This window comes from Pongo abelii, chromosome 4 (assembly GCF_028885655.2).
Source record: "Pongo abelii isolate AG06213 chromosome 4, NHGRI_mPonAbe1-v2.0_pri, whole genome shotgun sequence".
In the NCBI taxonomy this organism is placed as follows: domain Eukaryota; kingdom Metazoa; phylum Chordata; class Mammalia; order Primates; family Hominidae; genus Pongo; species Pongo abelii.
The window spans coordinates 72,631,053-72,703,141 of NC_071989.2; positions in this window are offsets into that span (position 1 = coordinate 72,631,053).

Here is a 72,089-nt window from a genome sequence, read left to right on the forward strand (position 1 = left end):
TCTTCCACCCCGCTTCTTGTATTACTGGAAGGTCATCAGGGAAAATAACACTCACGGGGCTGTCATCATCTTTGATAACAATGCCTTCTTCTGGAATACCTCCTATAGGGCCTGCCTGAAGCTATTTTATAGTTAACATTTTTTTAATAAGTAGAAGGAGTACACTTTAAAATAATGATAGAATGTACAGTAAATACATAAACCAGTAACATAGTCATATGTTATCATTATCAAGTATTATGCATTATATTAAGTATTATGTATAATACTATGTGTTATACTTTCATACAATTGGCAGCACAGCAGGTTTGTTTATACTAGCATGACCACAAAGGTGTGAGTAATGAGTTGTGCTAAGCCATTGCAATGATTACGGCTAAAACATCACTAGGTGATAGGAAATTTTCAGCTACATTGTAATCTTATGGGACCACCATCATAAATGCAGTCTCTCATTGACCTAAACATTGCTATGAATTCCATGATGTGGTATGAATTTAAATTGTGTATCAGCTTTTGGATAGTGATCCCATTAGGATTAGGAAAGAAAGTTAAAGGGTTAAGGTGTGGTTTTAATTCTATAACAGTTTACTCAGTTTTACCAGAAAGTATCAACACAGATATGTTAGTATTTATTTATTCTCTGTGGTAAGTACACAGAAATTGCTTATAATTTTTCTATAACTTTCTGTATATTTGCTATATTTCATAGATAAAATTGCAAATTCAAGCAAAAGAAAAATGTAGTCCTGTTTAAGATAAAATCCTTTAAATCATCAGAAGCCAATTTATGTATAATAACAATTACTGAACATGCAAATAGAGGGTATTTCAATATGAATACCCAAAGTGACAAAAATTAATTTTATTCATATGAGGATAATTTTTAAATATTCTATTTCCAAATTATCTAGCATCTAGGAAAAATATTGGACTTGGAGCCAGAAGACTGGGCAAAAACATTAGCTCTATCATTTATTAAGCACGGGAATTTTAATTCACTTCTATAAGACTACCTTGGTTTTCTCACCAGTCAAATGAGGAAATGAATTATAATTTTGAAGATCCTTTTAGGCCTACTGAATAGATCAAGTAATTAATTAACTATCTAGCCTGTGTTGTTATTGTCTGTTTTCCATAGAAATAAAATATACAGCTGAAGGCCAATAACGAACATATCCAATATATATTAGTTTTAAGTCTCCAGATTTACTTAGGCTCCCAATTAATAAGACTATAAAAACACAGAGTAAAAGAAAACAGAATCTGGAGACAGGTAAGTTTGGGATAAAACCCCACTTCCCAATTTGCCCACTTCCTACTTTTTTTTTATGACTAAGCATTTTTTCTTTACTCTTGTATGTGGTAGCGATACCAGACTTGTTAGGATTGTGGTAAGAATTTAAAATACTACATGTAACATACCTGTCATCATTAGCCTTGTTTTGTTGTAAATTATCATCTTCAAATAGGGTGATGCTTTAGAGAAATCCATTTATCATTAACTGTATTTTCACCAAGTTACTTAATTTTGCTAGACAGTTCCTCTAAATGTCCAGTTTAGGCTCCTGTAGTGATTGAACTTAACAAAGCTTTTTCAGACACCTAGAATATATCTAATGCTATGTGCTAAGCAAAGATACAAAAGTAAGCCCTATACAATACCATAAAATTATGCTCCAGTCTTGAACCTTTTAAAAATTAATCAGGACTAGAAGCAGCTAGTGTGCATGGCTCTCTTGAGGAGGAATGGAAGGGGTGAGTAAATATAGCACCTTCAACGGAAACATCCAGCTACTCACATTGAGCCTAATAAAGGAAACAACCCATGGAGAATGGAGAAAAGCAAGGTAGGACGATGACCCACCTGGGAATGACATGTCGCCAAGGGAACTTCCCCCACCCAGGGAAGTGGTGAGTGAATGTTTGACCCCAGGAACCCATGCCTCTCCCACGGATCTTTGCAACCCTCAGGTCAGGAGGCCTCCTCATGAACCCACTCCACCAGTCTGACAAACAAAATTACTTAGAGTCTCGTCAGAGCAGCTGGTCAGGTGTGCACAGAAACCCAGGAGCCTTAGATACTCAAGCTCCCTGGGTTTCTCAGCAAAAGTAGCTGCAACTCTGGCAAAGTGGGAGGTTAGACCATTGTACATACCCCTAGGAAAGAGGCTGAATCTAGGGGGCTGAGCAGTGATAATCTGTAGACCTGACTTCCACAACACCTCACAGAATAAGACCCACTAGCTTGGAATTTCAGCCAGCCACTGGTAGGAATGTTGCACCTCCCTGGATGGAGCTCCTAGAGTGAGGGGCAGGCCACCATCTTTGCTGTTTGGGCAACTTATTCTTTCCAGTCTTTGGGTTTGGAGAATCTGAGCTGACTTGGGTGGAGGCAGTCCCTGAGCACAGCACAGCTGCTCTGGGAAGATGTAGCCAGACGGCTTTGTAAAGTGAGTCACCAATCCCATTCCACCTCACTGGGCAGGACCTCCCAAATGGGGTCTTCAGCCATCCACGCCAGTGCACTCCAACCATAGAGATTGAAAACTTCCCTGGTACAGAGCTCCCAGGGGAGGGGCTGGCTGCCATCTTTGCTGTTTGAGTGATTTAACTATCCTGGCCATTGGGGTTTGGAGTCTCTGAGGTAACCAGGTGCTGAAGCAGACCCCCAGCACAGCACAGGTGCTCTACAAAAATGTGGCCGGACTGCTTTTTAAATTGGGTCCCTAATCCCATTCCTCCTCATTGGGCAAGACCTCCAAACTGTGATTTCCAGCCATGTCTTACAGTTGCATTAGGGCTGGCAGTAGGTCCATACCTCCCTGGGGTGGAGCTCCCAGAGAGAGGGCCAGGCTGCTGTCTTTGCTTTTTTGCCGCCTTCACTGGTTGATACCTCCAGGTACCAGAAAATTTGAGGTGACTAGGGACTGGAGCAAGCCCCCAGCATACTGCAGCAGCCCTTTGGAAAAGTGGCCAGACTGTTATATGGGTGCCTGTTCCCATAACTCCTCACTGGACAGGTCCTTCAGGCCTGGGCCTGCAGCCACTTGCCGCTGGAGCTATCAAGTCAGTAGCAACTTGACAACTGCCTGGGTGGAGTCTCCGGGGGAAATTGAAAGCTTCTTTGCCACTGCTTCTTCAATGGAACTCGTCTTGCTACCCTCAGAATAATGAAGGAACAAAGACTCTAAGTGCTTTATCCACACCTCCAACAAGCTGCAATCAACCAAAGGAGAGGAGGCCAGTCCATCTCCCATGGGTCCCACCCCCTCACCCTCACTGTTTGTCACCAGACAAGAAATCCCTGGCTTGGGCCCACAGCACAGAGCCTTCATTCTGGGCTAATTGTGCTGAGGGATTGCTGACCTGAATCTCTCTTGGGTGGAGCACTGAGGAGATAAGCAAAAGACCCTTGGCCACAGTGACTACTAAGGTCCCTCCCTTTGCTGCCTCCAAGTTGGGGAAGGAGCATAAATACGGAGATTGCTACAGAGCTACAGTGGGCAGCCCAGGAGTGCCAAGCTGTGATCTACAGCCAGCACTCAACAGGGAGAGGAACCCACACTTTCAGGGCATTGAGAGGGAACACAGCTGCAAGCATAAGGAAACACAGGGGAGCCACACAACTGAGCAAGTTTACCCACTGCCCAGTAAGCCTAAGTGCCACCTACTGGATCACAGCCCAAAGCTTCAACACCAAAAATACCTCTCTAACATACCCCTCTCCGAAACCAGAGACAATAAGTCAGCTTCAAATAAAGATCCTGCACAAAGCCTCAGCCTAGTGAAAACATCCAGAAAATAAGTTTATTGACTGTACTCAATCTACACTGCAGCTAAAGGAATACCCACATACAGAGATGAGAAGGAAGCAATGAAAGAACTCCAGTAACCCAAATGGCCAGTGTCATATGTCCTCCAAATGACTGCACCAATTCTCCAACAAGAGTTCTTAACTCTCGCTAGGCTGAACTGGCTAGAATGACAGAAATACAGTTTAGAATATGGATGAGAATGAAGATCATCAAGATTCAGGAGGATAGCAAAACCCAAGCCAAGTGAAAAGAATCGCAACAGAGTGATACACTAACTGAAGTATGAAATCGCTGGCATAAAAAAGAACCTAATGGGTCTGATAGAGCTAAATAACAAAATACAAGAATTTCACAATGCAATCACAAGTATTAATACCAAAATGAATCAAGCTAAGGAAATAATCTTAGAACTTGAACTTGAAGACTGGTTCTATGAAATAAGACAGACAAAAATAAAGAAAAATAATTTTAAAAAGGAATGAATGAAACCTCTGAGAATTATGGGATTATATAAGGAAGCCAATCATTGGCATCCCTGAAAGGGAGGAAGAGAAAGCAAACAACTTGGAAAATGTATTTCAGGATATCATCCACAAATATCTCCCCTAATCTTGCTAGAGAGGCCAACAGCCAAATTCAGAAAATACAGAGAATGCCTGCAAGATTCCACAGAAGAAGAGCATCACCAAGATACATAATCATCAGATTTTCCAAGGTCAAAATGAAAGAAAGAATGTTAGAGGCAGCTGGAGAGAAAGGGCACATCACCTAGAAAGGGAACAACATCAGGTTAACAGCTGAGCTCTCAGCTGAAACCATACAAGCCAGTAGAGATTGGGGGCCTACGTTCAACATTGTTAAAGAAAAAAATCTTCAACAAAGTATTTCATATCCAGCCAAACTAAGCTTCCTAAGCAAAGGGGAAATAAGATCCTTTTCATATAAGCAAATGTTGAGGTAGTTTGTTACCACCAGACCTGCCTTACAAGAGATCTAGAAAAGAGCACTAGGCTGGGTGCCATGGCTCATGCCTGTAATACTCTCAGGACTTTGGGAAGCTGAGGTGGCTGGATCACTTGAGGTCAGGAGTTTGAGACCAGCCTGGCCAACATGGCAAAACCCTGTCTCTATTAAAAATACAAAAAAATAGCTGAGCGTAGTGGTGTGTGCCTGTTGTCCCAGCTACTCGGGAGGCTGAAGCATGAGAATCACATGAACCTGGGAGGCAGAGGTTGCAGTGAGCTGAGATCACACTACTGCACTCCAGCTTGGGCAACAGAATGAGACAGGAGAGACTGCTACCAGCCAATACAAAAGCACACTTAAACACATATACCAGTGTTACTGTAATATAAAGCAACCATACAAGCCAACATAGTAACAGCTAACAACACAATGACAGGATCAAATCCACACATATCAATATTAACCTTTAATGTAAATGGGCTAAATGTCCCACTAAAAATGAAGAGTGGCAAACTGGATAAAAAAGAAAGATCCGATGGTATGCTGTCTTCAACAGACTCATCTTACATGTAATGACATCAATAGGATCAAAATAAAGGGATGGAGGAAAGTCTACAAAGCAAATGGAAAGCAGAAACAAGTAGGGGTTGAAATCCTAATTTCAGACAAAACAGACCTCAAACCAACAAAGATGAAAAAAAAGAAGGGCATTACATAATGATAAAGGGTTCAATTCAACAAGAAGACCTAACTTCTAAATATATATGTACCCAACATAGGAGTAGCCAGATTTATAAAGCAAGTTCTTAGGGTCCTATGAAGAGAACTCCATACAATAATACAAGGAGACTTTAACACTCCACTGACAGTTAAGACAGATCATCGAGGCAGAAAATTAACAAAGATATTCAGGACTTAAACTCAGCATTGGATCAAATGGATCTAATAGACCTCTACAGAACTCCTCACCCCCAAACAGTAGAGTATACATTATTCTCATCACCACATGACACATACTATGAAACTGACCACATAATTGGACATAAAACAAACCTCAGCAAATGCAAAAGAACCAAAATCACACTAAACACACTCTTGGACCAAAATGCAATAAAAATAGAAGTCAAGACTAAGAAAATCACTCAAAACCATGCAATCACATGGACATTAAACAACATGCTCCTGAATAACTTTTGGGTAAATAATTAAGTTAAGGCAGAAATCAAGAAGTTATTTGAAACTAGTGAGAACAAACATAGTTGTTAAAAGTTAAGGCAGTGTTAATAAGTGAATTCATAGCACTAAATGTTCACATCAACAAGTTAGAAAGATGTCATCTAACAACTTAACATGACAATGGAAAAAATTAGAGAAGCAAAAGCAAATCAACCCCGAAGCTAGCAGAAGACAAGAAATAACCAAAATCATACATGAAGAGAAGGAAATCAAGACATGAGAAACCATTCAAAAGACCAACAAATCTGAGTTGTTGTTGTTGTTTTGAAAAAAAACTAATAAGATAGATAGGCCATAGCTAGACTAATAAAGAAGACATGATCCAAATAAACAAAATTAGAAATGACAATGCAAATGTAACTACCAACCCCACAGAAATAAAAATAATCATCAGAAACAACTACAAACACCTCTATGCACACAAAGTAGAAATCCTAAAAGAGATGGATACATTCCTGGACACATACACACTCCCAAGACTGAGCAAGGAAGAAATTGATACCCCAAACAGACTAATAATGAACTCCAAAATTAAATCAGTAATACATAGCTTACCAACCAAAAAAGCCCAGGGCCTGATGGATTCACAGCCAAATTCTACCAGATATACAAAGAAGAGCTGGTACCATTCCTACAGAAACAATTCCAAAACACTGAGGAAGAGGGACTCCTCTCCAATTCATTGTATGAGACCAGCATCATCCTGATACCATAACCTATGAGACAAAACAAAAAAAGGAAACTTCATGCCAATATCCTTGATAAACATCAATGCAAAAATCCTCAACAAAATACTGGCAAACTGAATCCAGCAGCACATGAAAAAGCTAATCCACCACAATCAAGTAGGCTTCATCCCTGGGATGCAAGGTTGGTTCAACATAACCAAATCAATAAATTCAATTCCTCACATAAACAGAACTGAAGATAAAATCCACACGATTATCTCAATAGATGCAGAAAAGGCTTTTGATAAAATTTTACACCACTTCACGTTAAAATCTCACAATAAACAAGGTATTGAAGTAACATACTGTGAAATAATGAGTCATCTATGACAAACCTGTAGCCAACATTATATAAAATGGGCAAAAGCTGGAAGCGTTCCCCTGTAAACTGGCACAAGACAAGGATGTGGTCTCTCACCATTCCTATTCAACGTAGCATTGGAAGTCCTAACCAGAGCAATCAGGCAAGAGAGAGAAATACAGGCATCCAAATAGGAAGAGAGGGAGTCAAGCCATCTCTGTTTGCAGATGATATGATTCTATATATAGAAAACCCTATAGCTGCAGCCCAAAATGTCCTTTAGCTGATAAACAACTTCAGCAAAGTTTCAGAATACAAAATCAATGTACAAAAATAACTAGAATTCCTATACACCAACAACGCCCAAACTGAGATCCAAATCAGAAAGGCAATTTCATTTCCAATTGCCATAAAAAGAACAAAATACCTAGGAATACAGCTAACCAGGGAGGTGGAAGAACTCTACAGTGAGAATTACAAAACACTGCTCAAATAAATCAGAGAAGACACAAACACATTGAAAAACATTCCATGCTCATGGATAGGAAGAATCAATATCATTAAAATCACCATACTGCCAAGAGCAATTTACAGATTAAATGCTATTCCTATCAAACTACCAATGACTTTCTTCACAGAACTAGAAAAAACTATTTACAAACTAATATGGAACCCAAAAAGAGACTGAATAGCAGAGGCAAGACCAAGCAAAAATAACGAAGTTGGAGGTATCACATTACCTGACTTCAAACTATACCACAGGGCTACAGTAACCAAAAAATATGGTACTGGTACAAAAACAGACACATAGACCAATGTAACAGAACAGAGAGCCCAGAAATAAGGCCACATACATACACCCACTTGATCGTCAAAAAAGCTGACAAAAACAAGCAATGGAAAAAAGACTCCAGATTCAATAAACAGTGATAGGATAACTGGCTAACCATATCAGAAGAATAAAGCTGGACCCCTTCCTTACACCATACATAAAAATCAACTCAAGATGGATTAAAGGATTAAATGTAAAACCCAAAACTATAAAAACCCCGGAAGACAATCTAATCAACCATCCTGGACATAGGAACAGGCAAAAATTTTATGACAAACACATGAAAAGCAATAGCAACAAAAGCAAAAATTGACAGTTGGGATCCAATTAAACTTAAGAGTTTCTGCGCTGCCAAAGAAACTACCAACAGAGTAAACAGATAACCCATGGAATGAGAGAAAATACTTGCAAACTATACATTAGATAAAGGTCTAATATCCAACATCTATAAGGAACTTAAACACATTTACAAGAAGAAAACAAATAACCTCATTAAAAAGTGGCCAACAGACATGAACAGACACTTTTCAAAAGAAGACATATATGGAGCCAAAAAGCATATGAAAAAAAGGTCATTATCACTGATCATTAGAAAAATGCAAATCAAAAACACAAGTGTGTTTGAGTCCCTGCTCTCAGTTCTTTTGGGTATGTACACTTAAAGGGTATTGTTGGGTCATATAATTCTATCCTTAATATTTTAAGCAACTGCCAATACATCTCACACCAGTGAGAATTGTTATTAGTAAAAAGTCAAAAAATAACAGATGCTGGTGAGGTTGTGGAGTAAGGGGAAAACTTATACACTGTTGGTGGTAGTGTAAATTAGTTCAACCATTGTGGAAAGCAGTATGGCTATTCCTCAAACAGCTAAAAGCAGAACTACCATTCGATCCAGAAATACCATTACTTGGTATATATCCAGAGGAATTGAAATAATTCTGCCATAAAGATATATGCACGTGAATGTTCGTTGCAACACTATTTACAATAACAAAGACATGAAATCAACCTAAATACCCATCAATGACAGACTGGATAAAGAAAATGTGGTACAGATATACCATGGTATACTATGCAGCCATAAAAAGTAACACTATCACGTATTTTGCCAGTATATGGATGGAGCTGAAGGTTATTATCCTTAGCAAAATAACACAAGAACAGAAAACCAAATACCTCATGTTCTCACTTATAAGTCAGAGCTAAATGATAAGAACTTAGTAACACAAAGAAGGAAACAACAGATCATTTAGGCTACTTTAGGGTGTAGGCTGGGAGAAGAGAAAGGAGCAGAAAAGGTAATGGGGTACTGGGCTTAAATCCTAGGACATGAAATAATCTGTACAACAACCCCCCTGACATGAGTTTACCTATGTAGCAAACCTTCACAGGTATCCCGAACCTAAATTAAAAGTTAAAAAATGAATCATCTTTTAGTAACCCAAATATCAGCAGTAATAAAATCAGTATCATACTGAAGAATATCTGCCATTAAAATATTATTACACTAAAAGTCAAGGTCTTTTCCATTCCTTTGAATATTACTGTTACTACATAACTTGGTTCTAAGTGATGTGGCTTAACTTAGTGCAGGGAAAAGCCCTCAACTATTTTAATCCTCTAGGGTAGCAATTAATTCACAGTAAGAAGTCTTAATATAAAGGAATTAGTAAGACATTGTGTCAACTTTTTTGTTATAAAATACTGCTCTTAAAATCCAACTTCTTGTGTGAGACCCAGTTCAGTTTAATTATTGTAACTTAATGACATATTGTTAATGAGAGTGTTATTAAATATGTTAGCTATTAGAATAAGTGGGCTATAAGTGTTTTTTTCTGTGATTTTAATAAAATCATGGCATAAAGTATTTATGCTTCCTAACTATTGAATTTCTAAAATTCTACTGATAACTTCCTTTTCCCAGTCTGTGGATGTAAATGAAATGAAATGACTATAAGTTAAGGCTGCTAACATAATATTAAGGCTGCTGCAAATGTAAAATAATTTTTCTATTTATTGAATGATGACCATGTTCAAGTTCTTTGCATGTATTACCTTTAATCTTATTAATCATGCAAAGTTAATAATATCCTCTTACTACTGTAGAAGAAATGGAGATTTAGGTGTTACTTATTCTTTCTAAACATTTAGTAAGAAGCTGAGGCACAATAGGAACCTAGTTCTGTTTAACAGGTTTTATTTAAATTTCATAATGTTTCCACAATCCCATGAAACTTCAATAATGATGTGGCACTTTAGGAACAGATGCTAGAATTTTCCACAGGTTCTATGGCATCATAAAAGTGAGATGAGCAATTGAGTTATAAAATATTGCCTGTAACTTGCTGATCAGTTACTGGCTTGTTCAGACCTTAATTCAATTCCTTGATTGGCACCTAAATATAAATAAGATATGCTAAATAGTAGTGTGTATTTAGAAGAAATCAGATGGAAGGAGGTATTGAGGCAAAAGCATATAAGAATTCAAAATATAAGACATTGAATTAGAGCCCTCAGTAGCAAGCAGAGGTCAGTTTTCCAGGAAAGAAAAACTTCCTCTATCCTTGGGATCTCTGTCCACTTATTCCTCAGAACAGTGCACATAAGGTGATATGGTTTGGCTCTTTGTCCCCACCCAAATCTCATCTCAAATTGTAATTCCCATGAGTCCAGAGAGGGACCTGTAATCCTGACATGTCAAGGGAGGAAAGTGATTGGATTATGGAGGCAGTTTCCCCTATGCTGGTCTTGTGACAGTGAGTGGGTTCTCACGAGATCTGATGGTTTCATAAGTGGTGGTTTCCTCACTCTCTTCTCTCACCTGCCACCATGTAAGACATGCTGGGTTCCCCTTACAACATGATTGTAAGTTTCCTGAGACCTCACCAGCCATGCGGAACTGTGAGTCAATTAAATCTCTTTTCTTTGTAAATTACCCAGTATTGGGCTGTTCTTTATAGTGGAATGAAAACGGACTAATACATCAGGGCACATGGTTGACAGTCTATCACTTTTTATCTAATGCTTAACTTCTGTCAGCCTTCTTTCTCCACAAGCTTCCAGATCCCAAAGAGGTAGGCTTTCCTTTTACTTACCGTCTCTGTCCACCCAGGATTTCCCTGACTCAAAACCCTGTTTATTCTGGTTTTAATGTATTAAATGAGGGAGAGGAAATAGAAAATATCTTCTCTTTAAAAGTTGCCTCATTTTCAAGCCAGACGGTCTTCAACAAAGTGCTCCATTTAACATTGAAAATCTTTATTTCTCTTTGTATTTCTTCTGTAATGTTCCAAACCCACTTCCATTCCCCAAGTCCCCACAAAGCCATATAGATGTGTATCTAATAGGACAGTTGTATGTATGGATGTGCAAAATAGTAAATTATATAAATGTTATTTTTGAAAATATTATCTTAGTACAATTAAGATAGCCATCTACGATTTTATTTTCTATAAAAAGATTCTTACTACATGATCTCATTCTGGTGGCACCATGTTGCCTGCCTTTTTTCTTTCCTCCACACATATAATCCTCCCTATTCTTCAAGTCTTATATGTACCACGGGGATCACCATGAGCGATCCAGCCAGCAGTGTCATGGCTTCATGGGCTCTATCTATGCCCCATAACTCTTCTGTTTCATTGTTGCATATGCGGGTGGTAATGCTTTTTTCTTATTTATTTATTTCTCAGAAATTATAGAAGCTTTAAAGATGCAGATCTTTGAGAAATGGGAAAAGCAAATCAAATATTGCGACTGGCTTAAAGAGGAAGTAGTTTATTAAAGATGGCTGAGTTGAAAAATCTTTTATTTTTGAGTTTGGATCCTTTTAAATGCCTCCCTTGTTTGCCATTTGCCAATCTTAAGGCAAAGGATGAAGGCATCTTTTACCAAATTTTTCTTAAAACTCCTTAATGCTTTTGCATTTGCATTGGATTCAACACAATTTTAGGCCTTGAAACTCTGACATCAACGTATTGAGGACAGGTGTTCATGGCTCCTTATAATTATTTTGCAGTTTCTGTTGAAGAACATTTGGTTTGCTTGATAGATATTTTATACATGTGTATTTGTTAGATGAGAGAATATGACAGGTGTGGGCCTGAAGCTCTGAACACATTAATGGTTAATGGGTTTAATTTCCCATTATCAATCATACTACTTCTTTATGAAAACTGATGAATAAATAACCTACTTCCCTAGAGGATTCAGTTTGAAGGAGAAAATGATGTTTGTTCCTAGGATGGATTAATTGAGCTACTAAAATGCTACAAGCTTTATGGAAAATGCTAACTCTCCTTTAGCATGCAAGTTGCCTTCCTATTTTGATTAAGCAGGCACACAAATGATGTCATGTGAGCACCCAGTGAGCTGGCAGCTGCCTACAAGCTAGAGAGAGGGGCCTCAACAAAATTGACCATGCTGACACTCAGATCTCAAACTTCAAGCCTCCAGAACTGTGAGAAAATAAAAGTCTGTTGTTTCAACCACCCAGTTTTAATATCAGTCTTGACATTTTATTATGGCAACCTGAACAGGCTAACACAGTGAGCAATATAGTTTTTGTTTTTATTCTATCTTAAGAAAAATATAATGGAATATGGTTAAGTCAATACAAAATACATATATTCTTAATATATAGTCACTAGATATGTGTTGAATAAATGAAAAATATTGTGAGGTCATCTGGGCAAAGTCCAAACATTTCAATATTAGTGGACATTTTATTTCTATGACATATTATTACTTACAATTTATTCAGCTTAAAAAATGTTCACCGTGTATAAACCTGTAACGAGAGCTTTCAAAATATTTCTATAGGCTTCTCCTCCAGAATGTAGAAATAAAATCTTTTTAAATATGATTTTTGTTATAAAATCTTTGAGGTCATTAAACCCAAGCAGGCTTTGAAAACCTCTTTTGCCTAGGGTCTTCTCTGTTCTGTAACAAAGCTTTCTGTACATAGGGCAGATGTTCCAAACTCTTTCCCTACCTGTCTTTAAGCAGTTTATTTTTGCTTTTATCCCCTTGTATTTATTACAAAAGTAAACATAGGTCATCAGCGTTAACTTCTAGGCAAAATAAAAATATATTACATTCAATATATTATAGTTCAGTTACAGTTCATCATATTATAGAATGTATCATTCTTATGGGGATGGGGAATTGGTTTCAGAAAAGATTTTTACAGGTCATATGTGGGAAACATAAGAACAGATTTAGAGGCTCAGTTATTAAGTTTAAGTGGCATTATGAAATCTCAAACAACAACTGACTGCCTACATGTGCCATAATTTCAAATTTTAGCATTTGGCAGGGTTTGAAAAATAGAGAAATCTATTTAATTTCCATCAAGGAAGGATAAGAAAATAAAAATAGGAGTGGTAATACCAGGGTGAGGAACTAAGGTCAAGACATTCTTAGTCAAGACATTCTCTGGGGAGAATGAGGCAGTGATGTCCTCTAGATGTCCAGCCATAAGGAGGAGACAGAAGTGGGGTGTACAAGAACATCTTACAACTAGATTGACCTTCGCACCTCTCCAAGGGGTCAAATTGGTAAGCCACCATTCAGTCATTCTTCCCTGTTCCAGAAAGACTATTTGTCCATCAAATGGTTCATTTTGCAGCATCTGTCTGTTCATTAATTCATTCATTTATTCAAAGACATTTATGGACTGCCTACTATATGCCTAGTACTGGTCTAGGCAATCAATGGAGATACAACAATGACCGAAACAGAAGGCCTCTGTTTTCATCAAGCTTACTTTCTTGTGGTAAGCTACAGTGCATAAACACATAAATGTATGTACAACACCGAAGGAAAACAAATCAGGGTAAGGGAATAGAGAGAGATTTAAAAAAGGAATTCTTAAGCTGGCTGGGGATGAGAGATGTCAGATATGGTTTTTCTAAGCAGCGCAGAACAGAGTAAAATGAGGGGTCAGACAGAGGTCTAGGGAAAGAACTTTCCAGAAAGAGAACAGTAAATGCAAAAGCCCTGGATGGGAATTGTCTGCAGGAGTGACAAAGGGCAAGGAAACCAGCATGGCTGGAATGACACAGGCACAGGATAAAGTGTTAGGAATTAAGATCTGAAAGGAGTGAAGGGGCAGTTTATACAAATATTTATTCTGTAAGCTTGGAAAGCCACTGAAGGTTATGAGCGGAAAAGTTATATGGTTTTTTCCTTGTTGTTGTTGTTGTTGTTAACATGTTGCCCTAAATATAAAGTAATCTGGGAGACTAGGCATGATGGCCCACGCCACTAATCCCAGCAGGTTGGGAGGCCAAGGCAGGAGGATTGCTTAAGGCCAGGAGGTGGAGACCAGCCTGGGCAATATAGGGAGACCCTGTCTTTACAAACAAACAAACAAAACTTAGCCGGGCATGGTGGTGCATGCTTGTAGTTCCCACCTACTTGGGAGGATCATGTGGGAGAATTAATTGAGCCCAGGAGTTTGAGGGTGTAGTGAGCTGTGATTGCTCCACAGCACTCTAGCCTGGGTGACAGAGTGAGACGCTGTCTCATATAAATAAATACATAAATACAGAAATAATTATGATAATCTGGAATTATTTTTTAAATTCTCTGTATTGATTAACTCATGTCATTCATGTTCTTTTCTTGAGAGCCACACAATCATGTTCTTGTCTTGAGAGCCACACACATCTTTATCTTCATCTTTGTGGCATGTGCTCTTGTTTTTTTCAAGTCCAAAGGAATAAATGTTAAGGTGAACTTTCTTCAACTATTCTACCTTATATGTTTGTAAGGACTTTGGGCAACTACTTACATTCTCTTTACACTAGTTTGCTTACTTGTAATTTGGAATTAATTTTAGTGTCTTGCTCACAGAGTCGTTCTAAGGATTGATTGAGATACTATATATAAAATATTTAGTGTATCATCAGGCATAGAATAATTGTTTTATCAACATTTTCATGATAATGTTTATTATCTCACACTTACCTAATGGTGCTACAATTCATCCACCATTATGACAAAAAGTACTGTAACACCATCTAAATGTAACGCCGAATTCTTCCTCTATTTCTTAACAGTCCAATTTCTACACATTAGACACAGTAAGCTTTTCAAAATGAAAAAGTGCTTATATTATTTCCCTTATTGTAATGCTTCGATAGCTTCCCAATGAATAAAAGTAAAATCCAAACTCACTACAATACCCTGACTGATTGATCTGGAGCCTGATGTTCTCATCTTTTATCACTCTCCTCTTCACACAACTGACTCTGAGTAACTTGCCCTTCATCTTGGAACCTGCCCAATTCATTCCCCTTCAGGGCTCTTACACTTGCTTGACCTGCCCCAGATCTTTGAAATAGTGGTCCTTAATTATTCAGAACTCAAGTCAATTTTGTGTCCACAAAGATCTCATTCTTAACAGACGTATCTAAAATAGTTACTATCCCACTTCCCAGGAACTCTCTATTGCAATATTCTTTTAAATTTCTTCCTAAAACTTATTTCTTTAAGCATATTATCTGTTTGTATTTGTCCATTGCAAAATAAGTTCTATAAAGATCAGAACTTCCTTTGTCTTGCTCAATATGCCATCTCCTGAACCAAGGATAGCACTGACACATGATAGGAACAAAATTAATGTTTGTTGAATGCATGAATGTACTCATATGACACATCAAGGTTGATAGAGACCTACAAAAGCTGTAGTAAAATTCATCACCTTCACAAGCATCTCAGAGGTATCTCAATCCATCCCAAACTTTCCCACCCACTCAATAATTCTTCAGTGGGTTTCTTCAAAGAAGATTCTCAATATGGACAATTCAGAGTACCAAACTGTATTTCTTAAAATAGTTTCCAACTAAATGAATAGATAAATTGGCACCACCTGTATATTTCAGTCTGTCTAACAGCCCGTGCATTAATTTGGCAAACATCTACTAAGACCTGAATCCCTTTATTACTATTTATTCAGTGTCTTGAAAAGATTCACATGCACGTTGTTCATGTCTTTCAATAGCAAAATGCATCTGGAAAGAAAGTGAAAAATCCAATTAGTCATCTTGAATACTTTAGTGTTTTTCATTTTTTTTTTTGTTATCCACATAAAGAAATTTGTTTTATATTTTTAGCACACACATAAACATATTTCTTTATGCATATAATTGAAACGAAACTTTTGCATATCCTTATTTTATGTGATACACTGATATATTTTATCCTATCCTATTCTTCATTTCATTTTTTATAAATGGTGGAGGTCCACTTCATAGCTTTTGATTGATTTTGTGACCCACTAATGGGTCATAATCCACAGTTTAAAAACAACAACAATTCGAATCCAAACACATGAAAATGTCTATTTGGAAGTATATATATATATACATATACATATATGAAGTGGGGACATTCTTGGTTTTTATGATGTTAATTTAATTATTGCCTAAGTTGGGTTGCTCAGAAATAAAACTTAAGGTAAAGATTATTTTGTTCAATGTTTATTTGACTTTAGTAATGTGGACCTTAGTTTTTTTTTTCCAGAAGCTTAAGTACCTATATACTGTGTAATTGTAAAGTACATCTGATAAAAGGGTAACTACAAAGTTTGTCAGATTATACAATACACACACACACACACACACACACACACACACTTCTTGCATAAGAAGGAAGAGAAAGAAAAGGAACAGGAATGGGAGATAGCAGGGAAGAAAATGAGAAGGAATTTCTGGATAAAAATAACCCTCCTTGAACTCTTTTTTCCAGAGATGTTTAGTTAAAAAACTGATAAGCCAAATTATTAAATGTCTACAATGGCAATAAATTATAATTTATACTTATAACAATTTGAGAGTACATTTTTGATGTTAGTATATTAAATGCTCATGTGTAGAAAACCTCCTGAAGTTTAGCAAGACAAAATATACTTTACTCACGAACACTTATAAAAATGCCTTTTGCATACATTGACCCCATATTCATTATATATATATATATAGAGAGAGAGAGAGAGCACATATATATTATATACAGAGGGAGCATATATATATGCTGCTTCTCTCAACAAAGCACTATTTCTCTATTATCAAGGAATCTGAGTAGCTGATTCCCTGGGGGGAATCAGCTTTGATATTGCTTCCTTCCTAAGTCCTTTGATATTGCTTCCTTTGATATCAGGACTTACGGAAGGAAGGACTTAGGACTTCCTTCCTAAGTCCTTTGTAAACCCTAATTCTGGCGGAATCTGTGCTATTTCCTCTATAAGACTGCAATCACCTCTTCTCCAGCATGTGGTAATAGTAAGTATTGTGATGATATGTGATTATATGCTCAGGGCAGTCTCTATTTATGCTTATTTTTTACTGTAATTATTCATTACACTCCCATTCACAGCCAAAAATGACACAGGCTTGACAATAAATTTTATGACATCTACGCTATTGAACTCCCTAAGCCCTCCCATCTCTTTGTAATAATTAAAGAATCTATCATATAATGAGCAGTTGTCTCATGCTTTAAACAGCCTAACTCCTCTTTCCAACAATACCATAAATTAGATATTATTTCCACTTCACAAACTAGGAAAGGTTTGGAAAGATAAAGAAATACAGCCAAAGTAATATAATTAGCAAATAGAAGAGTCAGCATGAAACTGGAATGTATTAGCCTATGAAATACATCTACTTAGAGAGTGTGTTATTCTGCCTCCCTCTGAAGAGGAGCAGGTCCTGCTGTTGCTACAGGGAGGTGATGGGACTTTGACTACTCTTCATCGTATGTGGCTGAGACTGTGCTTTTAGGCACATGACTTCACATAATGCATAATTGAAAACTGGAGCACATTTTCCCCCCAGTGATTTTACTAAATCATTCCTTTGGTAGAACTTCTTAAAGGGAAATATATGGCATAGAGTGGTTAGTTTTTATTTTACTATTATGCTATGAGTAAGCAATGTTATGATTAAACAATTAACTTCTGGATTATCCTTGTACATTTATATTGTAATGTATCATAACACTTTTCTATGGGAATAGACATTACAAATCATAAACTTATAAATAAATATTAAAAAACAAATTATCATAAGTTTGAAACTGCCTTCATTATCTGCGATGTATTTGATAAAGTTCCCAGTGATATGCAAAAATCTCAGGAGTTTTCTTGGACTTGAATACAGAGGAAATCTAAATTTACACATCATTATTCCAAACAAGCTACTAAAACTTCACTGCAAGAGGGATGAGTCATTTTTGATCAATATCCATTTATAGACAAACCACAGAGTGAGTGTATTAATTTAGAATTTTAAAAGTGATTTACACACTTTCATCAAACCAACAAAAGTGTACATTAAATGAGGCTGTGGTAACACAGAGCTCAGAGACCAAGTATTTATTAATAAAATTTAGGCTTTCTCTTCTTAAATATGTTAAACACATTTCCTTAATGTTCATAAAGAGAGCTGAGAACTTCAATTCATACTCTATGGGAATCACTGGAACTTTTTCTTAAGAAGAAAGATAATACTGTACTTGTTCTTAGCCTAAAAGCTAAGAATTGATTAAAAAAAATAAAAAATATATAATATACTTGCTTTTAAATTAAGAGTCAATAACTAAGTACTCCGCAGAGGTGGAAATGAAAGGCTTTGTTATCAGCCCGCTGCTAAGTATGTAGAAAAATTTTAGTTGAGAAAAACAGTAATTAAACTGAGCTTATTTGCGTCTTATAAATTATACCAACTTCAGCAACAAATAGATGAAAAATAATATTTTCAACCTTCAATTTGAAGTCAAGTCATTGGAGAATTTGAATAGAAATTACCAACCAAACTTAATATGCTGTTAATCTATTTCGTATGGCCTTAATGAATGACTAACAACAATTTCTGCAAAAACAAACAAACAAACAAACAAACAAAAAACCTAAATTACTCTTCCAGAGTTAGGATATTAGAAAAGTTTCCTAGTGTAGCATTTCCAGAGACATGAGTATTTTAAGTGCCTTATGTTTTGGTTACATTTTATTATATTAATCTATTTAAACTACCTATCTATATAGCCTTTGGTAAATGCCTGATTCAAGTAATTTCAGTTTCCATTTCTATATTTACTATTAATATGTGATGACATGATTGTCAGCAAACTTAGAATGAATAACATATATAAGAATATGATATATATGTAAGTGTGTGTATAAAAAGTATGATATGAATAATAACAATATGCAAGCCAAAAATCTACCCCCTCTCACCCACCTCTCACAAAAAAAAAAAGAGAGAAAAAGAAAGGAAAACAAAAAAGAATAGTGATTACTCCTTTGGTAAAACTTCTTAAACTTAAGAAATCCTAGGAGATGTTTTCTGGTGTAGCGTATTATAAAATAAAATGCTTTTTTTTTTTTGAGAATATGAGGCCATTTCTGCCACTAACCATTTGTTTCACTTAAAAGGTAACACATCTTCTTTGATCCTCCATTCCTTCATTTATAACAGGGAGCAGAAAACTAAAGAACAAAATTTAGCCTGAATTTTGGAATAAAATACCAAAAATAAAGTTTTATTGGAATAAAAATGACACCCATTTACAAATTGTTCATGGCTGCTTTCTCACGTCAATGTAGAGTAGACTAGTTGCCACAAAGATTGTAGAGTTTGTGAAATCTAAAATATTTACTATCTGGACCTTTTTATAAGAAAGTTTGTCAAACCCCTGATTTATATAAAATAAAATATTATTTAAGCTTTTCCCTAATTCCAGTACTCTAATATTCAGTATTAATTTTTAAAGTAGATTTGAATTTTAAAAAGTATACTCAGTTTTACTTACATATAGTTTAAAATAAAGAGTCATAATAGTTGATGATAGAAACAGTAATTGTATACAATGCTGAATATGACAATGGGTAGCATAGATATTTCAGAGGCACAAAAATAATTATACTGAATTTAAGACATATTATTATAGAAAAACCTTTCAAGTGGTCATGGGAAAATAGGACTCATTTCTAGATATTTTATTTTTAAATAGTCATTATGTAAAAAATTCAAATATCTTTCAAGTAGCCAACATGGGGAAACATATTTAGGCTTCATGTTTTTAATAAGTAAATCTTATTTTATTATAAATTATGTTTTTGGATACAACATATCAGTGCTTAATGCTTACAAATCCTCTATCTGACTTTATGTGCACCAACCATTGCATGCATCCCAAACTAAGACACACTTTAGTCAATGATTTCTAATGTCCTTCTCCAAATCTAAAAATCCCTGTGTCAAATCCTCTGGCTGTAGTATTCTTTCCTGACTTGTCAAATTAACTATATCAGTTTCCAATCTGTGTGAAAAAAAAACTTGGAATAAAGCAGATTTACAGTAATTTTTTTATCAAACCATATGCCCACCACGTTTATATTTCACAAGCAGGATAAATAATATCTCATGCATAAGTGGACATCTGTATTTCAAATGTGTATTACAACCATAGTCATTAGTAGAGTAATATTTATTTCAAATATTTCTGGATTTTTATTGATATGAAAATCAGATTCTTCTACGAAAAAGGATTGGAAACCACTAGAAATGACGTTTAAAAACTCTGTGTCTTCTAGAATTGTTATTGCCTCAGTTAAATGTGGAGTTTCATTTCCATGCCATTTTAAGTTTGAATTGGTCTCACTATAGCAATAAAATACTTATGATAATGTAGGAGGTGGTCTGGAATGACAAAAGTATGTATGTGCACATATAAACAATAATCCAACTGATAGAGGGTAGAGTTTCATAACGTGTTATAATTTAATCTCATCAACGACCGGCTGTTACAAAGACTTCATCATCCAGTGTATCACCAGGAAAAAAATGGCCCTGCATTCAACTTAGTTAAGAAGTGCACATCTCAGTAATAAATATATTTGGATAGTTGAAAAACATAAATGCAATCATGGACAATTCTATTTTACTTTAAAAATGTAGAACTCCTCCATGCCCTTATGCAAGAAAGAAGAGGGTTATGAAGGAGAAGCACTTGAAGAAGATCAAGGAAGAGGATCAGGGAAGAAGATTGAGCAAAGAATAAGCCTTTTTTTTTTTTTTTTTTGACGGAGTCTTGCTCTGTCACCAGGCTGGAGTGCAGTGGCACGATCTTGGCTCACTGCAACCTCTGAATCCCTCGTTCAAGCGATTCTCTTGCCTCAGCCTCTTGAGTAGCTGGGATTACAGGCACTCGAGACCATGCCCAGCTAATTTTTGTATTTTTAATAAAGGCCATGTTGGCCAGTTTGGTCTTGATCTCCTAACCTCATGTTTTGCCCACCTTGGCCTCCCAAAATGCTAGGATTACAGGAGTGAGCCACCGCACCCAGCCAGAATAAGCTTTTTAAAGAAAAGCTCATGTACATCTTAAAAACAAATGCCATAGGAAGTATTTCCAGAGTGATGGGGTATTGGCCTTTAAAAATGTACTCCTTCATAAAAGCAATAAGAATGCTGGCAAAATTGTTAAAATCAACTTTTTCAGAACTTTAGAAATTACCAAAAGCTTTCTAAGAAGCATTTATTTAAGGGAAAAAAAAGTCTGGCTTTTGGTAAAACACTGAGTTTTATGGCATGTTAAAATGCCCTGTTCCTGTTCCTTCTCTCTAGCTCCATTGTAGCTTTGCAAATGAACACTGTTAAGAACTGTTAAGATCAGCAACCTAGTAATGACTGGAGGGGCAGAATGAATTTGGAGTGCCCCAAAATGTCACATTTCTGAGAACTGTCATTCTTGTTTGAAAACTCCATTGAAAATCCCATCAGAAAACTTGTCTTTATTTGGCTTGACTTACAGTTCATAATATGAAGAAGGCTATGTTCAGTGCATTTGTCAAAAAGAATTAGAAGCAACTGTTTAACATCATACTTGCCTGAGGTGGTGATGCCAGTTGGCCCAAACAAGAGGATGACCAAAATATATTTAAAAGGAAAATAGGCTGGGTGCAGTGGCTTACGCCTCTAATCCCAGCACTTTGGGAGGCCAAGGTGGGTGGATCACCTGAGCTCGGGAGTTTGAGACCAGCCTGACCAACATGGAGAAACCCCATCTCCACTAAAAATACAAACTTAGCCAGGTGTGGTGGAGGGCACCCGTAATCCCAGCTACTCAGGAGGCTGAGGCAGGAGAATCACTTGAACCCGGGAGATGGAGGTTGCGGTGAGCTGAGATCATGTCATTGCACTCCAGCCTGGGCAACAAGAGTGAAACTCCGTCTCAAAAAAAAAAAAAAAAAAAAAAAAAGAAGAAAGAAAGAAGGAAAGGAAAATATAAGAATTAAGATGTCCATGGGAGACTTTACAAACTTGGATGTATTCTTGAAACTTTAAAATCAGACACATACACACCCACAGCTGTGTACATCCTAGAAAAGATCAAAGAAGATCTTCATTTATCAATACTGGCTGACCTTGAGGCTTTGTGTGAATAGAAAGTAAAAATTAAGTAATAGTTTTAAACCCACAGAACACTGAAGGAATGATCCCAAAACACATAGAGTAAAAACTGAAACAATTACTAGTTTAAGGTGTTTAAGGAAATCTCTTCCCAAATATTAGCTGTTCACTAAGCTATGGAGCTGAGACTTTAGCATCAGCCATACACCATGAAGAATACAAACTTTTATGGAATTTTTCCGTGAAAGTCACTAAGCAAACAAATAGAAATGAAACAAATGCCGGGAGGTGGGGTGGTGGGGAGTAATCTGATCCCTAGAGTTGCTATTCCACATTTTAAAAACATGGATAGTATTCAATTAAAATTTACAAGACAGGCCAAAAAAAAGGGAAATTATAAGTCTAATACAGGAATAAAATGAGTCAATACTAACTGTTCCTTACAAGCCCAGATGATGGACTTACTAGACAAAGACTTTAAATCAGCAATTATAAATACATTTCTTAAACTAAAGGAAACCATGTCTAAAGAATTAAAATAATATTTGAGAATAATGAATCACCAATATAAAATACGAGTAAATACATAAAAATTATTGCAGCCTGGGCAACATAGTGAGATTCAGTCTTTTTTTTCTTTTTTTTTTTTTTTTTTTCCTGAAATGGAGTCTCACTCTGTGGCCCAGGCTGGAGTGCAGTGGCATAATCTTGCCTCACTGCAACCTCCACCTCCTGGGTTCCAGGGATTCTCCTGCCTCATCCTCCCGAGTAACTGGGATTACAAGCATGCGCCACCACACTCAGCTGATTTTGTATTTTTAGTAGAGATGGGGTTTCACCATGTTGGCCAGGCTGGTCTCGAACTCCTGACCTCAAGTGATCCACCCACCTTGGCCTCCCAAAGTGCCGGGATTACAGGCATGAGCCACCATGCCCAGCCAAGACCCAGTCTTTAAAATAATGACATAAAATAAACACATAAACCTCAAACAAACAAAAAACAAACTATGATTTCAATCATTCTGAAGCTCTTGATCTAGTAGATGAGTTTTATATATATATATATATATATATATATATATATATACCAAAAATATTACAATTTCAGAGAAGTGCTATAGGGTCTAATGTTTAATAACTTCTGGCATTTGACTGATGGTTTTCAAAGCTCTTTTCCCATTTTCCAGGGGGCATAAATTAAGACAAGTTGTTTAGTATTTACTAAATTTGGGCTTCTTCATATGCAAGGGGATTGTGATAATAATACCTACCTTGTGAGGACAGTATGAGGACTAAACAAAATTGTGTATTTATAGCTTTGGCCAATCCCCATACACATTGAGCGCTCAACTAGGTGTTAGTTACTAGATTTTAAATTTTTAATTATGTTTATAGTTTTTAAGGTAACATTTACATTCATTGAAATGTTAACTGAATGTTTTTGATGAATGAATACACTTATGTAATTCATACCCCTATCAAGACAGACCATTTTTAGCACCCAGAAATTTCTCTTGAGTACCTTCCCAGTGAATCCCCTGCTAGAAGGAACTGCTGTTATGATTTTTTCGCCACAGATTAATTTTGCCTTTTCTGGAATTTCAAATAAATGGGATGGTATGCAAAAAAAAAAAAGAAAATAGAAATTTTGAAATAGAAAAGTACAGTAAATAAAATGGAACAACTTTAATAATTTTTTTCTTTTGCTTGTCCCTAGGGAGACTCAACAGCATATTTGAACTGGAAAAGAAAAACATCAGTAAACTTGAAAATAGGTCAAGTGAGAGTATGTACTCTAAGTAATACAATGAAAAATGAACAGAACATCAGAATCCATAGAACAATATCAAATGTGTCATATCATAAATAATGTGAGTCCAAGAAGAAGGGAAAGGGGGACAGAAAGAATGAAGAATTAATGGCCATAAACTTCCTAAAATGGATAAAAACATTAATCTACGCATCTTATTTGCTCAAGGAACTCTAAATAGTACAAATTTAAAGATATCTAAACCTATACATACAGTAGTGAAAGATCAAATCCAAAGGGAAAAAATAATAATCTTGAAAGCAATAAGAGAAAAATAATTTCTTCATACAAAAGATTCTCAGTGTAATTAACAGCTGACTCCTTATCAGAAACCATGGAGGCTAAAAGAGATTGAAACAACATAATAAACCTTGAAACAAAAAGACAATCAAAAAGAATTTTAAATCCAGCAAAACTGTTTTTAAAAATGAAAAAGAAATTAGGACATACATAGATAAAAAACAAAAAACAATGCTAAAATTATTTAATGTTTATAGACCTGCCTTACAGTAAATAATAAAGTGAATCCTTCAGGCTGCAATGAAAGAACCCTAGACAGTAACTCAAATTCACACAAAGAAGTGAAGAGCACCAGTAAAGGTAGCTACATGAATATACATCAAAGACAGGATAATAGATTTTTTAATTGCAAAAATTTTTGATGCAAAGACAATTGAATAAAGCAATCATTATAAAAATTTGTGAATGGGCTTATGACATATAAAGATCCCATTTGTATGACAAATGGTAGGACAAAGGAGGGTAAAGGGAATGGAATCGTATTAGAGCAAAATTTATGTATACTAATGAAATTAAATTGGTAGAAATCCAAACCAGATTTTTTGAAAAATAAGATAGACGATTCAGATTACAAAATTGGGAATGAAAGTGGTGGCATTACCACAAAATTTTGGTAACTTAGATAGAATGAACAATTTTTTATAAAGACATATATTGCAAAATTGATTCAAGAAAGATTAGAAAAACTGAACAGTCCTATAACATTTGAAGAGATTGAATAAGTAACAACAAAAACCTCACAAAGAACAGTTCAGGCCCAGATGATTTCACTGTTAATTTCTACCAAGTATAAAGAATGAACCTTAATTCTTCATAACATCTTCCAAAAATAAAAGAGGAGGGAACACTTCCCAACTTACGCAATGGGGCCATTATGACCATGACACCCAAATCAGATAAAGACATGGAAAAAAATAATGCTGGAAACCAATATATCTTATAAATACATACATGATAATTTAAAAAATACTATAGGGAGGCCAAGGCGGGCAGATCATAAGGTCAAGAGATTGAGACCATCCTGGCCAACATGGTGAAACACTGTCTCTACTAAAAATACAAAAATTACCTGGGTGTGGTTGGTACACATCTGGAGTTCCAGCTACTTGGGAGGCTGAGGCAGGAGAATCGCTCAAACCCGGGACACAGAGCTTGCAGTGAGCTGAGATCACGCCACTGCACTCCAGCCTGGTGACAGAGTGAGACTCCATCTCAAAAAAAAAAAGAAATACTAGCACACTGAATCAAATTTCCTATAGAAAGTATTATTTACCATCACCAAGCAGGAAATATCCCAGATGGTAAGGTTGGTTTAACTTACACAATTCAGTCAATGTGATATATCACATTAAGAGAAAAACAGGGAAAAATAAACTCAATCCGCTATACAGATTCAACTCACTAGGTACATTAAAAAGCACATAAGAAAATTTAACACTAATTTATGATTAAAACACACAACAAACTAAGAAAATGAAGAAACTTTCTCAACCTGATTAAAAATATCTATAAAATCTCACAGATAACCGTGACTGAATGTTTTTTTCTCTAAATTCAGGAACTGAAAAGGATATCTTCTCTCACTACTTATATTCAGCATTATATTGTAGATTCTAGCCAGGCCAATTAAGCAAAGAAATAAAATAAATAAATAAATAAATGGTGCCCAGTTTGGAAAAGAAGGAAAGATACCTCTATTAGCAGATGACATAATCTTGTATACAGACAATTCTAAGAAATAGACAAAAGAACTTTAGAATTAATAAACTAATTAAACAAGGTAATAGGATACAACATCAATATATAAATAACAACTGTATTTCTATACATTAGCAATGAAAAATCCAAAAACGAAATTTATAAAACAATTCTACATCATGTGGTATACATTTAACCAAAAGAGTGCAAGACAAACACATTGATGACTACAAAATATTGAAAGAATTTAATGAAGACTTAAATAAATGGCAACACATCTCACATCAGTGTGTCAGAAGACTAAATATTGTAAAGATGATTTCTTCCCAAATTAATCTACAGATTCTTTGGTCTTCCTATCAAAATCCCAGGGGTTTGTTGTTGTTGTTGTTGTTGTTGTTGTTGTGTTGTTGTTGCAGAAGTTGGCAAGCTAATTAGTATGAAAAACAAGGCACCCAAAATATGCCAATCTTGAAAAAGAACAAAGTTGGAGGACTCTTCCCTATTCCAAAGCTTGTAATGAAGCTGCAGTAACGAAGAGAGTGTGGTACTGGCATAAGACTAGACATATATCAATAAAATAGAATTGAGGAAACGAAAATAAACCCTTATATTTATGGTCAGCTGCTTTTCAACAAGGGTGTCAAGACAATTCAATGGAGGAAAAAAGAGTCTTTTTAACAAATGATGCTGGGCAACTGGTTAGACACATGCAAAAGAAATGAAGTTGGACTTTTACCCCACACTATTATAAAAACGACAACAATAAAACCCTCAAAGTGTTCCACAGACTTATATGCAATAGCAAAAATAGAAAACTCACATAGAAAATGTAGGATTAAGTCTTTGTGATTAAGATTAGGCCATATTTTCAATGTATGGCACCAAAAGCAAGAGAGACACAGGAGAAAAATAGATACATTGGAATTTATCAAAAAAACAAACAAACAAAAAAGTTTCTTCTACAGAGGATGCCATCAAGAAAGTGAAGTCAAGCCACAGAATAGGAGGAAACGCTGACAATTCATCTATCTGATAATTCCTGTACTCAAAATATAAACTCTTAGAACTCCACAATAAAAATATAAATAACACAATTAAAATGTATTTCTCCAAAGAAGATATACAAAAGGTAAACATACACAGGAAAAGATGCTCATCATCATTAGCATGTAAATGCAATTCAAAACCACAATATGATACTATTTTATACCCATTAGGCTTGCTAAAATAAAAGACAGACAATAACAAGTATTGACAGAAATGTGGATAATTAGGAGCCCTTATGCATAGCTGGTGGGATAATGAAGAAGGGAAACAACCCTGGAAAACATTTTGGCAATTTCTGAAATGCTAACATAGAGTTAGCACATGACCTAGCAATTTTACTTCTAGGTATATACCCAGAATAATTAAAATTACATTTCCACATAAAAACTTACAGATGAATGTTTACAGAAGCATTATGCATAATAGCTGAAAGCATAAACTCTAATGTATATAAACTGAAATAAAAATTTTATTTATTTTTATTTTATTTTAATTTTATTTATAAATAAATATATTTATTTATAAAAAATAAAGATTTTATTGCTGCTGCAACAAATTGCCACAAACTTCATGGCTTAAAATAACACAAATTTATTTTATTACATTTCTGGAGGTCAGAACTCTAAAATCATTGTGTTAGAAGGCCTGCATCCCTGCTGGGAGATCTGAGAAATAATCTGTCTCTTTGCCTTTTTCCAGGTTCCTGAGGCTGCCTGTATTAATTGGCTTTATTTCCTACCTCCATATTCAAAGCCAGTAGCATAGCTTCTCTTTCTTCTGAACTTCTATCTTTCTCTACAGATCTTTGTAATCCAAACTGGATTTTTGGCTGTAGACACCTTTCTAGTTCCTGAAACCAAGACATTTGTGAAATAACCTATGTTTCCTAATCTGGGGTTTCTGAATATCTTTGCACCATTCCTGTAAATTCTCTCATTTGTGCTTAAGGTATTTTGATTAAGATTCTTTCACTTTCAATCAAAACACACTTGACTAGGATGAGTTTTATCCTAAAGGCTTTAATTGAAGCCAGCCCAATTGTCCCATAGAACTGACGTTTATGGTTTCTCTTGAACAAACATAGAAATTGACCCTCCCAGTCTTAAAACTTAAGAAAGATGCATTTGTCTTATCTGAGCTCCTTTCTCAAGAACCAACCATCAGGTCTCCCTGATAGTATGAGGAACTGAAAACTACTGGATCACTGCATCTGGACAATGAAATGCCAGATCCCTCATCCATCATAGTCGCCTAACCGATGGCCTGCTTCCTGTTGAAACGTGACTCTTCCTCACACCTCCCTAATTTATGTTTTTCCACACACCGTTACATTTTTTTGCTGCTATATAACCCCCTCATTTCAGTTGGTCAGGCAGATAAATTTGAGACTAATTTCTCTTCTCCTTGGCTGGAGAACCTGATTGAAGTCTTCTTCCCTGGCAGTGCTCATAGTTTCGGTGATTTTCTTTCTGTGCAGTAAGCAGCAGGACCTAGATGGAAACCCTGGTGTTTCATTGACATAATCTTTCTACTGGCCGGGTATGGTGGCTCACACCTGTGATCCCAGCATTTTGGGAGGCCAAGGCAGGCGGGTAATTTGAGGTCAGGAGTTCAAGACCAGCCTGGCCAACATGGTGAAACCCCATATCTACTGAAAATACAAAAATTAGCTGGGCATGGTGGTGCACACTTGTAATCCCAGCTACTCTGGAGGCTGAGGCAGGAGAATTGCTTGAACCCAGGAAACAGAGGTTGCAGTGAGCCAAGATTGCACCACTGCACTCCAGCCTGGGTGACAGAGTGAGATTCCATCTCCCCACCGCCAAAAAAAAAATATTTCTACCATGCCTCTCTGACTAAACCTCTACTTTACCTCCCTTTTCTTCTTTTCCAATCACCACATACTTTTTCTTCCCTATTTTATACTATGCTCTGGTTTCTCTCTAGATCATATAAATCTTTTGCCTGTTACTACAAACATACTGTAAATTTGATACAATTCACAAGACTAAATATTTAAAATTGAGTGGAATCAATAAGATATTTTTATTTCAATGTTACAAATTCTAGTTTTATTATTTACTAAAGCTCTCACTTTGGGAAAGTTCTATATTTGCTGTTTCTGCAGTTTTAATTTTTATAAAGTGAGATGACTTACATTTATGCCTTCTAAGGTCTATTCCAACTAGTTGAATCTATGACACCTACATTTATTAATGATAATGCAGCGAGAGAGACATTTAATTAGCTCCTGCAAAAAATCTAGCTAAAATCTAATGAGGGCTTGAGCTATGTGTCATGGTATTAGGGATAGAGCTGTAGGGCAGAATCCAAAATAAAAGATAAATATCCATGTACTTTAATTATTTTATTATAATAAAAATTTAGAAAAATGAATTGGATATTTACTTTCATCTTAACTAGAAGAGGCAATTGCCTTACAAATAATTAATTTTTAATCAGTAAATATTTCCAGTAAGGGCATATTCTTGACACCCTTATGGGAGGAGGTGATAATACATAGTTTTAAGCACTTTAACTTTATGGTCAAATTGCCTGATGTAATGTTTCACAGAACAAAATGTGTGGGCTTTCAGTATCAGAATTCACCTGTAGCACTTATAAAACTTATTTAAATTATTTCAGAGCCCTGTTTTACAGCCACTGAATCTATATTTCTGAAAGTGAATGTTTGGACTCACCATTTTTACCAAAATCCCCAGGTAATTCTCATACACATTAAGTTTGAGAATAACCAATCCGAGTTCAAACAATAAGTAGGTTCTCATTTTGTTTGGAAATATTGTACAATTACATGTGTCTTTAGCAGCAAAAAGGTAAGATCATTTAATTAAATTACTTAGGCTGATTTGATGACTTACATAATGCAGTAAACAGTAGCTATAATAGCATTTTTATAGACTGTTATTGTAGTGAGATATTGACAGTGGTAGTTTGTAGACAAGATCAGTTAGTAGACTAATAGAACAGCTGGTAGAGCAGTAGATCAGTAGAAAGGCAGTGATTCATACATTGGTCAAAATATTCTCATAACTCTAAGATGAAAGTAATACTTAAATATTTTCAAGGCCAGATGGCCTTTAGTGAATTAATAGGGTCTCTCTGAGAACTTCACCAAGTATTATATACACTACTGGAGCAGCCAGCCCATAGTGGTGGAAATAACCAAGTCTGAATTTCCTGATATAGCAGACACTGCTAGTTGTTAGCTCAAAATCCATTCCCTTAAAAGAGTCCCAGTTTTATTTGATAGAAAAAAATTACCCAGCTGAAAATTTCCCAGCCTACCCTATGGATAGGGTAGATAGTGAGAGTCAATGAGACATTATGGAAGTTTTACTTGTGTCACATTTTCCTCTTTGTCACTCCATTTGTTCTCCTGCCTAGAACATAGGCTGGAGGCCGGAAGGTAGTATATATCTTGTGACTAACAACAAAGATGAAATCAGCCACATCTAAGAGTGGCAGAATGGAAAAATAGTATGAGTTTCATGACATCTGCTGCACTAGTCCTGACAGCCTTCTAGATTTCCTAATGAGAAAAATAACTTCATGTTTGATTAAATTACTATATTTACATTACTATTGCTTGTTCTTCAATATAATCTGTAACTGATATGATTGGAGAATTTTTAACAAATTGACTTTATGGTGATGGCAAGGGTTTCTTTACTTGGTTCCTAGTAATACATTTGAAACAAATACCTTCACCAGACGTTGCCCAAGAGAGCATACTCAGTTTTGTTAATAATACGGTGAGCTCCTTTTGTCTGAATCCTATATGATGAAATAAAAAATAAAATTATAATATAGAAATACTCAAAACAGCCACTTATCAAATTGGTACCCTCTTAAATACATTATCTTTGCATAAGATCAATCCCATATCACAGCGTTAAAAATTTTCTGTCTGTTACTCAGAAAATACAAGGAAAATCTCTTTAAAAAATGAAAATAAGTTTTATAGAAAAATTTTATAGAAAAAGATTTCATTAAGTTTATAAAAATGATGTTAGGAAACTAATAAAGAAGCCCTTGACAAATAGAAAAAGTAAATTGAATAATTTCTTATAATGTGACCATTTTTGTCTTTTACAAAATTACACAAAAATGTTAACATTTCATTAATCATTTTTTTCTAAAAATCACAAAAGTGGTAAATTCTAAATATTGTTATATATGACAAAATAAAATGTTAATAATATTTCTGTTCAAGCTGTGATCTGAACTTGTTTTATTCACAATTTATTAATTACTCAACCAAGTGTAGTAACTACTTACAATACTTACAATACATGTCAGACATTGGACTAAATATTTCATATATTATCTCTAGTTTTCACTATTATGCCATATAAGCATTCATATTTTTACTTATCTAGGAGAGTTTGAAAGAGATTTAGTAACTTTACAAAGTCACAAATATGATTGGCCTATATTCAAATACAAAATTTCATTTTAGTCCAGTTTTGAATTATTTCCATTTTGACAGTTCACATTAAAACTTTTCAAACTTTTACCAGTTTTGGGTGAACTCTCTTTTCTAAGTTCCTAAACTTTATCTGTAAACTCCAAACAGTAAAAAACACACAGAAGATATTTAAAACTCTGTTGATCATGTGGCATCACATTCAAGAAATTAAAGAACAATGATTTGTTATAACTTATATTTGAATAAAAACAGCTTTTTTTGAGAAGGTCTATAATATTTCTGCTTCTATTTTCTGGAAGAGTCATATAGTTTGGATTTTCATCCCCTCCAAATCTCATGTTGAAATTTGATCCCCAAAGTTGGAGGTGGGGCCTGGTGAGAGGTGCTTGGGTCATCCGGGTGGACCCCTCATGAATAGTCTGTAGAACTATGAGCCAAATAAATATCTTTTCTTTATAAATTACCCAACCTCAGGCATTTCTTATAATTAGGTATAGTTCTTTTAGTTATAATGTATAGTTATAGTCTTATTCAAATTATTTATTTATTCTTGTGTGACTTTTAGTAACTTCTGGTTTTCAAGGAATTTTTCCAATTAAGTTATCAAATTCATAAACAGTTGTTCATAATGTTTCTTTATTATCTTTTTAATGTTTATAGGATCATTAGACATGGTTTCACTTTCATTTATGATTTTTATAATGGGTGCCTTCTCCCTTTTTTCCTGGTTAGCCTGCTAGAGTTTTATCAATTATACTGATCTTTTGGTTTTATTAGTTTTCTCTATTGTTTCCTTGTACTAAATTATGTACATTTCTATTTTATTTTTTATTATTTCTTTTCTTTAGATTTAAGTTTTTATTGCTCTTCTTTCTCTAGATTCTTAATGTGGAAGGTTAGATTATTTATCTTACATCTTTCTTCTTTTCCAATATGTGCTTTCAATGCTATAAATTTCCATCTAAGCATTGCTTTCTCTGTATCTGATATATTTTGATAAGTGTGATTTTCATTTAGTCCAAAATGACTTTGCTTTGTATTGAGATGTCTCTAACACTTGTGTTATTTAGAAGTGTGCTGCTTACATATTTTGGATAGTTAGTTCTTCTTGTTGAATTGATCCCTTTACCATTACGTAATGGCCTTCTTTGTCTCTTTTGATCTTTGTTGGTTTAAAGTCTGTTTTATCCAACATTAGGATTGCAACCCCTGCCTTTTTTTGTTTTCCATTTGCTTGGTAGATCTTCCTCCATCCCTTTATTTTGAGCCTATGTGTGTCTCTGCACATGAGATGGGTTTCCTGAATACAGCACACTGATGGGTCTTGACTCTTTATCCAATTAGCCAGTCTGTGCCTTTTAATTGGAGCATTTAGCCCATTTACATTTAAGGTTAGTATTGTTATGTGTAAATTTGATCCTGTCATTATGATGTTAGCTGGTTATTTTGCTAGTTAGTTGATGCAGTTATTTCCTAGCCTTGATGGTCTTTACAATTTGGCATGTTTTTGCAGTGGCTGGTACTGGTTGTTCCTTTCCATGTTTAGTGCTTCCTTCAGGGGCTCTTTTAGGACAGGCCTGGTGGTGACAAAGTCTCTCAGCATTTGCTTGTCTGTAAAGTATTTTATTTCTCCTTCATTTATGAAGCTTAGTTTGGCTGGATATGAAAATCTGGGTTGAAAATTCTTTTCTTTAAGAATGTTGAATATTGGCCCCCACTCTCTTCTGGCTTGTAGAGTTTCTGCCGAGAGATAAATATATATGCACCCAATACAGGGGCACCCAGATTCATAAAGCAAGTTCTTAGTGACCTACAAAGAGATAAATATATATGCACCCAATAGAGGAGAACCCGGATTCATAAAGCAAGTCCTTAGTGACCTACAGAGACTTAGACTCCCACACAATAATAATGGGAGACTTTAACACCCCACTGTCAACATTAGACAGATCAACGAGACAGAAAGTTAACAAGGATATCCAGGAATTGAACTCAGCTCTGCACCAAGTGGACCTAATAGACATCTACAGAACTCTCCACCACAAATCAACAGAATATACATTCTTTTCAGCACCACACCACACCTATTCCAAAATTGACCACATAGTTGGAAGTAAAGCACTCCTCAGCAAATGTAAAAGAACAGAAACTATAACAAACTGTCTCTCAGATCACAGTGCAATCAAACTAGAACTCAGGATTAAGAAACTCACTCAAAACTGCTCAACTACATGGAAACTGAACAACCTGCTCCTGAATGAATACTGGGTACGTAACGAAATGAAGGCAGAGATAAAGATGTTCTTTGAAACCAACGAGAACAAAGACACAACATACCAGAATCTCTGGGATGCATTCAAAGCAGTGTGTAGAGGGAAATTTATAGCACTAAATGCCCACAAGAGAAAGCAGGAAAGATCTAAAATTGACACCCTAACATCACAATTAAAAGAACTAGAAAAGCAAGAGCAAACACATTCAAAAGCTAGCAGAAGGCAAGAAATAACTAAGATCAGAGCAGAACTGAAGGAAATAGAGACACAAAAAACCCTTCAAAAAATCAATGAATCCAGGAGCTGGTTTTTTGAAAACATCAACAAAATTGATAGACAGCTAGCAAGACTAATAAAGAAGAAAAGAGAGAAGGATCAAATAGATGCAATAAAAAATGATAAAGGGGATATCACCACTGATCCCACAGAAATACAAACTACCGTCAGAGAATAGTATAAACACCTCTACGCAAATAAACTAGAAAATCTAGAAGAAATGGATAAATTCCTCAACACATACACTCTCCCAAGACTAAACCAGGAAGAAGTTGAATCTCTGAATAGACCAATAACAGACTCTGAAATTGAGGCAATAATTAATAGCTTACCAACCAAAAAAAGTCAAGGACCAGATGAATTCACAGCTGAATTCTACCAGAGGTACAAGGAGGAGCTGGTACCATTCCTTTTGAAACCACTCCAATCAATAGAAAAAGAGGGAATCCTTCTTAACTCATTTAATGAGGCCAGCATCATCCTGATACCAAAGCCAGGCAGAGACACAACCAAAAAAGAGAATTTTAGACCAATATCCTTGATGAACATTGATGCAAAAATCCTCAATAAAATACTGGCAAACCGAATATAGCAACACATCAAAAAGCTTATCCACCATGATCAAGTGGGCTTCATCCCTGGGATGCAAGGCTGGTTCAACATATGAAAATCAATAAATGTAATCCAGCATATAAACAGAACCAAAGACAAAAACCACGTGATTGTCTCAATAGATGCAGAAAACACCTTTGACAAAATTCAACAACCTTCATGCTAAAAACTCTCAATAAATTAGGTATTGATGGGATGTATCTCAAAATAATAAGAGCTATCTATGACAAACCCACAGCCAATATCATACTGAATGGACAAAAACTGGAAGCATTCTCTTCGAAAACTGGCACAAGACAGGGGTGCCCTCTCTCACCACTCCTATTCAACATAGTGCTGGAAGTTCTGGCCAGGGCAATCAGGCAGGATAAGGAAATAAAGGGCATTCGATTAGGAAAAGAGGAAGTCAAATTGTCCCTGTTTGCAGATGACATGATTTTATATCTAGAAAACCCTATCGTCTCAGCCCAAAATCTCCTTAAGCTGATAGGCAACTTCAGCAAAGTCTCAGGATACAAAATCAATGTACAAAAATCACAAGCATTCTTATATACCAATAACAGACAAAGACCTAAATCATGAGTGAATTCCCATTCACAATTGCTTCAAAGAGAATAAAATACCTAGGAATCCAACTTACAAGGGATGTGAAGGACCTCTTCAAGGAGAACTACAAACCACTGCTCAATGAAATAAAAGAGAATACAAACAAATGGAAAAACATTCCATGCTCATGGATAGGAAGAATCAATATCGTGAAAACGGCCATACTGCCCAAGGTAATTTATAGATTCAATGCCATCCCCATCAAGCTACCAATGACTTTCTTCACAGAATTGGAAAAAACTACTTTAAAGTTCATATGGAACAAAAATAGAGCCCACATTGCCAAGTCAATCCTAAACCAAAAGAACAAAGCTGGAGGCATCATGCTACCTGACTTCAAGGTATACTACAAGGCTACAGTAACCAAAACAGCATGGTACTGGTACCAAAACAGCATGGTACTGGTACCAAAATAGAGATATAAACCAATGGAACAGAACAGACCCCTCAGAAATAATGCCACATATCTACAACTATCTGATCTTTGACAAACCTGAAAAAAACCAAGCAATGGGGAAAGGATTCCCTATTTAATAAATGGTGCTGGGAAAACTGGCTAGCCATATGTAGAAAGCTGAAACTGGATCCCTTCCTTACACCTTACACAAAAATTAATTCAAGATGGATTAAAGACTTAAATGTTAGACCTAAAACCATAAAAATCCTAGAAGAAAACCTAGGCATTACCATTCAGGACATAGGCATGGGCAAGGATTTCATGTCTAAAACACCAAAAGCAATGGCAACAAAAGCCAAAATTGACAAATGGGATCTAATTAAATTAAAGAGCTTCTGCAAAGCAAAAGAAACCACCATCAGAGTGAACAGGCAACCTACAGAATGGGAGAAAATTTTTGCAACCTACTCATCTGACAAAGGGCTAATATCCAGAATCTACAATGAACTCAAATTTACAAGAAAAAAACAAACAACCCCATCAACAAGTGGGCAAAGGATATGAACAGACACTTCTCAAAAGAAGACATTCATGCAGCCAAAAAACACATGAAAAAATGGTCATCATCACTGGCCATCAGAGAAATGCAAATCAAAACCACCATGAGATACCATCTCGCACCAATTAGAATGGCGATCATTAAAAAGTCAGGAAACAACAGGTGCTGGAGAGGATGTGGAGAAATAGGAACACTTTTACGCTGTTGGTGGGACTGTAAACTAGTTCAACCATTGTGGAAGTCGGTGTGGCGATTCCTCAGGGATCTAGAACTAGAAATAACATTTGACCCAGCCATCCCATTACTGGGTATATACCCAAAGGATTATAAATCATGCTGCTATAAAGACACATGCACACGTATGTTTACTGCGGCACTATTCACAATAGCAAAGACTTGGAACCAACCCAAATGTCCAACAATGATATACTGGATGAAGAAAATGTGGCACATATACACCACGGAATACTATGCAGCCATAAAAAATGATGAGTTTATGTCCTTTGTAGGAACATGGATGAAGCTGGAAACCATCATTCTCAGCAAACTATCACAAGGACAAAAAACCAAACACTGCATGTTGTCACTCATAGGTGGGAATTGAACAATGAGAACACACGGACACAGGAAGGGGAACATCACACACAGGGACTGTTGTGGGGTGGGGGTAGGGGGGAGGGATAGCATTAGGAGATATACCTAATGCTAAAGGACAAGTTAATGGGTGCAGCACACCAACATGGCACATGTATACATATGTAACAAACCTGCACATTGTGGCACATGTACCCTATAACTTAAAGTATAATAATAATAAAAAAAAAGAAGTGTGCTGCTTAATCTCCATGTATCTTAGAGGTCTCCACCTGGCTTTTTCTTATTGATTTCTAGTTTTATGACATTGTGGTCTTAAAATATACATTCTCTACAAGTATAATTTCTATTCTTTTACATTTTTTGAGGTGTGTTTTGCGGCCCAGTATATGGTCTACCTTGTCGAATGATTCATGCAACTTTGGGAAGAATATTGAGTCTACAGTTGTTGAATGAAATATTTGATAAAAGTCAATTAAATCCAGTTAATTTATTCTGTTCAGTTATACCTGATTTATATATTGCCTGCTGGATCTGCCTATTACTGAGAGAATTATGTTGAGATCTCCAGCTACAACAGTGAATTATCTGTTTCTCCTTGGAATTTTATCAGTATTTTCCTAATTTTTTTTGGTGCCGTGTTGTTGGACACAGGCAGATTAAGGATTCTTACAACTTCTTGGAAAATTACCTCTTTATCATCATGTAATGCAGGGGTCCCCAACCCCAGGCCATTAACCAGTCTGTGGCCTGTTAGGAACTGGGCTGCACAGCAGGAGGTGAGCAGCCCAAGGGCGAGCATTACTGCCTGAGCTCTGCCTCCTGTCAGATCAGCAGTGGCATTAGATTTTCAAAGTAGTGTGAACCCTATTGCAAACTGTGCATGTGAGGGATCTAGGTTGTGAGCTCCTTATGAGAATCTAATACCTGATCATATGAGGTGGAACAGTTTCATCCCGAAACCATAACCATGCCCCTTTCCTCACTGTCCATGGAAAAATTGTTTTCCATGGAAAATTGTTTTCCATGGAAAACAAACAGTGTTTCCCATCACTGGTGCCAAAAAGATTGAAGACCACTGAGGTAATGCATTATACTACCTTAAATTAACTCTTTATCCCTGATAATTTTCTTTTTTTTGAATTCTGCTTCTACCAAAATTAAAATTGCTCCAGCTTTCTTTTGATTAGTGTTAGTATAGTCTATGGTTTTTATTCCATTAATTTTGAAATATCTGTGTTTTTATATTTAAAGTGGGTTTCTTGCAGACAACATATAATTGTCTTTTTTTTTTTTAAGTCTGCTCTGTCAGTCTCTGTTTTAATTGATGTCTTTAGACTACTGGTGTTTAAAGTAAATTGGATTAATACCTACCATGTTTGTAAGTCTTCTCTATTCATTGCATTTGTTGTTTATTTCTTTTTCCGATTACGCTCTTTCTCTGCCTTCTCTGGTTTTAACTGAGCATTTTATAATTACATTTCTCTCTTTTGTTACCATGTGAACTATGTTCCTTGAAAATTATTTTAGTGGTTTACCCTCAAGTATTAACATACATTTATTTTGAAATCAAGTCTACTTTCAAATAACACTATACCACTTCATGGGTAGTGCAGGTATCTTATAACAAAGTATTCCCAATTCTTTCCTCTTGCCCTTTATAATATTGCTATCATTAATTTCACTTATTCATAACTGTAATTGCACTCAATATGTTGTTGCTATTAAATGTTATATTAAATAGAGAAAAATAAGAAAAATAAAAGATTTTATTTATCTTGATTTATTCTTTCCCTTATGCTTACTCTTTCTTTTTGTAGCTTCAACTTCCCAACCTATAACACTTTCCTATTTTAATATTTATTGCAAGGTAGGTCTACTGGTAGAAAATTCTTTCAGTTTCTGTTTGAGAAAATCTTTTACTCTTTTACTTTTAAAGAATGATGTCTCTGTATGCAGAATTCTAAATTGATGTTTTCTTATTTCAACACAACTTCCAATTTATTCTTGCTTAAATGATTTCTGAAGGGAAGTCCAGTGTAATCCGTATCCTTTTTCTTCTACAGGTAAGTTTTTTTTTTCTGAATTCTTTCAATATTTACTCCTTGTCTTTGGTTTGCTGAAGTTTGAATATGATATGTGAGATCTTTTTATATATATCCTGCTTTGTTGTCTCTGAGCTTCCTGAGTCAGTCGTTTGATGTCTGCCATTAATTTTAGAAACCTCTTGCCATTATTACCTCACATATATTTTTGCTTCTGACTTTTTCTTCCTTTATTCCCATTACATGTACATTATACTTTTTGAAATTCACCCACAATTCTTGTATATTCTTTTTTCTCTTTAGATTATTTTTCTTTTAGTTTTGGTAGTTTCTACTGACATATCTTTAAGCTCACCATTTTTTTTCCAGTGATGTCCAGTCTACTGATAAGCCCAGCAAAGATATTCTTTATTTCTATTACAGTGTTTTTAATATCTAGTATTTCTGCTTGATTCTTTCTTAGAATATCTAGTCTCTGATTACATTATCTTATATTTGTTCTTACAGGCAATCTACTTTGTCTATTTGAGTTCTTAGCATATTAACTGTAGTAATTTTAAATTTTCAATCTGATAATTTCAAAATCTGCTATATCCAAGCCTAATTCTGATGCTTTCTTTATATTTTCAAACTATATTTTCTTCCTTTCTTTTAGCATGCTTTGTAACTTTTGTTGAAAGATGGAGATGATGTATTGGATAAAAGAAACAGAGGTAAATAAGCCTTTAATATGAGTTTTTGTATTTATCTTGTTAGAAGTATGGCTGCATTTACTGTTTGACTTAGCTTTAGGCATTAATGGCTAAAATTTTCTCTAATGCGTTTGTTTCTGTCTTCTCTGTTGTTCTTAGAGTTTTTTTTTTTTTTTTTTTGAAACTCATTCTTAAATAGAGTCTATGTCTTTCAGCTCTTCCAGTTGTGATCCACTGATGTTATACTGGAGCCCTGATGATATGGTGGTAAAGTTTTGAAGAGAAGTATTCTATAATCTCATGCTTATATCTCCATTTTTTTTAGTGGACCTCATTCGCTGGACTGTGACCTTCAGAACAGTTTTCTACCTTTTGTTCTCACTGTATGTGAGACAGGAAGACTGGAAGGGACTTCAGTTGTTCCATTTGCCCTTCCCTCAGTCAGACAAAAATCAAGCAAAGTAGTTTCCCCCAAGGCTGGCCCTTTCCAGGGAGAATAGGACTCTATGGGCAGATTTCAGAATGATTACTCTTTCTTTTTCCCTGCTGGAAGCATGAGGTGGTTTTTCTTCAATCTTTACTTAAGAACCTAATGGAGTACCTGGAGGTAAATCTCACAAAAATGTAGGGTCATCCTAAAGTGCATTCCTCTAGAATTTTTAACTCCCAAGCTAGCCCATGGCTTAGGCTCTAGTGATTAGTCAATTGCCATTTAAGTGTTTCTACCAGTTGCTAATTTGAGTGGAGGGTCCCTGTTCCTTGTAAGCTCTGATCCTCTGTATCCAGTCCAGTTGTGACCTCAATTCTCTGGTTAATTTTTAGTTTGCTCAGATTCTTTATTGTTGTAAGAATTGTAGTCTTGACCTCTAAATTCTTTATCTGTTAAAGCAGAACTAAGAAGTATGATAAATAACTTTTCTTTACAGTTTTATCAATTTACATTTTCATGAACATATAATTTTACTTTTTAATATATGTCAATTTGATGGGCAAAATATTAATTTGCTGCTATTCTTTACATATATTTGCTACTGAGATATTTTCATATTTTGCCATTTGTTATTCTTGTTTGTCATCTATAAAGATGTACAGATGTAAATTGCTATAAAAATCAGATAAAAAATAAGGTCAATCTTGAAGAATCAAAATAAGCACTTCTCACTGAATACATTTACAGCAAGAAATGGAAAAATATAGTAAACTTAATTTGACTTGAACCCAATAAAACTGAATAAATGTTTTAATTTTTAAAGTGGATAAAAAATTCATGACACAAAGGAAAATCTTGAGAGAAAGAATTTTTCTGTAACAGACAAAAACAAAATTGAAAATGCTGAAATATAACCTACAACAGAGAAAATATATATACTTCCTTAGCAAGAAGATAAATTTAAGAAAGAACAAAGAGAAGAACACTATGAGATATTTTGAAAACAAATTTAGGAGTCCTAAAGTACAATAATAGACTCTCATAAAGGGTGAAACAAACAAACAAACAAACAAACACAGAAGGTGTAAGACAAAATCAATAAAATAATTTTATTCTTTCTAGCTCTGGATATTTTCTTTTGTATCTTCTGATTAAAAGTACCCATAAAGAACCTGTTTACAATAATAAAAAACCTAATAAGAAAACATATCCATTTTTCAAATAACATTTTAGCATAAAGAATCATCATACCTTCAATGAAAAAAAGAAATCAGACTTTCTACATATGAAGGAAAGCATGGTTGGCTTTAGATTCTCAGTTACCTTATGTTTCAGGAGCAGAGGAGCAATGATTGCAGAGTTTTGTAGTTAAAAAAAAATGTGATATGTAAGATAAAGAAACCAATTTTCTTAGATATACTAATATTTAGGAAAATCACCAGTTTTACATTCCTCAATACATGATTTAGAGACTATTTCAGCTAAGAAATGCATACATCAAAAGATATACAAAATACATCAGAAATGAACAACTCAGGAAGTAGGAAATTGTGGTATTAAAAACCAGCAAAAAGCAATGAAAATCAAATAGTAATCAGAAAAAGTATTGTTTATGTATTATTTATGTATTATTCTTTCATCAACAGTTTACACCCCCAAATTATCAGTGTTCTGTACTGTTCAATAAGTTAAGAAGCAGCTTTGGAATATAAATTTTAACAAGTTTACCATGATTTTCTAATGTATGGTCTTGGTACCAAACTTTTGAGAAATATTCTTCCATGTTTTCATTCAAAGAAATCCCATGATTTTAATTACTATCTGCATGCTACTAAATCCTAGATGTATTGAATATTACTCTAGCTAAGAGTTATCCTCTGAGTTTCATGTGTAGAAACGCAACTGCTCTCTCAACAAATCCCAACAAATTTACTTGAAAGTTGAACAGGCATTTCAAAGTCACTATATCAAAATAGAGCAAATTCTATCCCCATTCCTAAATCCATAACTTTTCTAGTGTTTCCTTAACTCACACAATGGCATCACCATTTATCTATCTGAACATCATTATTAGAGAGTTAAATAATTTTACCTATAGATATCTGCTACAAAATTGTGCTATGTATAAATCTTAGCAAAACAGCTTGGGCTTTTTCTTGGTAGTCTGTATTTTTATTTCTTTAATTTGTTTTATTATATTTTAGGCTTTCCAGAATAATATTTATTGTTGAAATGGATTGATAGAAAACCTTGCCTTTTAAAAAAAATTAGTGGGGATCTTTAAAAGTCATACCATTAATTATAATATTACTATAGGCTTTTGATTTATATTTACTCAAAATTTTATGAGATTTTAAAAAAATCATAAACGAGTGTTCATTTTATGAAATTATTTCAGCTTTTAGGTCTGTAATTCATTGCTATTCTTTAATATGTTAATGTGATAAATTACACCGATTGTTTAAAATTCTGAACTATCCTTGGATTCTACAATAAACTCGCTTTATTAAAATGCATAAATTCTTGGATGTAATACACCATGAACAACCAAGAAATATGTACAAGAAGGTATAAAACAAGAAAGCTTTAGATGCTTACACACACATGCACACATACACACACAAGCACAAACACACACAAATAACCTAAGTCTTGTCTAAAACATCTTCATAGGAATGCTCATTATCAGAAACAAATGGAATAATGTCTAAAAGTTTTGAAGGAAAAAAAGTGTGGCCAAACAAACTTAATGCCACCAAATTGTCATTCATGTACAAAGGTGGCAGATTCACAGCATGCAAGAACTCTGGTAATTTAGTACCTATGCAACCTACCAAAAAACATAATCAAAAAAATTAAAAATCTTGTTTAAAACAGCCAACTAGAAAAGAATCAAAATAATAGACTAAAAAGTGAAAAGCCTGCTTTATAAATGTTAATGGCAAGCAATTAATATATTTAAACATATATTTAAGGCTAAACAAGGATGAGAAGTTTAAATTAGGGAATGTGAATATCTACTGAAAGAAAACTACATAATTATAGGAAAACCTTCCTAAGCTTACTAACAGAAATTAGAAGTCTTCTTTTAGAGGAAGAACACTTCTGTAAGATGTAATTAAAGAGGAGAGTTTTAAAGAAACACATTTTTCTTCATGTTTTATATCAGCAAATTTATAGATTTGTTTCATGTCTAAGACAGAGAAAGCAAGACATACTGCTTTAGTTATTAATTTTATAAGGTATCCACTAGAAGAATGAGGAATACACTGCCTATTTTCAAACAATCAGAAATATTAAAAAAGAAAGAAAAATGAAAACTGTAGAGCAAATGATAGAAAGGAAAGTGAACAATAAGGAAGCATTAAGAAACTAGTATCGATGGAGGATAGGACCATTTTTCAAATGGTATAAATAATTACAACCCAATTGTATGACATTTACAAAAAACATACCCAAAATAAAGTGACTTATGATGGCTTAAAAACATGTGAAAATATACCTGATAAGATTATATTAAAGCAAAAAAATGTACAAAGAAAAAGAGAGACAGTTATGATAAAAGGCATAATATGTTACAAATTATACTATCAATCTGTTTAAACCAAATGATAGTAGCATAAAAATGCATAAATCCAAGGTTTAGAAAATAAAAAAGAAATTGATATCAGCAATCTAATCATCAAATAATCGGATAATGGTTTTAAAAGTATAGCTTATCCACATTATAAAATATGCCCATTTACTTCTCATAATATTCACAAAGCATTTTTCATGACAAGGGAAAATGTTCTTGATGTATTAGAAACAGCACCAGAAAATTAAATAAAGTACAGATTTGTGCTTAAAATATGATCAACTCAACAAAGACAAATAAAACCTTTAGTTTCTATTTCATGAAATTTGTCCTAAATAATTTTGGCTGGAAAGTTTTAATGCAAGAGTTACTCTTTATAACTGTGGTCATATAAATAGAAGTATGTTATTTAACATATTTACAAAACATCAAGGACACCAACCAATCACAATTTAGAGGCTTCAATTAATCAATCAAAGTAGAAACTAGCCCTGAAGAAGCAAGCTATACTACTACATGGAAATAAAAATGCATGTTTGAGGAAATGTACATCCTAAATCATCTCATCAGAAAAAAACTAATTGAAAATATACAATTTATTATTTTAGTAGAATGAGCTCTTTAATTTGGGGAATACAAATTAATGTTTTATTAATTTTAAATTTTAATATAATTCCAAGGTTACAGAGATTTTGCAAGAATAGTTTAAAGAACAACTGAATATCACTTATCCAGATTTAGAATATTTATTTTACCCCGTTGGCTTTATTATTATCTCTCTCCCTAAAATATACGAACATACAAGAGAAAGAGAAAGAGAGAGAAGGAAGTATTTTTCTGAATTATTTAAATATAAATTACTAACATTGTTCTCATTTACCCGTAAATTTATCAGGAGTATTTACTAATAACAAGAACATTCTTTTTTATAACACAGTGAAATTATCAAAATCAGAAAATTTAACACTGACACTTGGAATTATGTCATGTACAGTCCACGTCTAAATTGTCATTTTCTGGATATTAGTCCCTTGTCAGAGACATTGGTTGCAAATATTTTTTCCCATTATATAGGTTGTTTACTCTGTTGATTATTTCTTTCGCTGTTCAGAAGATTTTTAGGCTGGGCGCAGTGGTTCATGCCTGTAATCCCAGCACTGGGAGGCCTAGGCAAGCGGATCACTTGAGGCCAGGAGTTTGAGACCAGCCTGGCCAACATGGTGAAACCCTGTCTCTACTAAAAATACGAAAAATTAGCCAGGCGTGGTGGTGTGCGCCTATAATCCCAGCTACTCATGAGGCTGCGGCAGGAGAATCGCTTTAACTTGAGAGGCAAAGGTTGCAGTGACCCTAGATCGCGCCACTGCATTCCAGCCTGGTTGACAGAATGAGACACACACACACACACACACACACACACACACACACGAAGATTTTCAGTTTAACTCCCATTTGTTCATTTTTCATTTTGTAGCATTTGCTTTTGATGTCTTAGTCATACATTTGTTGCCTAGACCAAGGTCAGAAAAGTTTTTCCCAGGTTTTCCTCTAGGATTTTTGTAATTTTGGTCTTACATTTAACTCTTTAATCCATGTTGAGTTAATTTTTTTATGTTCTGAGAAATGGAAGTTCAGTTTCATTCTTCTGCATATGGCTATCCAATTTTCCCAGCACCATTTATCGAATAGAATGTCCTTTCCCCATTGTTTACTTTTGTGGACTTGGTCAAAGATCAGTTGGTTGTAGGTATGTGGCTTTATTTATACGGTCTCCATTCTGTTACATTGATTTACATGTCTATTTTTATACCAGTACCATGTTGTTTTGGTTACTATAGATAGCCCTGTAGTGCAATTTGAAGTCAGGTGGTATGATGATACCTCTAGCTTTGTTCTTTTTGCTTGATTGCTTTAGCTATTTGTACTCTTTTTTTTTTTTTTTTGGTCCATATAACTTTTAGAACAGTTTTTTTCTAATTCTGTGAAAATGACACTGGCAATTTGACAGGAATGGTATTGAAACTGGAATTGCTTTGGGAAGTAAGCTATTTTAATGATATTGATTCTTCAAATCCCTGAGCATAGGATGTTTTTTGTTTGTGCCATCTACAGTCTCTTTCATTAGTGTTTTGTAGTTCTCCGTGTAGAGATCATACAGCAAGGAGGTAAAACTACAAGGAGTTTTCCTTCAAAGCACAAGGAAAGTTTCACAAGATGAAACTACAAGATCTTTTGTAGTTTTCCTTGAGTTCTTTCACCTCCTTAGTTAATGTAGTCCTTGGTATTTAATTTTTGTTGACTATTGTAAAGAAAATTGTGTTCTTGATTTTATTCTCGGCTTGGTGTACAAAACTGCTACCATTTTTTTTTTTTAAGTTCAGGAGTACGTGTGCAAGTTCATCATACCGATAAATTGTGTGTCATGGGCATTTGGTGTACATATTATTTTGTCACCCAGGTAACAAGCATAGTACCTGGTAGTTTTTCGATCTTCACCCACCAAAAGTCAGATGGTTGAAGGTATGCGGCCTTATTTCTGGGCTTTCTTGTCTGTTCCATTGGTCAGTGTGTCTGTTTTTGTGCCAGTATCATGCTGTTTTGGTTACTGGAGTCTGGTAGCACAGTTTGAATTTGGGTAATACAATGCCTCCAGGTTTATTCTTTTCGCTTAGGATTGCCTGTTGAATTATAGAATAGTATTTTTTTTCTAATTCTGTGAAGAATGTCATTGGTAGTTTAATAGGAATAGAATTAAATCTGTAAATTGCTTTGGGAAGTATAGCCAGTTTAAAAATATTAGATTCTTCCTTTCCATGAGCATGAAATGCTGTTTCCTTTTTTTGTGTCATCTCTAATTTCTTTAAGAAGTATTTTGTAATTCTCATCATAGAGATCTTTCACCACCCTAGTTAGCTGTATTCCTAGGTATTTTATTCTTCTGTGGCTATTGTGAATGGGATTGTATTCTTGATTTGGCTCTCAGTTTGGATGTTGTTGCTGTATAGGAAAGCTATTGAATTTTGTACATTGACTTTGTGTCCTGAAACTTTGCTGAAGTTGTGTATCACATCTTGGAACTTTTGGGCAGAGACTATGGTGTTTTTTAGCTATAGAATCATATCATCTGCAAACAGAAATAGATAATTTGATTTCCTCTCTTTCTATTTGGATGCTTTTCATTTGTTTCTTTTGCCTGAGTGCTCTGGCTAGTATTTCCAGAACTATGTTGAATAGGAGTGGTAAGAATGGGCATCCTTGTCTTCTTTCTGTACTCAAGGAGAATTCTTCTAACTTTTGCTCATTTGGTGTGATGTTGGCTGTCGGTTTGTCATGAATGACTCTAACTATTTTAAGGTATGTTCCTTCAGACCTAGTTTGTTGAAATTTTTTATTATAAAGAGATGTTGAATATTACTGAAATTTATTATTGAATATTATTGAAAGTATTTTCTGTATCTATTAAGATGATCATGAGATTTTTGTTTTTTCTGTTTATGTAATGCATCACATTTATTGATTTGTATATGTTGAACCAACCTTGCATCCAAGGGATAAAGCCTATTTGATAATATTGGATATATTTTTTGATATGCTGCTGGTTTTAATTTGCTGGCATTTTGTTGAGGATTTTTACGTATATGTGCATCAAAGATATTGGCCTAAAGTCTTCTGTTCCTTTCTTTTTTTTGGTATTGTTTCTGTCAGGTTTTGATATCAGGATGATGCTGGTCTCATAGAACGAGACAGGGAGAAGTCCTTCCTCCTCAATTTCTTAGCATAGTTTTAGTAGGAATGGTACCAGCTCTTCTGTATACATCTGGTAGAATTTAGTTGTGAATCTTTCTGGTCCTGGGCTTTTAGTGGTTGGTAGATATTTTATTACCAATTCAATTTCAGAACTTGTTATTCTTTTCAAGGATTCAATTGCCTTCTGGTTCAGTCTTGGGAGGTGGGATGTTTCCAGGAATTTTTCTATTTTTTGTAGATTTTCTCACTTGTCCATAGAGGTGTTCACAGTAGTCTCTGAAGGTTTTTGTGTTTTTGTCAGTTCACTGGTAATGTCCCCTTTGTCATTTCTGATTATGTGTGTTTGAATCTTCTTTTATTCTTTATTAGTCTAGCTAGTATTTATCAATCTTACTTATTCTTTGAAAGAACCATCTCCTGGATTTGTTAATCTTTTGTATAGTTTTTTTGCACCTCAACTTCCTTTAGTTCAGCTCTGATTTTGACTATTTCCTATCTTCTGCCATCTTTAGGGCTGGTTTGCTCTTGTTTCTCTAGTTTATGTGTCATGTGAAATTGTTAATTTGAGATGTTTCTAACTTTTTGATGTGGGCATTTAGCACTATAAACATTCCTCTTAACACTGCTTTATCTGTGTCCCAGAGATTATGGTATGTTGTATATTTGCTCTTATTAGTTTCAAATAATTTTTTGATTTCTGCCTAAATTTTATTATTTTCCCCAAAATCATTCAGGAGCAGGTTCTTTAATTTTCATGTAATTGTATGCTTTTAAGTGATTTTCTTAGTATTGACTTCTATTTTTATTGCACTGTATTTCAAGATTGTGGTTGGTATGATTTTGGGTTTTTTGAATTTGCTAAGGATTGTTTTATGAGAAATTGTGTGGTCAGTTCTAGAGTATATTCAGATGAGAAGAATCTATATTCTGTTGTTTTCACATGGAGTGTTCTGAAGGTGTCTGCTTGGTTTCTTTAGTCAAGTGTCAAGTTCAGGTCCTGAATATCTTTGTTAGTTTTCTTCCTCTGTGATCTGTCTAATACTGTCAGAGGGGTGTTGAAGTCTCCCACTATTATTGTGTGGTTATCTAAGTCTTGTCATAGGTCTCCTAAGAACTTGCTTTACGAATCTGGGTGTTTCTGTGCTGGGTGCAAATATATTTACAATAGTTAAGTCTTCTTGTTGAGTTGAACACTTTAACATTATGTAATACCATTCTTTGTCTTTTTTGATCTTTGTTGGCTTAAAGTTTGGTTTGTCTGTAATTAGAATAGCAACCCCTGCATTTTTCTGTTTTCCATTTGCTTGGTAGATTTTTCTCCATCCCTTTACTTTGAGCCTATGAGTGTCATTGTGTATGAGTTGGGTCTCTCGAAGACAACATATAATTGAGTCTTTATTCTTTATCCAACTTGCCACTGTGTGCCTTTTAATTGGAGCATTTAGCCTGTTTACTTACATTCAAGGTTAATATTGGTATGTGCGGATTTGATCTGGTCACTGTGTTGGTAGCTGGTTATTATGTAGACTTGATTGTATCATTGCTTTACAGTGGCAGTGGTCCATGTACTTAAGTGTTGTTTTATGGTGCTATATAAGGAAAGGAACAATGTTTCCTTTCCATATTTAGCACTACCTCAAGGGCCTCTTATAAGTCAGGTATTGTGATAATGAATTCACTTAGCGGTTGCTTGTCTGAAAGGGATCTTATTTCTCCCTCATTTATGCAGCTTAACTTGTCTAGATATGAAATACTTGTATGAAATTTCTTCTCTTTAACAATGCTGAATATAGGCCCTCAATCTCAACTGGCTTGTAGGGTTCCTACAGAAAGGTCTGCTGTTGTCCTGATGGGGTTCCCTTTGTAAGTGACCTTCCCCTTCTCTCTAGCTGCTTTTAACACTTTTTCTTTCATTTTGAACTTGGAGAATCTGATGGCTATGTGTCTTGGATATGATCATCTTGTATAGTGTCTTGCAGGGATTCTCTGCATTTCTGAATTTGAATGTTGGCCTCTATAGCAAGGTTGGGGAAATTTTTATGGATGATATCCTCAAATATATTTTCCAAGTTACTTGCTTTCTCTTCCTATCTTTCAGAGATGCCAATAAGTTGTAGATTTGCTTGCTCTCTTTACACAATACCATGTTTCTTGGAGGATATGTTCATTCTTCTTTATTCTTTTTTCTTTATATTTTTCCTGACTCAGTGATTTTGGAGAACCAGACTTCAAGTTCTGAGATTCTTTCCTCAGCTTGGTCTATTCTTCTATTAACACTTGTAATTGTATTATAAGATTTTTGAAGTGTGTTTGTCAGATCAGTTTGGTTTGTTCTTAAAATCACCATTTTGTCTTTTGTCTCCTGTATGTTTCACTGTATTCCTTAGACTCCTGGGACTGGGTTTCAACTTTCTGAATCCGAATGATATCCATTCATATCCATATCCTGAATTCTATTTCTGTCATTTCAGCCACTTCAGCCTGGTTAAAAACTTTGCTGGTGAAGAAGTGCAATTGTGTGGAGGTGAGAAAACACTCTGGCTTTTTGAGTTGCCAGAGTTCTTGCACTGGCTGTTTCTCATCTGTGTGGGCTGATGTTCCTTTAATTTTTAAAGTTGCTATCTTTTGGATCAGTTTGTTTGTTTGTTTGTTTGTTTACCTTTATCTGCTTTGATGCCCTTAGGGGTTTGTTTGTTTCTGTTTTTTTTTAAATTTATTTTAGAATTTCTCCCGTTCTAATTTTATTTTATTAAATATGCAAAAGTTAACATGAGTCAATAAATCAAACTTGTACACAAAAAACTAGAGTCAGAGAAGTAGAAATAGCATACTGGAAGACTTCTACCTCATTCCTGCCCTCCTTCAAAAGTGAATGACTTACATTGTTTCTTAGTTTATCCTTCTATGTTTCTTTTCGCAAAAATAAGAATGCCTAGATATACTTTATTTCTACTCCTCTTTTTCACAAAAGTACCATTTTATGTACAATATTTTACTTTTTGCTTTTTCTTCTCACTTAAAAATCACTATATATTAGTTTATAGAGATTAACATTATTCTTTTTATAGCGGCACAGTTATTCATTGTGTGTATATAGGAACGTTTATTCAATCACTCTCTTATCTATGGGTATTTTGATTGTTGCCAGTATTTCTACTTTCTAAAGCTTATTTATAGTTTCAACATAATCTGACATTTGATCAAGTTTTATGAATCTTCCATGTGCCTCTAAAGAAAATGTATATTCTCTGTTATCAGAGTATAAATGTTAACATATTTTTGTATCTTGTGTCTTATATTTTGTGTTTTTCAGGATCCTAAATTTTCCTACCACGCTTCTTTTTTCTCTTAATCATTTTACATAAGATTGACTTTTTAAAATATACATCTATGTGTTTACCTTTGTGTGCATGTCTTTCAGGATCTTAAATTTCCTCTCTTGCTCCTTTTTTTCTTTTACCACCCAGTCTCTAAAGGATACCACCACTCGCTTTCTTTTTACTCTTACCTCTCTCAGAAGCACTGTGTTTCTAAGATTAATACTTTGAATCCCATTCACTTGCAGGTCCCTTCCATGTAAATGTTATATGATCTACAATGATTCTTCTTCAGTAATTTTGCACATAGGGTGGATTTTCTCTTTCTGGGGGTGATTTTAGATCTTTTTTTATTCATACTCCTTTCGTGGACCCAGCTAATCCTTTGTAAGTCTTGGAGCAAGACCTCTGGAAATAGCTCTTCTGGAAATTGGAGTTTACTTTTCTATATAGAGGTAATTTGACGTTTATTTTGTTTCTGTCTTCTATATATACTCAAGGCATGATATTTGAAGTTTATGTGGATAGATTCAGAGTTGTGCAGCTGCTATTTTCTCAGCTAACAACCAATTAAAATTTAAAGGTCTATTATCAAAAGTAATGACTTCTAGAAACATTGTTACTTAGACCTATTTGATAATAAATTGGTCTCAAAAACAGTTAACTGAGGCAATTTCTGTTCTCTGAGAATAAAATATCACCTTTTTTAATGAAAGAAACATGATTTTCTAGTACTTAAAGAATAGAAACAAGCATATAGATCACTTGAAATCATTTAAAGTTCATTAAAGTAAAAGAATAAATTGTGTGTAGGGAAAGCAAGAACACCACCCTATATTTTATTATTTTGAATTATCTGGTTGGTAAATAGGCAATTTTTGTGGAACTTGGACTTTTAGATTAGTGATAAGATTCAAGATCCAAGCATTATTTACTGGAACTTTATATTGAACTCAAGCAGCTTAATTCATAATGTGCTCCTTTCCAAAAAGGATAGGGAAAACAAAATCAATAAGTACTCAGAACAGTCTTCTATTTTTCCTACCAAACTTCCCTTCAAGTTAATAGAGTGAAAAAGTCATTAATAGTGGGATAGTCTTAACAAAAGTTTCCTTGAGTTCATGTAAAATATTTTCCTCAGGAATTCAGACACGTAATTTGTCAAGGAAAGAACCTGGTATAAAAATAAATGCAGGGGGTACTGCTGGCAAGATGGCTGGATAGGAACAGTTCCAGTCTGCAGCTCCCAGCGAGATCGACACAGAAGGCAGGTGATTTCTGCATTTCTAACTGAGGTACCTGGTTCATCTCATTGGGACAGGTTGGACAGTGGGTGCGGCCCAAGGAGGGCAAGGTGAAGCAAGGTGGGGCATCACCTCACCCAGGAAGTGCAAGGGGTCAGTGAACTCCCTGTCCTAGCCAAGGGAAGCCAACAGGGACTGTACCGTGCACTCTGGCCCAGATACTGTGCTTTTCCCACACTCTTCACACTCTTTTTTTTTTTGCAAATGCAAAAGAAATGAAATCATAACAAACAGTCTCTCAGAACACAGTGTAATCAAATTAGAACTCAGGATTAAGAAACTCACTCAAAACCACACAACTACATGGCAACTGAAGAACCTGCTCCCAAATGACTACTGGGTAAGTAATGAAATGAAGGCAGAAATAAAGATGTCCTTTGAAACAAATGAGAACAAAGACACAATGTACCAGACTCTCTAGGACACATTGAAAGCAGTGTGCAGAGGGAAATTTGTAGCACTAAATGCTCACAATAGAAAGCAGGAAAGATCTAAAATTGACATCCTAACATCACAATTAAAAGAACTAGAGAAGCAAGAGCAAACAAATTCAAAAGCTAGCAGAAGGCAAGAAATAACTAAGATCAGAGCAGAAATGAAGGAGAAAGAGACATGAAAAACGCATCAAAAAATCAATGAATCTAGGAGCTGGTTTTTTGTAAAGATCAACAAAATAGATAGACTGCTAGCAAGACTAATATAAAAGAAAAGAGAGAAGAATAAAATAGATGCAATAAAAAATGATAAAGGGGATATAACCAACAATTCCACGGAAATGCAAGCTAACATGAGAGAATACTGTAAACACCTCTATGCAAATAAACTAGAAAATCAAAAAGGAATGGATAAGTTCCCGGACACATACACCCTCCCAAAACTAAACCAGGAAGAAGTTGAATCCCTGGATAGACCAATAACAAGTTCTGAAATGGAGGCAGCAATTAATAGCCTACCAACCAAAAACAGTCCAGGAGCAGAGAGATTCACAGCCAAATTCCACCAGAGGTACAAAGAGGAGCTGGTACCATTACTTCTGAAACTATTCCAAACAACAGAATCCTTCCTAACTCATTTTATGAGGAAAGCATCATCCTAATACCAATACCTGGCAGAGACACAACAAAAAAAGAAAATTTCAGGCCAATATCCCTATTGAACATACATGTGAAAACCCTCAATAAAATGCTGACAAACTGAATCCATCAGCACATCAAAGTTTATCCACCACGATCAAGTCGGCTTCATCCCGGGGATGCAAGGCTGGTTCAACATACACAAATCAGTAAACAGAACCAATGACAAAAACCACGTGATTATCTCAATAGATGCAGAAAAGGCCTTCGACAATATTCAACGGCCCTTCATGCTAAAAACTCTCAATAAACTAGGTATTGACAGAACATATCTCAAAATAATAAGAGCTATTTATGACAAACCCATAGCCAATATCATACTGAATGGGCAAAAACTGGAAGCTTTCCCTTTGAAAACTGGCATAAGACAAGGATGCCCTCTCTCACCACTCCTATTCAACATCGTATTGGAAGTTCTGACCAGGGCAATCAGGCAAGAGGAAGAAATAAAGGGTATTCAACTAGGAAAAGAGGAAGTCAAATTGTCTGGGTTTGCAGATGACATGATTTTATATTCAGAAAACCCCATCATCTCAGCCTAAAATCTCCTTAAGCTGATAAGCAACTTCAGCAAAGTCTCAGGATACAAAATCAATATGCAAGAATCACAAGCATTCCTATATACCAATAACAGACAAACAGAGAGCCAATCGTGAGTGAACTCCCATTCACAATTGCTACAAAGAGAATAAAATACCTAGAAATACAACTTACAAGGGGTGTGAAGGACCTCTTCAAGGAGAACTATAAACCACTGCTCAAGGAAATCAGAGAGGACACAAACAAATGGAAAAACATTCCATGCTAATGGATAGGAAGAATCAATATCGTGAAAATGGCCATACTGCCCAAAGTAATTTATAGATGCAATTCTATCCCCATCAAGCTACCGTTGACTTACTTCACAGAATTGGAAAAAATTACTTTAAATTTCATGTGGAACCCAAAAAGAGCCCACATAGTCAAGACAATCCTAAGCAAAAAGAACAAAGCTGGAGGTACCACACTACCTGACCTCAAATAATGCTACAAGGCTGCAGTAACCAAAACAGAATGGTACTGGTACCAAAACAGAGATATAGACCAATGGAACAGAAAACAGGCTTCAGAAATAATGCCATACATCTACAACCATCTGATCTTTGACAAACCTGACAAATTAAGCAATGGGGAAAGGATTCCCTATTTAATAAATGGTGTTGGGAAAACTGGCTAGCTATGTGCAGAAAGCTGAAATTGGATTCCTTTCTTACACCTTATATGAAAATTAACTCAAAGTGGATTAAAGACTTAAACGTAAGACCTAAAACCATAAAAACCCTAGAAGAAAACCTAGGCAATACCATTCAGGACATAAGCATGGGCAAAGACTTCATGACTAAAACAATAAGAGCAATTGCAACAAAAGTCAAAATTGAGAAATGGGATCTAATTAAATTAAAGAGCTTCTGCACAGCCAAAGAAACTACTGTCAGAGTGAACAGGCAACCTACAGAATGGGAGAAATTTTTTTCAATCTATCCATCTGACAAAGGGCTAATATCCAGAATCTACAAAGGACTTAAAAATTTTACAAGAATAAAACAAACAACCTCATCAAAAAGTGGGCAAAGGATATGAACAGACATTTCTCAAAAGAAGACATTTATTTACAGCCAACAAACATATGAAAAAGCTCATCATTACTGATCATTAGAAAACTGCAAATCAAAACCACAATGAGATACCATCTCATGCCAGTTAGAAGGCGATCATTAAAAAGTCAGGAAAAAACAGATGCTGGAGAGGGTGTGGAGAAATAGGAATGCTTTTACAATGTTGGTGGGAATGTAAATTAGTTCAACCATTGTGGAAGACAGTGTGGCGATTCCTCAAGGATCTAGAATGAGAAATACCGTTTGACCCAGCAATCCCATTACTAAGTACCCAAAAGATTATAAATCATTCTACTATAAAACAGATGCACATGTATGTTTATTGTGGCACTGTTCTCAATAGCAAAGACTTGGAACCAACTCAAATGCCCATCGATGATAGACTGGATGAAGAAAATGTGGCACATATACACCATGGAATACTATGCAGCCATAAAAAAGGATGAGTTCATGTTCTTTGCAGGGACATGGATGAAGCTAGAAATCATCATTCTCAGCAAACTAACACCAGAAGAGAAAAACAAACACCACCTGTTCTTACTCATAAGTGGGAGTTGGACAATGTGAACACATGGACACAGGGAGGGGAACATCACACACAGGGGCCTGTTGAGGGCTGGGGGGCTGGGGGAGGGATAGCATTAGGAGAAATATCTAATGTAGATGACGGTTTGAGGGGTGCAGCAAACCACCATGGCACTTGTATGCCTATGTAATAAACCTGCATGTCTGCACATGTACCCCAGAACTTAAAAGTATAATAAAATAAATAAATAAATGCAATGTGCTATAAAATAATAGATACATAGTCATTGTTTAATTTTTGTTGTTTTATTGAAATACAAATGATTTATTTTTATCTGTATGTCATCACAGTTATAGAGTTCAGAAGAGTAAAGAGGTTTATCCAAATAGTTATATAGTTATGGTAGAATGTGAATGAATGTATTGGCAAATGTCTTTATCTGTTTCCTCCAGAAGAGGACTTTGCTATTAGATTACTGATTTTCTTTTCTCCACAATTGCTCCTCAGCTTGAACGAGTTGGTCAAGTTATTATGTTTGCATTTTTATAGAATCCAGGGCTTTTTATTTCCTGGCTAGCATGAGGACACAGTGAGCCCTGCTAGACAACCTACTAGGTGGGGAGATAAAAATCAGACAAGTAGACAATTTAGCTAATAGACTGAGTGATCCAAATGAGACTGCATAAATGAATCTGGAAAAAGTTAAATTAAGTGAATGTTTAAGCTTAACAGAGACCGTTTTATCTGGAAAAGCGTGAAATACTTTCAGTTAGTAAGTTCAGTTGTACATAAGAAGGACTTAAGAATTTTTAGACTATAAGAACTACATTTTTCCATGTATCTTAGTGCATTTTCAGCCTCCTATATACTAATACTTTAAGGGTGGTAAGATTTAATGCCACAATTTCTATATTCCACTTTCATGCAATTTTATTTATTTGCACAACTCTTCACCTCCATCCTCATCCCACTTTCTCAGTTCTAACAATTAAACAAAGAGTTGGAAAAGTACAGTTTTTCTTTGCACAAATATAACATGTATAAGCTAGACTTGGAATCATCAATTTGTAGATATATTTGTCAAGGTCCCAAAAGGAAACAGATGGCACCCTCAAATAGATGCTTCCGAGGAGTTTACTATTTACGTAGCTGTTGAAAGTATTCAGAGAAAACAAAAAGTGATGCTAACTTACTCAGAGACTAACAATGGCCATTACCATCGTTAGATCTGACTATGCAAGGAGAAGACACAGTTCTTGAAATTACAAAAAGGGCTTTAGCATAGGCAAGGGTCCACAAGACAGGATGGCTTTTAAAGGATTGTGATTACTGCCAAGCCATAGCCTTGACAGGGAGGAAGCCAAAGGAATGAATTCCCCTAACTCATTGTCCTTCTGTCCTCCCCATCTCCTGCTGATGTCTCCCATTGGCCAAGGTGAACCAGAACCTAGAAGTAAGGAAGCTGAGGTGAACCAGAACATAGAAGTAAAGAAGCTGACTGATGCTTTCCCGTGCAGTCAGCCTACTTAAGCACAAATCAGGATAAAGACTGGCAGAGAACAGATTTAGAAATGCAAAATGGAGAATAGACAGTACAGAAGGAAATGAGAAGAAAGCTTCTTTTAAAGCTCAATCCCCTTTTCTCAGAATCAATATGTTGTAAATTTTTTAAATATGTGTTTTAGTATCAAACAGACATGGTTTTGAATCCCAATTCCTCCCTTTCATAGCTATGAGACCTTGCGAAAGTCACTTCAATGTTGATTAATCATCATTAAAGTATACAATAATATGTTTATAACAGGATGCCAAATTGGCACTCTTGCTCTGTTTTACTTAAAGCCTCAAAACCTAAAAATAAAACAATATAAAATAATGTTTTGGGAGCTTGAAGGAATGAAATTAAAAGATTTTATTTAACTAATACAACTGTTATCTGGCACTGATACTGCCTGGGTCTGGGAGATGTTCAAAGCCGACTTTTTCTTTTATGAGGCATATTTGTGAGATTCAGAGATTCCTTCTAAATATTGATGTTCTCTTCCTTCACTCCTTCCATGCTAAATGAAACAAAATAAAACAATAAACCAAAAACCCTACAAAAATCCATTGGAATGCTCGAGCTGGATTCTTCAACACTTTGTACCTACTCAGTATGTCTACACAGATGCTAAAGAGCACATCTAGCATCAGAAATTGATGAAAAGTAAATGAAGAAATAAGATTTGATGAGCAAAAAGTAAAAAAAAAGAGAGAGAATAAAAAAAACCAAAAAACAGCCAATCTAAAAACAAATTAAAAGCCATTCTACTTCGTTACCTTTCTGAGCACGTTACAACTATCTCCAACTATTATTCCATCTCTGTTCTACTTTCCTTTCTACATACTTGGTAATTCTTCAGGCTTGAAACTACTAGTATGATGACAAGCCATCTCCTTAACATAAACATAAAAACATAAAAGGGTACTAAATCTTCAGTGGCTGACATACTTGTGCAGAAAGATTGAACTTCAGTGGTTGTTAAATGTTTCCTGAGCTAATTACTTAACTCAAAGGGTTCAAGACTCTTGAGTGACATCTTTTAGCATTAGAGATGTGAAAGAACCCATCAGTGCTCCACTTAATTGCTCTACTTTTCTGAGGCTTCAATGAAATATATTTTTTACAAATTTAGGATATGTTCACATCCAGAATCCTTGAATAGTTACTATCCCTATATTTTCACAGGTCAGCTGCTTGTTAACAAACACAAATATTTCATTACGTGCAAGACAGAATTGTATAACACGATAGTCCCAAGAATAGTAATGCAAATACCTCCATTTTACTCCTAACAATTGCATTTCATTTTATTTTTCTGATACAGATAAAAAAATTATCACTGATTATCACTTAGTATTCTCTGTCTTGTCACTAAGCTTTCTAGAAAATTGGAGTTGTTCCACTTTGCAACTCTACCTCTGCTCACCCTCTGGCATTCTGCATATCCCTCAGCACAGGGTAATTAAGTAGTAATGACATCTCATGGGGTACAGCAGCATAATTACTGGAGATATTTGTTAAGAAGGTATTTGGCAAAAGGAAGCTTTCAACTGCTGAGATTTGTAGAATTTCAGTGATAATATAGATTAAACATCTGAATTAAACTTTTATCACTAGAATTGAAACCCTTGTCAAAAATTCTCTTAATCAAAAGGTCAGTGAAATATAAGCTACTTAGCAAGGAAAGGAGTTATTCTACTTTAATTCTTTGTTGTAATCAACTAGAAAGTAAAATTTTATAACATTGCAATCAACTAGAATGTGAAGTAAAGTGAAAAGAAAATGAAGAAAAAAATTCAAATAGTCTGAACTAGAAATACAGCCCTAGACTTAGCTCCTAATGCATTAGGAGCCCAAGTGTCTGTTATTGATTATATGAGTACACACTATGTGGCCCTAGATTAATATCAAGTGAATTTAAAAGATGAACACAACATATATAAAACATGTCACACAAAGTCTCTTCAGATTACTTGATTTTAAGAAAAAGGGTTATCCTGCAGATTGTATTTTACAAAGATGGCCAAAACAATACCTCCTATCACCCAAGCCCTTCTGGTTTCTTCTTTTTGAAGATAGAGTCTCACTATGTTGCCCAGGCTACACTCAAATTTCTGGGCTCAAGTGATCCTCCTGCCTTAGCCTCCCAACTAGCTGGGACTACAGGAGCTCACCACTGCAACTGCAAGCCCTTCTGAATTGGGACCTTGCCATCCCCCAATCAGGATATAAAATCTAATTTTCTCCCCTCCAGCTTGGGCTGCCTCAGTGACTTGGATGAACAATAGATTGAAGTGGAAGTAATGTTCTGGATTTTTAAGACATCTTTCCTTATGACACTATATCAGATCTCAGCTCTCTTGAGGTAAATAGCCCAAGCCACATGGACTTACTAGGTATGTCAATGGACAGCTGTAGCTTAACTCCAACGTGACAGCATCATTTGCCTGCCTTGTGAATGCACCATTATGGACATCCAACCTTTGGAAACCATCACATGACTGTGGCCAAAACATTATCTCACTAAAACTACATGAGAAGCCGCAAACAAGAATCACCCAGCTGACCCTAGTCAATGCAAAGAACCATGAGCTATAATAAAGTATTGTTTCAGGCTATTAAATTTCTGGGTGGGTTTTTATGTAGCAATAGTCGAGCAGTAACCAAAATCTACTGTCAGGGAATTGATCATATGTTTTCTCTTATTTTCTCTATTCGTTAAATCCAATTTGCCCTATGGTGATGTTGCTTTTTTGTTTTGTTTTGTTTTAAGACAGAGTCTTGCTCTGTCATCCAGACTGGAGTGCAATGGCATGATCACTGCAATGCCCCACCTTCTGGATTCAAGTGATTCTCATGCCCCAGCCTCCCGAGTAGCTGGGATTACAGACGCACACCACCATGCCTGGCTAATTTTTCTATTTTTCATAGAGACGGGGGTTCACCATGTTGGCCAGGCTAGTCTCGAACTCCTGACCTCAGGTGATCTGCCCACCTCAGCCTCAGACTGCTGGAATTACAGGCATAAGCCACTGCACTGGCCGCCTTCATCTTAATACCACCTAAATAACTTATTTCCAATATTCTATTTGTCATTCCTATATTCTGAAGACATTAATTTTTGCTGATCTTTCTAATACAGATTCATCTCTCAGATACTATTTATTCTTTTATATCACATCATAGTATTTTAAACAACAAGTGTGAAAGAATATATTTTCAGACAGCTCTTTTGGAGTGAGATGGGATTTGGAAGGCCATCATTTATATTACTATTTTAAAAATTATTATGTTCTTTGCAATCGTCTCTATTTCATGAATTCTTTTTGAGCCTATGCTAATGGTAGAACTATTTCCTAAATATCACCCCTGGAAAATGTTGTACTACATGGGAGCTCAACTCTAAGGAAATCATTTTTTGGCATTTTAAATACAAATAATAACCTAACATTTTCAAAGGCAATTATCTATCATTTGATGGATGTGTCCATTGTTTCTATTCAGATAACAGTGAAAATTTTTTTACTTCACTTATTAGAGTAACAACATTATTATTTCTGAGTGTTGGTTTACACACACACACACAAGTTTTAAGAAATATTGTACAGTTTATACTCTTTTCAGGTGTCTATGATAAAAGGAATAAGTGATTATTTTCTCATTAATTCCAACAATGGATATTGAACTTTACTTTTTTGAAAAATAAAAATAGCACTTCATTTATAGTTTCATCTATATTTTTTGTATTTCTGTGATTAATAGTAAGATTGAATAATTATTTTTAGTGTCTGTTAGCTATTTCCGTACATCTTGTGTTTGTGGAATTTCTTATTAAATATTAACATGGGTTTTAAGAGTAGTTTCCAACTTTTGATGTTTATATTTGTATACATATTTCAAAACTTGATAACTTAGATAAGCAGAAAAAATTATAATATTTTTGCCCAGGAATAATGTAATACTATTATATATGATGGCTTTTGATGTGCCAAATTGGTTAGGCTAAATGACAGTCCTCAGAATTCCCTTTGGTTTACCACGCTTCCATTTAGAGTGGGGTACAGAGGATAGTCTCTTTGAAGAGAGCTGGAAGATGAAAGAGAGGCGGATGATATTTTGTAGCATGCATACATCATTTCTCATGCCCAAAGTGGTCATGCAGAAGGGATAAAATCATGCATGGGCTCCACAACAAGGACTTGCTCTCACCTAGGCCAACCTGACCACAGCCACTGCTGAGTGCCAAACCTTCCAGCAGCAGAGTCCACCACTGAACCCCTGATACGGCACCATTTCTCAAGGTGATCAGCCTGGTAAGTTGATTACATTGATCATCTTCCATGATGGAAGGGAAAGCACTTTGTTCTTAACTGAAATAAACATTTACTCCAGATATAGATTTGTTTTCCATGCCTGGAATGCTTCTTCGAAAACTATCACCCATGAATTTATAGAATGGTTTACCCACTGCCATGTTATTTTGCTTCTCTGGTTAAACTCTGACTAAACACTATATACATTTTCATTTCCTCTTTATATTCATTTGCAAAGCTACTATTTCCTATATGTTTAATTTCATGGTACTTAAAGTAGAAGTCTCAATTCTTAAATTACCTAAATCTAATTAAGTTGGTATCTCCAACATTGTTCCACCAAGATTGACTGAGTCAAGTATCAGTCTCTTGTGGTTCTTCTCCTGCATTGACTCATCCAAGAATCGAATATAAGAAAAGAAGATCCCCCATTCTCAGATTTCATGCAGGAAAGTGCTTTCTGTGAAACTGTGTGTTTTTTTCCTCTCTGATTACTGCTGCTACATAGGGCTGCCCTTAGACACCCTGCAATGGGTTGAATTGTGCTCCTTACCACACCCAGAACCTCAGAGTGTGACCTTACTAAATGAAAGGTTTGTTGCACATATAATTAGTTAAGATGAGGTCATACTAGAGTAGGATAGCTTCTTAATCCAATATGACTGATGTCCTTATTAAAAGGGACAATTTAAACACAGGCAAGCATGCAGAGAGAACACGATATATAGATGGAGGCAGAGAGCAAGGTCATGCTTCTATAAGCCAATGAACTCCAAAGATTGCTGGAAAATCACACACAGGACAGACAAATAATCCAGAATTTACCCTCACAGTCTTTGGAAGGAACCAAACCTGTTGATACTTTGATCTTGGATTTCCATCCTCCAGAATTGTGAGACAAAAAATTTCTGTTGTTTCAGCCACCTAATTTGTGGGATTTTGTTTCAGCAGCCCTAGAAAACTGATACACACCTAAATAAAGAAGACTTGACCTGTACCTTTAGGGGATCATGAAAGAATCTATGGGCACTAATGTTATTCAATATTTGGCATTTAAAGCTAGCAGAACATGACCTGCATCTCTAAATACACACTACTATGATTAACAGAGCTCAGATCTGAGCAAACAGATCTCCATATCTCTTGCATAGATCTTTGAAAGAAAGAGTAACTGGGTCCAAATACTATGAAACCTTGTGGGTTGGGGATAAACATTGCTTCCATAGCAAACACTATTGAGAAGTAGAATTACTTACATAAGGAAAACAGAAACTGAAGACCTATAAAATCCTTTTTCTCAGATGGTATGAATGTAATAATTTCAAACGTGTTTATTTTTGCTTTCCTTCATGCTTTAATTTGTGGTTCTAGAGGTACTTATTTAAGAAAATGGATTAAAACAATTACAAATACAAAATTAGCTATGAAAAGTAATATTTTCTAGGCATGAGAAATTATAGAAAATTACATATCACAAGATACAAAAATAAAAATGTATTTTACTACTTAGCTGCCTAACACACATCTACAATCCTTTTATTCTATTCCCTTTGGCTGTTAACTTTTTAATCAACTACATCTAACAATGTTGTAAATATTCTAGAAAAAATTAAAGTAGCATTAAAGTAATATTTTTTCTGGCAGAGTTACACTTTTTAAAAATTATTGAGATGTAGAATAATTTATTTCAGCTTTACAATATGTAACTGGGATGTCATTTGATGCTAAGATTGTTGTAGAATTTAGGGAAATCTGTATCACTTTCTTCCATATACCAGATACGAGGTCCTAGGATATTTAACATTTTCTTGTGTAATAACTAGTTCTAAATACATTTTCAATAAATAATATTTATTAACCCAATTTAAATCTCAATATCCTATTTAAGGGCCCTATTATTAAGTTTCATATTATAAAAAATCTACCTCTTATTGAATGTTTATTAATAATAAAATTATTGTTCCTCTTAACAAGCCATTATGAAAGTTTTGAGAACTAAAAGAAATCAAATAACGCATTAGAACAATGCTGCTCTCATCTGTACAAATGGTGTATTTCTTTATTATTTATTTTCCATCATTTATTTTCTATTCCATCAATAGTCCATCAAACCAGAGCCATTTTTGTGGTCCTGGTTGGGAATGTTCACATTTTAAAAAATCTTCTTTATTTCTCCTATTGTCATTTTATTATTTATATTTACTTAGCAATTGTAACTCTTCCTTATCTTCAGTACTTCTACCACCAGAATTTTTGTTTATCTTTCTCTTGTGCTATAATAAAAGTGTTTTGGATATATTGTTTTTCTGTCAATTTTCTTTCTTTCAGTTTCCTTTTTTGTTGTATACTATGACACTTCCTTTTTATAAATATAGACATGTTGTTATAATAAAAAGTTCTAGAACGTATAAAGTTTTTTAGCTGTTTTATTGTAAACTTGGATATATTGAAAACTAAATTTCTTATAATCTCTTTGTCTGTGTGGTTCAGGGTTATATATGGCCACAGGTGATGTTGCGCAAAATTTGGGAGGCAAAAATGAAGCATCAGCCACCATACTGAAGTTGTCACTCTTTAGTTACTGAAAGAAAGAGATAGAATATAGACACGTTTCAATTTGTCTTTACTCTTCCCTGATCCAAACCCAGCTGTCCTTAAGACCATGGGTCCTGTCAACCATGTTGACCATAGAACACCTTTGCACTCCACACTACCTCTGGTCCTATATCTGTTTTTTCCATAAAGTTACATAAGTCAACATACTAGGCAATGCTCTTAATGCTTAACAATGCCCCTAAATACTATAATATAATTGTGTCTAGTTGATTTTGGCTTCATGTTTTTAATACCTAGCACTTTATTGCATTTGTTTTGTTTTGTTTTGTTTTGTTTTGTTTTAGAACTCCTATGCCTACTGTGAGGGAGAATCAAGCTTCTTAATGATTCCTATATTTGTGGAATGAAATTTGCCTAGTCCACGCTTCACCAAGTGAGCCATCCTTTAAAGACCTAGACCTCATGTCGAGTCTCAGTTTTTATTCCTTATAATCTGTGGATGCCTGGCTTCCTTTTCTATCTCTGGGTTAATATTCCCGTTTGCTAAGACTCTGATCACCAAGACCAACCACAGCTATCGCCACCTTTGTGGCAGAAGATTCAGTGTCACTTTCAAATTGGCTGCTATGTTTATGACTTCCTTCTAGTTTCTGACATCTGGTGATTTTCCTTTTTTTAATGAGACCAGTAGTGGACTGAAAATAATTTAAAACAGTTATTTTCTTTAGCCAATATTTCTAAGAAGTTGTACTGAAGAATTTTCAGGGTACATAGGCTGCCATATTTTCAGAACTGGAAGTCAATGAGTCCCAATTTAAACATGTCCACAATGTCTGTTAATTGGCAAGATTAATATGCATTGTGCTAGATATTATACCAGGATGGCCACCGGGAAATTAATACTTCCTGAAGTACTATGTACAAAATAGATCTTCAATAAATGCACATTGAAAAATCTTTGCTAAAGATCAATGAGAACAGTAAATTAAATGCTAGAGGCCAGGGTTAAGTACATTTTGGTGCCTCTAAGTAAGCTCAAATTATTAACTGAGTGTATACTGGGGACAGTTGCCTTGGGAATTCCACATTTAGAAGACGAAAATCATGATAATTTTGGTGTGATGTCCAAAATCAGCCAATTGGATTTTTATACTGTAAGTTATTTATTTCAAGCAACAAAGACTGCCAAGTTTTATATCAATCAGGATGACTAAAAAGCATGATTCTCCACTATGTGTTAGGGAAGTTACAAGAAAGGGACTCTGAAAAATCAGTACAGAAGAGATCCACTGAACAAACACTGTCACTCAGAACCACGTCCCCACCTCCACCACCTAAAAATAGAGCCTCTCCAGAACTGCTCTTCTAGCTTTTTGAAACAAAGAGGTAACTTGGTTTAAATCTACCAAGGATATTTTGCAAAGAGGCAAACCAATTTGGTCAAATTCAGTCAATACTATACAAATATTTCTGGTTGGAATTTTATAAAATTGTTATTCTTTGCATAGAGATGGGAACATATTCCTTCTTTTGAGGCAGTAAATTATAAGTGGTCTTCAAACAGATTTTAATGCATCCAGCTTTGATTTAATTACATTGATTTTCCCCTTGTGCCTTGAAAAATATTTATAGAATGTTTTGCTTCAATTTCCTTATCCATGAATTTAATATTAAATGTATATTTTCATTACATAATAAGATGAAGAATAAATACAACAAAATCAACAAAACAATTTTATAAAATATAAAAGTACCATATATTACTAATGCACTACATCCATGCCTCTCAAAACTGAGACCAACAATCTACTTAAAAATAGGCAAAATAGATTCACCACCAAATTCTACCAGAGGTACAAAGAGGAGCTGGTACCATTCCTTCTGAAACTATTTCAAACAACAGAAAAAGAGGGACTCCTCACTAACTCATTTTATGAGGCCAGCATTATCCTGATACCAAAACTTGGCAGAGATACAACAAAAAAAGAAAATTTCAGGCCAGTATCCCTGATGAACATCAATGCGAAAATCCTCAATAAAATACGGGCAAACCAAATGCAGCAGTACATCAGAAAGCTTATCTACCATAATCAAGTCACCTTCATACCTGGCATGCAAGGCTGGTTCAACATACAAAAATCAATAAATGTAATCCATCATAAAAACAGAACCAATGATAAAAATCACATGGTTATCTCAATAGATGCAGAAAAGGCCTTCAATAAAATTAACATCCTTCATGTTAAAAACTCTCAATAAACTAGGCATTGATGGAACATATCTCAAAATAATAAGAGCTATTTATGACAAGCCCATAACCAATATCATACTGAATGGGCAAAAGCTGGAAGCATTCCCTTTGAAAACTGGCACAAGACAAGCATGCCCTCTCTCACCACTCCTATTCAACATCGTATTGGAAGTTCTGGCCAGGGCAATCAGGCAAGAGGAAGAAATAAAGGCTATTCAAATAAGAAGAGAGGAAGTCAAATTATCTCTGTTTGCAGACAACATAATTGTATATATAGAAAACCCCATCATCTCAGCCCCAAAACTCCTTAAGCTGAAAAGCAACTTCAGCAAAGTCTCAGAATACAAAATCAATGTTCAAAAGTCACAAGCATTCCTATACACCAATAATGGACAAGCAGACAGCCAAATCATCTGTGAACTCCCATTCACAATTGCTACAAAGAGAATAAAGTACCTAGGAATAAATTTACAAGGGATGTGAAGGACCTCTTCAAGGAGAACTACAAACCACTGCTCAAGGAAATAAGAGAGGACACAAACAAATGGGAAAAACATTCCATGCTCATGGATAGGAAGACTAAATATCATAAAAATGGCCGTACTGCCCAAAGTATTTTATAGATTCATTGCTATTTCCATTAAGCTACCATTGGCTTTCCTCACAGAATTAGAAAAACCTACTTTAAATTTCATATGGAACCAAAAAAGAGTCCATATGGGCAAGACAATCCTAAGCAAAAAGAACAAGGCTGGAGGCATCCTGATACCAGACTTCAAACTATACTACAGGCTACAGTAACCAAAACAGCATGCTACTGGTACCAAAACAGGTATATAGACAAATGGAACAGAACAGAGGCCTCAGAAATAACACCACACATCTACAACCAACTGATCTCGACAAACCTGACATAAACAAGCAGTGGGAAAAGGATTCCCTATTTAATAAATGGTGTTGGCAAAACTGGCAAGCCATATGCAGAAATTGAAACTGGACCACTTCCTTACACCTTATACAAAAATTAACTCAAGGTGAATCAGAGACTTAAATGTAAAACCCAAAACCATAAAAACCCTAGAAGTAAATCTAGGCAACACCATTCAGGACATAAACATGGGCAAAGACTTCATGACTAAAACACCAAAAGCAATGGCAACAAAAGCCAAAATTAACAAATGGGATCTAATTAAACTGAAGATCTTCTGCACAGCAAAAGAAACTACCATCAGAGTGAACAGGCAACCTACAGAATGGGAGAAAATTTTTGCAATCTACCCTTTTGACAAAGGCCAAATATCCAGAATCTACAAGGAACTTAAACAAATTGTCAAGAAAAAGACAAAGAACCCCATCAAAAAGTGGGCAAAGGATATGAACAGACACTTCTCAAAAGAAGACATTTATGTGCAGCCAACAAACATATGAGAAAGCTCATCATTACTGATCATTAGAAAAATGCAAATCAAAACCACAATGAGATACCATCTCACACCAGTTAGAATGGCAATCATTTAAAAAGTCAGGAAACAACAGATGCTGGCAAGGCTGTGGAGAAATAGGAACACTCTTACACTATTGGTGGGAGTGTAAATTAGTTCAACCATTGTGGAAGACACTGTGGTGATTCCTCAAGGATCTAGAATGAGAAATACCATTTGACCCAGTAATCCCATTACTGGGTATATACCCAAAGGATTATAAATCATTCTACTATAAAGACACATGCACACGTATGTTTATTGCAGCACTATTTACAATAGCGAAGATTTGGATCCAACCCAAATGTCCATCGATTATAGACTGGATAAAGAAAATGTGGCACACATACACCGTGGAATACAATGCAGCCATAAAAGAATGAGATCATATCCTTTGCAAGGAGATGGATGAAACTGGCAGCCATCATTCTTAGCAAACTAACACAGTAACAAAAAACCAAACACCACAGGTTCTTACTCATAAGTGGGAGTTGAGCAATGAGAACACATGGACACAGGGAGAGGAACATCACACATCAGGGTCTGTTGAGGGGTGGGAGGCCAGGGGAGAGAGAGCATTAGGACAAATATCTAATGCATGTAGGGCTTAAAACCTAGATGATGGGTTGATGGGCACACACACACACACATACACACTCAAATATAACTATATGAAAAGTCACTAAAATTTATTAGAATCATGACAATTCAAATGAAAACATAAGTGAGATGCCATTTCTTACCCATTAGACTGATTAAAACAAAAAAAATTGGTAACACCAAATGTTGGAGAGGAGCAGTGGAAACCGTCATAAATCATTGGTGAGTGTATAAAATGGTACAATCACTTTGGAAAACTGTTTGTAGTCTCCTGTGAAGTTCAGCACAAATATATCATGTCACCAAGCAATTCTATTCCTAAATAATTTCCCAAAATAAATGAAACTGTATATCTACCAAAAGATTTTTATGGAAATGTTTTAGCAGTTTTATTCATAATAAAAGAATGGGAACAGATCAAATGTCCATCAACAGTGAACAAACAAAGAAATTTTGGTATATTCATACAAGGGAATGCTACCCAGTAAGAAAAATGAATGAATGAATTACTTGTATACCCAACAACATGCCTGAATCTTATTTAACTGAGTGACAGAAGCTGGATATAAGAGAGTACATACCTTTTATTGCATTTATATGAAGTTCTAGATAGAGCAGGTAAAATTGTTGTTACATGATGGAAGATGTAAAGGGGCTGCTCCAGGTGTGGAGTATTGCATGGAAAGTGGTATGGTGTGAGTATATTTTCTGGGGTGATGGAAATATTTTGAATCTTCTTTCAGTGATAATTACATGGGTGTACGTGACTGTCCAAACTGAAACATGGAAGACAAAAGAAATGTGCATATCCTTCTATGTAGAGTATACTATCATTTTAAAAATGAATTGTTTGAGAAGTTCACAGTTCCACATCACTGAAAGTCTTCAAGCAAAGACAAAGAGACCCATACACTAAGCAAATGGACTAGATTAATTTTAAACAGGCTGTCTTTGAAACCTAATCATAGGCTTCCAGGTCCAGCAAGCTGTTAAAAATCAAGGACAAGAGGTTAGGAAATGCGATCCTTACTACCAATATAATGCTGTTCCTGGAAATGATTTTCTGATTTAAAAAGGAGGACAATCAACTCAACAGTAGGGAGGAGAGGTGAAGTTCAAAACAGAGAGAGGATCAGCCTAAGCTTGTACACTAGGCTAATGCATTTCACCAACTTTATAGTGGTTATGTTCTGTCCTGGGTGAATATCCACATTTAGAGGGCTAACAGGATTTTCTACAATGGTAATGATTCAGCAATGAAAATGCAGTCACATTAAAACATCAATCTTGTTAAATCATGACCAAGAGCTTGATTCTCAACTAAATAGAAAAAAAATGAACAAACAAACAAACCAGCAGGAGAAAAATGGGAGCTAAAGCACCTAAAGGTAATTTTTTCAAAGGTTTGATAGAAGTTATGAAGTTTAAGAGTATGCAATAGGAAAGATTCAGAGAAACAGCAAGCAATATCTTAAAAGAGAGATAGTAAGCAGTTGAGATTCCACCCCACCCCATTCCCATTGACACAAAATAATATAATCTGTGTTCAGACAGATACTTTCAAAATCAAAAGCATTGACACAAGAATAGGTTGTAATCTACATTAGTTATGTGGGGTTAATGATTCCTGGGCTTGAAGATGTTTCCTACATCCTTCCCTTCCCCTAAATGTCTTTTTTTTTTAATATTCTCTTGACTTTTCCTATTTTTCCACATATTCTTTCCTAGCTCTAAGTGAAAGAGGCAAAATAAAATGCTTTTATTGTTAGATTCATGTGAGAATCCCATTTGAACCAACGTTCATCAAAATAATGTGTCTAGCAACTCACATTCATGAAAAAAGTGGTCAGATAGAACAAAATGGTTTGTTGGGATACAGCTTGAACTGGAAGGAAATGCAAGTTAGTGTTTCTTTTTACAGGTTAGTAAAAGCAAACTTCACACTGTAGTATTTTTTTTTATTCTATCCAAATCTGTTCACTTATTTCCAAAGAAATTTTCAATGATAGAGCAACAGTTAGGTTGTTATGTGAAATGCACAGTCTAATATAGGCATGAGAAAAATGACAGGCAAAATTTACTGAAAAGTAATAGAACCTTTGTGATTTCATTTTACATTACTATAATTTAACTGTAATGTTTCAGACACAGGATTTTAAAAGCAATTAAATAAACATAAGACTTATTTAAGAAAGAAAAAGAAAAAAAGAAGGTCTTCTCAAGGAATTATTTTGTGCTTTTTGCAAATCAGCCAAGAGGGGAAAATGGATGAGTTATAAACACTGAAGCTGAGCAGTACGCCAAAAAAAATGCTGATTAAAGTTTTACTGCTGTGGTTCAAATAATGCTGATAGAATGCATTATTACCACAATTATTGTTACTGCATAGTCACATATATCACTAAATAATACTGAATAATGGCATTCTAGTTACTTCAGAGTTGCATCTGAAAATAAGCTTTAGAATTGTAAAATAGATAAACAGAGGTATTTAAAGCAAACTGTTTTATGCAAACTATTCAAATAGTGTTGTATTCTCAGGAAAAAAAAGACTGAAAACATTTCAGAGCCTCAAAATCATTGTCTTACTTGCAGGTGCATTTGGCAACAGCACTATTTGACTGAGTTTTGGATGCGTAAGTGAGGACTAAGTGCTGTGCCCATATGAAACAACAAAAACTGAGCCTTTCTGAAAGCAGAAGATGAATTCTAAGGACACAAAGTATGCAGAAACCAAAGATGAGGCAGAGAAAACGTTCAAAATTAGTCATTGTCATGGTTAATCTACTTCCTGATTTGCAAAGTAACTGAGAGCTGCTGGAGCCTGTATTTTCTGGTGCTAAAATAGCACCACAAATATTCATTTCACCAAGGTCAGGGCAATTTGCTGGTAAGCATGGATTACGATGGACAAAATGGCCTCCCAGTTCTGCATGGCTATAAATTGGTGGACTATTGCTTTGAGAATAAAACAGTCTAAAATTCCCAGCTTTCTGTAAGGTAAAAAGTTGAGAATTCTGTTTTAGTTGGAGTCATGCTCACCAGCTATTCTACAAACAAGTCCTAGTGGCTTAGTACAATGTAAGTTTATTTTTCACTCATATCACAGTCCAATGTTGCTCAGTGGCACTTCAACAAGGGTGCCATACTGGGGACTTTTGATTCGAATCACAAGAACAGGAAGAGAGGATAGCCCATGGATTTCATAGGCCTAGAAGTGGTATACTCATTTGCTCTGTATCACCTTCCCTTGCCAGAGCATAGTCTATGGGTCCAAGCTACCTGGAAGGGAGGCTGGTAAATACAGTCTTCCTGTGTTTCCAGAACAAAAAAGAAAATGGCTTGCTGAGCACACAGCATGTTTCTGGTGCTTATTTTTTCAGTAAAGCTAAATATATCTGATATGGTTTGGCTCTGTGTCCCCACCCAAATCTCATGTTGAATTGTGATCCAGAGTGGGGCCTGGTGGGAGGTGATTGGATCATGGGGGTGGCTTCTAATGATTTAGCACCACCCCCCTAGTGCTGCCTCATGATAGAGTTCTCACAAGATCCATATGTTTAAAAATGTGTACACCTCCCCCTTCACTCTCTTCCTCCTGCTCCTGTCAAGTAGGGTGTGCTGGCTTCCTGTTCTGCCATGATTGTAAGTTTCCTGAGGCCTCCCCAGCCATGCTTCCTGTACAGACTGCAGAACTGTGAGCCAATTAAATCTCTTTTCTTTATAAATTGCCCAGTCTCAGGTAGTTATTTATAGTAATGTGAGAACAGACTAATACAATATCTTTTTCAAAGTCTTAACACTTTTAAATGCTATGTAAGATATTTGAGGAATTTATGAACTTAGATGTTGATATTAATAGCAGGCATATGTTGAGACTCTAAATTCTCATTGCACAGCCACCACCACTCCAAATCATGGTAGGCATAGAAGGCAGAAATTAGTGCTAAAACCCAAATATTTATGATAGGGTTAGAAGTGGTGGTG